General features: G+C 36.1%; 1 long non-coding RNA gene and 1 pseudogene across 3 annotated transcripts in view; both read right to left on the bottom strand.

Annotated features, from left to right (window-relative positions):
* Nucleotides 1-23,155: 23,155 nt before the first annotated feature.
* LOC309666294 lies at nt 23,156-40,492 on the bottom strand. Of its 2 annotated transcripts, XR_014267014.1 has the most exons (5): nt 35,187-40,492; nt 34,473-34,536; nt 31,857-31,932; nt 31,119-31,244; nt 23,156-30,446 (listed from the first exon to the last, which is right to left on the bottom strand). It is a non-coding gene; the product is annotated as an uncharacterized lncRNA (long non-coding RNA). The 2 variants fall into 2 exon arrangements; XR_014267013.1 differs by lacking the exon at nt 34,473-34,536.
* Nucleotides 40,493-65,810: 25,318 nt separating this feature from the next.
* LOC309665955 (ribulose-phosphate 3-epimerase pseudogene) overlaps nt 65,811-72,089 on the bottom strand; it is a 10,987-nt pseudogene continuing 4,708 nt past the window's right edge. The window contains exon 1 of the transcript in view: nt 65,811-72,089. This exon is cut by the window's right edge and continues 4,708 nt beyond it. The product of the transcript in view is annotated as a ribulose-phosphate 3-epimerase pseudogene (transcript).

Below are 72,089 nucleotides of genomic sequence, written 5' to 3' on the forward strand. Positions count from 1 at the left end.
TTCACCCAACAGGTCCTGTCCCTCAGTAGATCATAGGAAACTTCAGCTAGAACATTTAGACTCTGAGTATGGTTGGAAACTGAAAGCCATGTTGAGATGTGGGGAAAATATAATGGCCACAAATGAAGAAGCACTTCCAAGAGTCCTAGTAAAGGGGGAAGAAGATATTGAAATATTCATTAATTTGACATATTCCTTAATATTTGATTGCTTTTATTCCTTGACAGATTATCAGTACTTTGTTCAAATAGTCATTGTAGCAATTATAATGTATTATATATATATATGTTTACATATCTATTACTCTGATTAGACTATGCATATCTCAAAATAAGACTTCATTCTTACTCTTGTTTCTGTCTACAGTACTCAGTGCTATTGCTGTCTCTATAGATACTCAAAGAGTTTGAGAAATGAAGATGTATTATCAGATACGAAACTTTATAAGTGAACTTGAGGAAAGAAGAAAATCTTAGCCAGAATGATTAAGAAAAGATGATGCCAGTTTTGTTGGAACTTTGTATCAAACCAGTTTGGAGGACTGACCTAGAGAACCTCTTTGATCAAGGAAGATGACCAGGAGACCCAATTCTGTGATCCAAAGGGATATGATCAACATAGGTTTGATTTTGACTGGCTTCTATATTGAAGGTTGCCTCATTTGGTGGAGGCAAAACCAGCAGCTAAAAATCGTCAGGGAATCATATTACATTGGGTAGGGGGCAATGTTATTGATCAGGATATCAGTTCATTTTAAAATAGTATCCCAATCAGCAAATGAAAGCACAAAGAGAGTATAGGATTCATCCCTATGAGATATGAACTTAGTCTGATTTTCAATGAAGGTGTGAGCTCTGAGTAAGCTTTCAATCTAACAAGGAAATTGCAGTGCTAATGAGGAATTGGAATAAGCTTAGTTGGAGGGAATGACTAAGAGGATAAGAGAAAACTCTGGCCTAGTGGGTTTTCTAGTATCCAGAGTTCAGTCACAGAAACTTCTGTATATGAAAGTTTCAATATTAAGTAATAGTAAGCATTTTATAAAGCTAGCCTTGGCCAGGAGGCTTTGCTTTCAGGTTAAAAGCAGGTGTATATAAATTTGAAAGATACTTTAAAAGATGAGAGCTGAATACAACACTAAAAGCTTTAGAAGAGGAAACAACATCAATAACTTGCAGCAATGTAACATTTAGCTCCCTTAAGAAATGGCTATATAGAATTACGCTAGTTGTCCATTGTTTTATAAACCTATTGTTATATAACTGAATATAACAGAATTATGAGAATTATGTTTTTTCCACCATCTTAGTTTTCCTTTCAACAAGGCAGGATCCAAAATATTTGGTGGTGGTTTATTTCTGAACATATACCATTTGTGAACTCAATTTCTTGCATTCCTCTCAGTGCAGGGATTTAAGGAACTTTACTATATTTGACTATCCCTATCTTAGGGAAACTGTAAACGTAATGACATAGACGTTTTATTAGCAACTCCTGGGAATCTTCCTCACTTCACCTAGTGGGACACAGCCTGGTTACTCATATCTACTTCTCTTCCTAGGAATCCAGGAAGAAGACATTTCCAGGATCCCTTCAAATTAAGCTTGGACCATGTGACTGACTTCTCGTGCTTCGGATGTGGCCTCTTTTTGGCCTGTGTGTTCATTCTCACTCTGGTCTATTTCAGTAGGGATCTTGGAGGTCATATGATCAAGACAGCAGGGTCACAAGTTGAAAGAGCCTGGGCCCCTGAGTTACCACTTGCTCAACCTATTATCTTTTTTATTATATGAGCAAGAAATAAACCCTTATCATGTTAAGCCATTGAATTTGGGTGGTTATACGTTACAAACACATGCATTAGTTTATTTGACTAATACTTCTAGCCTGAGTTAAACATCTTCCATTTCACTATAGTAACACCATATTTACAGGTCTCATAACTTTTGCCTCAATAACTTTACTCTCTCCCTCTCTTTCCCTCTCTCTCTCTCTCTCTCTCGCTCTCTTTGTTGCTTGAGATATAAACACTAGCCAAACTAGCTAAAAGCATTAACAAGTAGTAACTATTACGTGTTTTTTTTTTTATCATAGCTGAACTATAAAGAAAAGGAAACTTGAAGCTTCCAGAAGGAAATTTGAAGCTTCATTTCATTCCAGTAATGAAGAGACAATGTAAAGGCAAATGGAAAATTCACTAGTTCAGGCTTCAAGAGGAGAAATTAGGCCCCGATACAGAATCTGCATCTAGAGAACTGTAGTTTTAATAACCAACAACAAGAGAAACCATGGTATTGAATCTGAATTTAGTGTAGAGTTGGAAATAAGACTTCTAAATACAGGTGGGACTCTCAAAGTTTGTCCACTCAAGACAAACAAAGAAGAGGGTCTAAAAATATAGTTCTCCTTGTCCCAGTGTAACAACAGGGAAATTTTGCCTTCATCAGGACTTTGGTGTTGAAAAACAGTCTCTCATAAGAAGTAAAAATTCCAAGCTTTACACAGCTCTGTGCATATGACCCCCTTTAGTGGAGGGTTGGTGTTGCGAAGGGGGAATCTCAGAAATAAAAATTAGAAAGCCACAGTTAGAAAATGTCTGCCATAAGGAAGAACCAGTAAATAAGGGGTCTGTCAAAATAGCTTGTTAAACCCTCAGACCAATCTGCCAAAGCAGACATGCCAGACAACAGTTACTCTGCCACAAGCATAAGAAAAAAGGCTTCTCCTCACTAGTATTGAGAGACATACATCTTTAAAAGCCTATATAATTATAGACTTTTTTTTTAGGATATTGTATTAGTTTCCTAAGGCTGCTGTAACAAATTACCACAAACTGGCTGGCTTAAAACAACAGAAATGGGCTTCCCTGGTGGCACACTGATTAAGAATCTGCCTGCCAATGCAGGAGACACGGGTTCGAGCCCTGGTCTGGGAAGATCCCACATGCCGTGGAGCAACTAAGCCCGTGAGCCACAACTACTGAGCCTAGAGCGTCTAGAGCCTGTGCACCGCAATGAGAGAAGCCACGACAATGAGAAGCCCGCGCACCGCGATGAAGAGTAGCCCCCGCTCGCCGCAACTAGAGAAAGCCTGTGCACAGAAACGAAGACCCAACACAGCCAAAAATAAATAAATAAATTTATTAAAAACAAAACAAAACAAATTTATTCTCTCACAGTTCTGGAGGCTTAGTTTAGAAGTCCAAAATCAAGTTGTTGGCAGGGCCATGCTCCCTTGAATGACTGTAGGGGAAAATCCATTCTTGCTTCTTTTAGTTTCTGGTGGCTCATAGCAATCCCTAGCCTTCCTTCATTTGTGGCAGCATAACTCCAATTTCTGCCTCTGTCTTCAGAGGGCCTTACTCCCTGTCTCCTCTGTATCTCTGTATATCTCCAAAGCTCCCTCTCCTTATTAAGACACCAGTCATTGGATTTAGGGCCCACCTTAATCCAGTATGAGCTCATCTTAAATTGATGATACCTGCAAAGCCTTACTTCCAAATAAGGTCATATTCACAGGTACCCGAGATTAAAGCTTCGACATGTCTTTTTGGGAGACACAATTCAACCCATGACAGATATATAAATGCTTGTGGTGATTCAAAGGAACAGACATTCTCATAATGTGCTGTCAAAGATTTGGCAACTTTTCTGGAGGAAATTTAACAATAAATATTGAGACGTGAAATGTTCATATTCTTTGGCACAATGATTTCACTTTGAGAAATGTATTCTCTAGAAATAGTTGGAAATATGTAAAAACTTAAGTACAAAGCTATAAAAGCTTCATTTATAATAAAAAAGTTTTAAATACATATTATTTACATAGTAATAAGGACTTTAAATTATATATTAAGTAATTTTTAATATTTAGTAAAATACTAATGAAATAATTTAAAGTAAAAAAAAAAAATTTTTGTACCACAGTTTTTTGAGGTATTCATTTGTCAAAAGATATTTTTCTAGGTGCCATAGTTTTTTATTTTCCTTTTTATATATTTATATTTTTTTTCAAATTTTCTCTAATGGTCATACACATATGTTACTTTTATAAATCAGGAAAAAAAATAGAACAATGTTATCTAAAAACCCACGTATTCTGTGGTCATTCCAGCTGTAGTGACCTCTCAGTCTCCAGTTATAATAGATTGTATCTGTTCATCCGCTTTTTTGTCTTTTGTTTTCCTGAATTGTAATCATGTCTTTCCTCAAGCTCTTTCGATCAACGCTGTTATTGTTTTTCATATCCTACTGAAATAATAATGTACTGTGTGTGATCACAGACCTGCTGAGGTAAATAGAAAATGATTTTGAAAAACAGCTACTTAAAAAAATAAGAATACTACAAAAATCTCTCAGCCACACATTTAGCAAGTTATACAACACTCTGAAAACATGCTGAGAAGTTATGCTATTTCACAGATGTGGCAGAGAACCATCAATAAAAGACAACCATAAAAAGAAAAGGATCAAGGAAAATCATAATAATCCACAAATTAGAAACTGAAGAACTGAGTGGCTAGGATACACCTGGAATGTTCAGATTATTTCAATATAACAGAGGATTTCCAAGCTTGTGTGTTATCCTTGTTTCAATAAAAGGTATATCCTACCAAGCAGACTCTAGAATTAATTAATTAATTAACTAATACTTTAATGCCCAACGTGTGTCGAGCTCTACGGAGACCTAATCAGTCCGTCCACTCTATTGGTCTGCGATGTAGGAATTGAAATCTCATCAGGAGCAACAGCCTGACATTTAGAACACTGTGGGAAAAATGTTAGGTTAACTTTGAAAATAAGTTATCAGAATATTAAAATAACACAAAGTGATAAATTGAAAAAGAGAAGTTAGACCTGAGAGCATAAATTTTAAACTGAAAATTGAGGTCAAGAAGGGCCCAAGAAAAACTCAGGAGGTGGGGAAAGCTTGAAGGGAAGAATAAGCTATGGCCCAACAATATCTCTGTTGTAAATATGTGGCTTGATGGCCTCCAAGGAGATGAGATTTGGTTGTGGATGAACTTGACATATTAGCAATAGTGGATTACTGAAACGTCTTGGATTCCATTTGACTTTCAGTCTTCCTATAAAATCCTAATGGATGACAAAAGTTCTCATATGTGTATCTGTAATATTTTAGTGAACTGAAGTTGTACGTGGATTTTGCGGAGACGTGATTGCACTGAGGTGCCACTACTTCTTAATCTGTTACGCACTTATTCTAACATTACATGTTTATAACCACAAGCAATTATCAATAAGAAAATTATTTAAAACAACATCATGCTATTTTCCTTATATCAGATTGTAGAACTTTAACAAAAATGACTGTGCTGAATGTTGGCCAGTATATGGAGAAATATGCATTCTCATGTGCTGTTATAAGGTATGTAAGTTGATATCCAATTTCTGGAGGGAAACTGCTATCTCTGTTGACCAGACCCACCTTGATTAAAGAATTTTGCTTCTGGGAATTCACCCCAAGGTGAATATATATGGATATAAGGATATCATATAGGAATATATGAATAAATATGTTCATTCATATTTTAAAAATTTCTAAATAAGGAAAAAAGCCCAATATCAAAAATAAGTGCTTATTACATGTAAAAAATTATATAAAATAATAAAAATTTAAAATGAAATATCTATAAGTAGAACTCTTTATAGGAATTAATAGAAAAATTATGTAGATACCGATTTATTGATATGGGAAAGTATCTCTGCTACATTATTTACCAAAGTGAAATTAAAAACTAGATTTTAATTGGTAAAGATTATCAAGAATTTGCATGGTATGGCCTTTTTTTCTTTAACATCTTTATTGGAGTATAATTGCTTTATACTGTTGTGTTAGTTTCTGCTGTATAACAAAGTGAATCAGCTATACGTATACATATATCCCCATATCACCTCCCTTTTGCATCTCCCTCCCACCCTCCCTAACCCACCCCTCTAGGTGGTCACAAAGCACCAAGCTGATCTCCCTGTGCTATGCGGCTGCTTCCCACTAGCTATCTATTTTACATTTGGTAGTGTATATATATATATGTCAATGTCACTCTCTCACTTTGTCCCAGCTTACCCTTCCCCCTCCCTGTATCTTCAAGTCCATTCTCTACATCTGCATCTTTATTCCTGTCCTACCCCTAGATTCTTTAGAACCTTTTTTTTTTTTCTTAGATTCCATATATATATATGTGTTACCATACAGTATTTGTTTTTCTCTTTCTGACTTACTTCACTCTGTATGACAGACTCTAGATCCATCCACCTCACTACAAATAACTTAGTTTCATTTCTTTTTATGGCTGGGTAATATTCCATTGTATATATGTGCCACATCTTCTTTATCCTTTCATCTGTCAGTGGACACTTAGGTTGCTTCCATGTTCTGGCTATTGTAAATAGTGCTGCAATGAACACTGTGGTACATGACTCTTTTTGAATTATGGTTTTCATTAGGGTATATGACCAGTAGTGAGAGTGCTAGGTCATACAATAGTTCTATTTTTAGTTTTTTTAGGAACCTCCATACTATTCTCCATAATGGCTTTATCAATTTACATTCCCACCAACAGTGCAAGAGGGTTCCCTTTTCTCCACACCCTCTCAAGCATTTACTGTTTGTAGATTTTTTGATGATGGCCATTGTGACCAGTGTGAGGTGATACCTCATGTAGTTTTGATTTGCATTTCTCTAATGATTAGTGATGTTGAGCATCCTTTCATGTGTTTGGTGGCAATCTGTATATCTTCTTTGGAGAAATGTCTATGTAGGTCTTCTGCCCATTTGTGGATTGGGTTGTTTGTTTTTTTGATATTGAGCTGCATGAGCTGCTTGTATATTTTGGAGATTAATCCTTTGTCAGTTGCTTCACGTGCAAATATTTTCTCCCATTCTGAGGGTTGTCTTTTCGTCTTGTTTATGGTTTCCTTTGGTATGCAAAAGCTTTTAAGTTTCATTAGGTCCCATTTGCTTATTTTTGTTTTTATTTCCATTTCTCTAGGAGGGGGGTCAAAAAGGATCTTGGTCTGGTATATGTCATAGAGTGTTCTGCCTCTGTTTTCCTCTAAGAGTTTTATAGTATCTGGCCTTACATTTAGGTCTTTAATCCATTTTGAATTTATTTTTGTGTATGGTGTTACGGAGTGTTCTAATTTCATTCTTTTACATGTAGCTGTCTGGTTTTCCCAGCACCACTTATTGAAGAGGCTGTCTTTTCTCCATTGTGTATTCTTGCCTCCTTTATCAAAGATAAGGTGGCCATATGTGCGTGGGTTTATCTCTGGGCTTTCTATGCTGTTCCATTGCTCTATATTTCTATTTTTGTGCCAGTTCCATACTGTCTTGATTACTGTAGCTTTGTAGTATAGTCTGAAGTCAGGGAGCGTGATTCCTCCAGCTCCGTTTTTCTTTCTCAAGATTGCTTTGGCTATTTGGGGTCTTTTGTGTTTCCATACAAATTGTGAAATTTTTTGTTCTAGTTCTGTGAAAAATGCCATTGGTAGTTTGATAGAGATTGCATTGAATCTATAGATTGCTTTGGGTAGTATAGTCATTTTCACAATGTTGATTCTTCCAATCCAAGAACATGGTATATCTCTCCATCTGTTGGTATCATCTTTAATTTCTTTCATCAGTGTCTTATAGTATTCTGCATACAGGTCTTTTGTCTCCTTACGTAGGTTTATTCCCACATATTTTATTCATTCTTTTTGCTGCAATAGTAAATGCGAGTGTTTCCTTAATTTCTCTTTCAGACTGTTCATCATTAGTGTATAGGAACGCAAGAGATTTCTGTGCATTAATTTTGTATCCTGCTACTTTACCAAATTCATTGATTAGCTCTAGTAGTTTTTGGGTAGCATCTTTAGGATTCTCTATGTATAGTATCATGTCATCTGCAAACAGTGACAGCTTTACTTCTTCTTTTCTGATTTGGATTCCTTTTATTTCTTTTTCTTCTCTGATTGCTGTGGCTAAAACTTCCAAAACTATGTTGATTAATAATGGTGAGAGTGGACAACCTAGTCTTGTTCCTGATCTTAGTGGAAATGGTTTCAGTTTTTCACAACTGAGAATGATATTGGCTGTGGGTTTGTCATATATGGCCTTTATTATGTTGAGGTAAGTTCCCTCTATGCCTACTTTCTAGAGAGTTTTTATCATAAATCGGTGTTGAATTTTGTCAAAAGTTTTTTCTGCATCTATTGAGATTATCACATGGTATTTATCCTTCAGTTTTTGAATATGGTGTATCACACTGATTGATTTGCGTATATTGAAGAATCATTGCATTCCTGGGATAAACCCCACTTGATCATGGGATATGATCCTTCTAATGTGCTGCTGGATTCTGTTTGCTAGCATTTTGTTGAGGATTTTTGCATCTATGTTCATCAGTGATATTGGCCTGTAGTTTTCTTTTTTTGTGACATCTTTGTCTGGTTTTGGTATCAGGGTGATGGTGGCCTCATAGAATGAGTTTGGGAGTGTTCCTCCCTCTGCTATATTTTGGAAGCGTTTGAGAAGGATAGATGTTAACTCTTCTCTAAATGTTTGATAGAATTCACCTGTGAAGCCATCTGGTCCTGGGCTATTGTTTGTTGGAAGATTTGTAATCGCAGTCTCAATTTCAGTGCTTGTGATTGGTCTGTTTATATTTTCTGTTTCTTCCTGGTTCAGTCTTGGAAGGTTGTGCTTTTCTAAGAATTTGTCCATTTCTTCCAGGTTGTCCATTGTATTGGCATATAGTTGCTTGTAGTAATCCCTCTTGATCCTTTGTATTTCTGCAGCATCAGTTGATCCTTCTCCTTTTTCATTTCTAATTCTGTTTATTTGAGTCTTCTCCCTTTTTTTCCTGATGAGTCTGGCTAATGGTTTATCAATTTGTTTATCTTCTCAAAGAACCAGCTTTTAGTTTTATTGATATTTGTTATCATTTCCTTCATTTCTTATTCATTTATTTCTGATTTGATGTTTATGATTTCTTTCCTTCTGCTAACTTTGGAGTTTTTTTGTTCTTCTTTCTCTAATTGCTTTAGGTGTAAGGTTAGGCTGTTTATTTGAGATTTTTCTTGTTTCTTGAGGTAAGATTGTATTGCTATAGACTTCCCTCTTAGAACTGCTTTGGCTGCATCCCATAGGTTTTGGGCCATCGAGTTTTTGTTGTCATTTGTTCCTAGGTATATTTTGATTTCCTCAGTGATCTCTTGGTTATTTAGTAGTGTATTGCTTAGCCTCCATGTGTTTGTATATTTTACAGTTTTTTTCCTGTAATTGATATGTAGTCTCATAGCATTGTGGTTGGAAAAGATTCTTGATATGATTTCAATTTTCTTAAATTTACCAAGGCTTGATTTGTGACCCAAGATATGAGCTATCTTGGAGAATGTTCCATGAGCACTTGAGAAGAAAGTGTATTCTGTTGTTTTTGGATGGAATGTCTTATAGATATCAATTAAGCCCCTCTTGTTTAATGTGTCATTTAAAGCTTGTGCTTCCTTATTTATTTTCAATTTGGATGATCTGTCCATTGGTGAAAGTGGGGTGTTAAAGTCCCCTACTACGATTGTGTTACTGTTGATTTCCCCTTTTATGGCTGTCAGCATTTGCCTTATGTATTGAGGTGCTCCTATGTTGGGTGCATAAATATTTACAATTGTTATATCTTCTTCTTGGATTGATCCCTTGATCATTATGTAGTGTCCTTCTTTGTCTCTTATAATAGTCTTTATTTTAAAGTCTATTTTGTCTGATATGAGAATTGCTACTCCAGCTTTCTTTTGATTTCCATTTGCATGGAATATCTTTTTCCATCCCCTCACTTTCAGTCTGTATGTGTCCCTAGGTCTGAAGTGGGTCTCTTGTAGACAGCGTATATACGGGTCTTGTTTTTGTATCCATTCAGCCAGTCTATGTCTTTTGGTTGGAGCATTTAATCCACTTACATTTAAGGTAATTATCAATATGTATGTTCCTATTACCATTTTCTTAATTGTTTTGGGTTTGTTATTGTAGGTCTTTTCCTTCTCTTGTGTTTCCTGCCTAGAGAAGTTCCTTTAACATTTGTTGTAAAGCTGGTTTGGTGGTGCTGAATTCTCTTAGCTTTTGCTTGTCTTAAAGATTTTAATTTCTCTGTCAATTCTTAATGAGACCTTGCTGGGTAGAGTAATCTTGGTTGTAAGTTTTTCCCTTTCATCACTTTAAATATGTCCTGCCACTCTCTTCTGGCTTGCAGAGTTTCTGCTGAAAGATCAGCTGTTAAGCTTATGGGGATGCCCTTAAATATTATTTGTTGCTTTTCCCTTGCTGCTTTCAATATTTTTTTCTTTGTATTTAATTGTCGATAGTTTGATTAACATGTATCTTGGTGTTTTGCTCCTTGGATTTGTCCTGTATAAGACTCTCTGCCCTTCCTGGACTTCATTGAGTATTTCCTTTCCCATATTAGGTAAGTTTTCAACTATAATCTCTTCAAATATTTTCTCAGACCCTTTCTTTTTCTCTTCTTTTTCTGGGACCCCTATAATTCTAATGTTGGTGTGTTTAATGTTGCCCCAGAGGTCTCTGAGACTGTCCTCAATTCTTTTTTTTTTTTTCCTACCAGAACATTACATAAGTTTATCTCAGATGTAACATCAATGTTAAAATCAACAAGTTTAAATCTTAACTGCACCAAGTAAACTCAGCTATTTAAGTATTTTTAAAGTTATTCTCTCCAAAAAACTGAGGGAGCTTTTCTTTTCCACCCCATATGTCATGGTTTCCCAAGAGTTGTATTTTTGGAGGACTTTCAATTTATGAGTAAACTGCTTTGGGGATATTTCAGAACTTCTTTCCCCAAATGAAAACTAATCTGGACATATTATATATTGCATAGATTTCTCTGTGTCCTCAATTCTTTTCATTCTTTTTTCTTTATTCTGCTCTGTGGTAGTTATTTCCACTATTTTATCTTCCAGGTCACTTATCCGTTCTTCTGCCTCAGTTATTCCACAACTGATTCCTTCTAGAGAATTTTTAATTTCATTTATTGTGTTGTTTATCATTGTTTGATTGCTCTTTAGTTCTTCTAGGTCTTGTTAAACATTTCTTGTATTCTCTCCATTCTATTTCCAAGCTTTTGGATCATCTTTACTGTCATTACTCTGAATTCTTTTTCAGGTAGACTGCCTATTTCCTCTTCATTTGTTTGGTCTGGTGGGTTTTTACCTTGCTCCTTCATCTGCTGCATATTTCTCTGTCTTCTCATTTTGCTTAACTTACTGTGTTTGGGGTCTCCTTTTTACAGGCTGCAGGTTCATACTTCCCGTTGTTTTTGGTGTCTGCCCCTAGCTTGTAAGGTTGGGTCACTGAGTTGTGTAAGCTTCCTGGTGGAGGGGACTGGTGCCTGTGTTCTGGTGGATGAGGCTGGATCTTGTCTTTATGGTAGGCAGGACCATGTCTGGTGTTGTGTTTTGGGGTGTCTGTGAACTTCTTATGATTTTAGGCAGCCTCTCTGCTAATGGGTGGGGTTTTGTTCCTGTCTTGCTAGTTGTTTGGCATGGGGTGTCCAGCACTGGAGCTTGCTGGCCGTTGAGTGGAGCTGGGTTTTAGCATTGAGACAGAGATCTCTGGGAGAGCTCTCCCCAGCTGATATTATGTAGGGCTGGGAGGTCTCTGCTGGTCCAGTGTCCTGAACTTGGCTCTCCCACCTCAGAGGCTCAGGTCTGACACCCGGCCCGAGAACCAAGACCCTGTCAGCTCAGAAGAAAAGGGAGGAAAAAAAGAAAGAAAAAAATAATAAAATAAAGTTATTAAAATAAAAAAAATTTTTTAATATTATTAAAATAAAAAAATTTTAAAAATAATTAAAAAAAAAGAACAATCAAACCAAAAAACAAATCCACCAATGATAACAAGTGCTAAAAAGTAAGTTAAGATAAACACATAAATCAGAAACTAGTCAGTTGCATAGAGCAAACCCCAAGTCTACAGTTGCTCCCAAAGTCCACTGCCTAAATTTTGGGATGATTCATTGTGTATTCAGGTATTCCACAGATGCAGAGTACATCAAGTTGATTGTGGAGATTTAATCCGCTGCTCCTGAGGCTGCTGGGAGAGATTTCCCTTTCTCTTCTTTGTTCTCACAGCTCCTGGGGTTCAGCTTTGGGTTTGACCCCACCTCTGCATGTAGGTTGCCCTCTGGCATCTGTTCTTCACCCAGACAGGAGGGGGTTAAAGGAGCGGCTAATTAGGGGGCTCTGGCTCACTCAGGCCGTGGGAAGGGAGGGATACAGAATGCAGGGTAAGCCTGTGGCAGCAGAGGCCGGCGTGACGTTGCAGCAGCCTGAGGCGCGCCATGTGTTCTCCCAGAGCAGCTGTCCCTGGATCACGGGAGCCTGGCCGTGGCGGGCTGCACAGGCTTCCGGGAGGGGCGGTGTGGATGGTGACCTGTGCTGGCACACAGGCCTCTTGGTGGCTGCAGCAGTAGCCTTAGCGTTTGATGCCCATCTCTGGTATCTGTGCTGATAGCTGCGGCTCGTGCCGGTCTCTGGAGCTCATTTAGGCGGTGCTCTGAATCCGCTCTCCTCACGCATCCCAAAACAATGGTCTGTTGCCTCTTAGGCAGGTCCAGACTTTTTCCCGGACTCCCTCCCGGCTAGCTGTGGCTCACTAGCCCCCTTCAGGCTGTGTTCACGCCGCCAACCCCAGTCCTCTCCCTGCGATCCGACGGAAGCCCCAAGCCTCAGCTCCCAGCCCCGCCCACCCCGGCGGGGGAGCAGACAAGCCTCTCGGGCTGCTGAGTGCTGGTCGGCACTGATCCTCTGTGTGGGAATCTCTCCGCTTTGCCCTCCGCACCCCTGTTGCTGCGCTCTCTTCTGTGGCTCCGAAGCTTCCCCCCTCCGCCACCCTCAGTGTCCACCCGCGAAGGGGCTTCCTAGTGTGTGGAGACCTTTCCTCCTTCACAGCTCCCTGCCAGAGGTGCAGGTGCCGTCCCTATTCTTTTGTCTCTGTTTATCCTTTTTTCTTTTGCCCTACCCAGGTACGTGGGGGTTTCTTGCCTTTTGGGAAGTCTGAGGTCTTCTGCCAGCATTCAGTAGGTGTTCTGTAGGAGATGTTCCACATGTAGATGTATTTCTGATGTATTTTTGGGGAGGAAGGCGATCTCCACGTCCTACTCCTCCGCCATCCTCCTATGGCCCTTTTTTATGTAGAGTGTGTGACACAATACACACCAACAAGTTGTGTAAACAATCAAATGTAAGGGTATTTTTTGCTTTTTGCTTCCTTACTGTGTCTAAGACTACACAATAGCCATGGGATGATGGATAATAGCAAAATAAAAGGGGGAAGCAGTATGTTCAATTCTTTACCATCTGACCTGCTAATTTAGGTTGTTCTGTATGGTCATCAGCTTTTTAAAAATCTTAAAGCACTAGCCTTTTAATAAGTCTTAAAACATCAGAGTCCAAAAAATGGACATATAATTGTTGTAAATTGTTTTAATATATTGTGAGAACATTTTTCATCTAATATTAGGTTGTAAAGTGGTCATTGTAATTACAGCAGAGTATATGTGCAGGGCCTTCCTTTAGCCCTTGGACAATTTTTGAGTGCTTAAACTTGAACAATTGAGGTTGTGCCTGAAATAGAGTTTCATTCAACAAATATTTATGGAATGCCTGTTATGTACCAAGCACTATTCTAGGCACTGGGAATAGAGTAAAACAGGGAAATTCCTACTTCATGAAGTTCTCAGTCTAATAGAAGAGACAGATAATAAGCAAAACAAGTGAGTAAACTATATACTTTATTAAAGATGATATGTGCTATGGAGAAAAATTAAGCAGGGAAGCCTACAGAGGCAATGCCAGGGGAGGGAGTGTTGCAGATTTTAATAGGGAGGTCAGAGGCCAGAGAGGGGTGCTAGTTATATCCCATTTTTCTTACTCAGATCTATTCTTCACAATTCACAGTACTTTCCTGTACTGTGCCCCAGGAAAATGATCTCTATGACTGCATCATCCGGGCTCTCTTGTCCTCTGGATTCTAGTTGAATTTGGGCAAAGGAGGTTACCAGTCAGTAAATTCTCATTTGAAGTGAGAGAAGTCTGATTATTTATTTCTCCCAACTACCCACTGTGGGACATGCCTTTGGTGCACTAGCCTAGCCACGGATACTGTTGGGAAACTTGTATACTATGGAAACAGCTCTCAAGTTTCTCTTAATTTCCTACCTTTGTCTGTCAATCCTAAGTGTTTTAAGGGTTTCTCATCAATGAATCTTTCTGGGTGCCATGCCATCCCCTATTGCTTCTCTTCACTCTGTTTACACCTACTTAAATTGTTCCTCCACTGAACTGTTGAAATACTGTTTTGAGTGTACTGTTTCCTGCCTGGCCAATTTCTGATACTTTAATTTTTAGCAAATTTCAGCACCCCAAAATAGACCTTCTACATTAGATTTAGAACTATTGCTCATGTATTTGAAAGAACGCAAACTAAGAAACCTTTTGTTGGAGTAAAATGGGACACAATTTGTGTCTTGCATTGGTATTAGGATTACTTATATTATCACTGGTGGTGGCATGGGAAGGAAAGCTGGTGGAGGATAAGGCATTTGCAAATCTTGCAGTAGAGAAGCCTTTAGTCACTATGGTGATGATGATGATGATTATAAAAACTGTGGGATGACCTAGTCGTTTCTCAATAACTTAAAAGCGTGAAAAAGAGAGATACACTGAAAGCCCTGAATTCAGAACTCAAATCATGGGTGGAAAATCAATTGGCTTTCCGGAAATATAAAAGAATTATCTTATTTAGTCACAGGAAAGACATGGCTAAGGATTCAGCCCAAGGCCCGATTGCTAGCATTATAAAATTTCAATTCCAATTAAATATGCAACACTTTCAGTCTCTCCTCCTGAGAGAAAGATATAGGCTTAGTAGGAATAGTCCCTGAGATATGGTATAGAGACATTTGGGCAGCTGCAGACAAGATAGAAAGCCTTGAACGTTCCAATTTTTCTCAACATTCCCTGGAAGAGAAAACTCATTCTTCCTCCACTCTATCCCCTGAGAAACAAGCTTCCCCTTCTATAAAAACCTTTCAATAACTTTACTAATTACAAAGCGTTACAGATTCTCTTTGTTGTCACTCACACCAGTTCCCCTCATTTCCAGGCCCATGGAAAGGAGATTTATATCTCAGCATAGGCAAGATATAAAAGTGAAAAATCTCCAAGGATGAGGCAGCTCAAACAAAGGATCTTACCTAGTTGCATAGTCAAGAGTTTAGGCAACATAAGTGGGAATTATTTACAAGAGTAGGAGAAAAAAGAGGATAAAATATAAGATTGATTTTAGCTGAACTTAGGGAAGCTGGGATGAATTTAGCATGTTAGCTCAAGCACTTGGGAGCAGAGTTCACAGTGGCTTGGTTCATGAACCAAGTGAAAACTGAACTCAGTGGTGAAATACTATCAATGAGGTTGAAATGACAATACTTTCTGGCATGCCAAAGGAAGGAGTGTGAAGGCCTGAGGAATGTCAGAGTGGATCCACTTGTGCAAATTGCTCAGCTACATCCTATCTTCCCAGAAGGGCCAGAAGATATGCTCTTTTCCAAAGCTTTAGTGAAAGCTCTGGGATGACGATCTTCTATAGATAATGATGGGAGACGATAGATTGGAACTGAGATCTTTGAGTTTAATTTTAATAAGAAACTCCTGGTCAAACGTGCCAGAAGCAGGCCTAAACCATTAAAGACGACTCACCGTAAGTATTCGAAAAAGGCCGCTGCAATGTGGCCACAAGTTATATCATGAATCTTTCTCTCAGTCTTCTCCAAATGGAGGGAGAAGGTGGTAGAACTCTATACCAGAGATGAAAATACACAGACTTTTCAGAAGGTTATTAGACCTACCCAGAGGCTCTTCACTGAGGCTAATCCCTAGAAATCCAAAATGCCACTGATATCCACAGCTTAGAGTGGAGGTTAATCGAAGTACAATGATAGAAGGAGTCTTGGTCTGAATCTGTCTCACAGTGAGACCAGTGAGCCATCCTGTGGTTATTTACCCAGTCCGAGCATGCTCAGTAAGAATGGATATACTGCTTAGCAACTGGCCAAACTCCCCACATTAATTACCTGACCATGGAGTAAGTGTTATTATGATAGAAAAATTCTAGTGGAAACCTCTATAAATGTTGCTCTCCACCCAAAATAGTACATTCAAGGCAACATTGCATCTATAGGAGAATTACAGAGATTAACACTATCATTAAGGTCTTGAAAAACGCAGGGTTTGTAATTCCTCTCACAACCCTGTTTAACTTGTCTCTTTAGCCATTGGGAAACCAAATGTGTCTTGAATAATGACTGGATTTTCTTAAGGATGATAATCCCAGCTGCTCTTCTTGATATGATCGTGGCAAATCAGTTCTTGATACCTGATATACAGCCATTGATAAGACATGACTTTCTTTTCAATTCCCATCAACAAAGAGAAGTAGAAGCAGTTGACCTGCACCTGGAAAGGTGGAAGAGTTTTGTTTGCTGGATGTGACGTACAGAATGAGCAAGCACATTAGATACACTGTAATAGCCTGGTATGATGTCCTTGTAATGGATCAGCAAGATGATTGTGGTTCCTCTGGACTATAATACAACAGAGAGAAGAGATGACATAGACCTGAGGTATGGCAGTGAGCACAGATGGCTGATTTTTCCAGGTGCAAGCCCTTTACTTCTACTTATCTTTGTTGATGGGAATTGACCTTTAAAATGTCAGTTTTGTGGCATGTAAAACATTATGTCTGTACCGCTATTATTTTTTTTCTTAAGTGGATTCTGGGAGTGGGGAAGGATGAACACCTGTGATTATTTGCCATTTTACCCACGAGATCTATTCTCTGACTTTCTTTACCCCCACTCTGTGCTCTCAGAGGCTTTCCTCTACAGTGTATATATCCCAGACTTCCTCACTCTTTGGCCTTTATTCAAACACAGCAAATGTAAGGTCCCACCAGTTAATCATAGGATGAAAAGAGAGAGAAGGATCAGGGTATTAATTCCCTTGATGAAGTACAGTTTGTTAGCACCCTTGTTCCACTATTTACAGCTACAAACTTCTGTCAGGTAACTTTCCTCAATATTACAGCTCTTTCTACTTTCAGGTAAGAGTTTCTCTCCCTGGTGCTTTCACGCTAGGGATGGTAATGGCTTCCAGCTGTTGCTAATTTTTGGAAGCTTCACCATCCTTTTGTAGTTTCCATGAGACTTCACAGCCTTTGCAAATAATCCCTAATGATCTCTTGAAATTGAGGCACCACCTCATTTCTGCCAGGACGCCGGCCAACATGGAAGGTCTGACAGAGCTGTGAGAAGGTAAGGTTTACAAAAATATTTTAAGAGGCAGCAAGCAATATGAATATGTTGGGAAAGAGTGCTCTGTACTGAGGTAAGAGAAACACCAAGGCCTTGAGGCAAGAGTGTGACCATCTTCCTTGCTTGAGGAGTAGCAAAGAGGCAAATTTTGCTAAAGTGGAATATGCAAGGGGAAGAGCTGTAGGAAATGAAGTGGAAAAGAGAACAGGTTGGTTGAACTTAAAGTTTGTTGTAGGGACTTTGGGTTTTACTCTGTAAAATGGGACGCTATTAGAGGTTCAAATGCAAAAGATAAATTATGTAACAGGATCACTCTGCTGTGCTGTGAACAGACTGTAGGGGCAGGTGTGGTAGAGATAGTTGCAATAATCATGAAGTAATTTAGGCTAGAGATGATGGTGGCTTGGATCAAAGTGATAGCTGTGGAGGTAATGAGAGGTAGTCAAAGTCTCAATATATTTTGAAAGTAAAACCAGCAGTATCTACTTATGGATTGGATAAAGAATGTGGAGAAATAAGAGAGTCAGCAGTGTCTACAGCTGTTTTGTCTGACCAATGGGAAGATCAGACTCACCATGAATTGAGATGATCTTTGAATTGTTTCAAAGGAAAACAGAATACTCATTTTTATAATCAATTCACGCATTAATCCTTCTGAAGAAACTCAGTATTTTGTCTATCTGCTTTATCCTACAAGATATAAAAATATGTTACATATTGTTTTTCTTATTGAATGACAGATTCTTTAAATTCTATAGTGCTTAACAATTTGCAAAAGTTTCACACAAATGATTTCATATAACCCCATAATAACCCTTTTCTTTCCTTACCCCTCTATTGCCCCTCCCCCACTTCCCTCTCTCCACTGGTAACCACTAGTTTGTTTTCTATATCTGTGAGTCTATTTCTTTTTTGTTTTATTCACTAGTTTGTTGCATTTTTTATTTTTCACATATAATTGATATCATATACTATTTGTCTTTCTCTGTCTAACTTATTTCACTTAGCATAATGCCCTCCAGGTCCATCCATATTGCTGCAAATAGCAAAATTTCATTTTTTTTTTTAATGGCTGTGTAGCATTTCGTTGTGTGTGTGTGTGTGTGTGTGTGTGTGTGTGTATATCACATATTCTTTATTCATTCATATGTTGATGGGCATTTAGGTTGCTTCCATGTCTTGGCTATTGTAAATAATGCTGCTATGAACATGGGGGTGCATGTATCTTTTCAAATTAGTGGGTTTTGTTTTTTTGGATATATTACATATTGTTTTATTGTAACATTGTTGTGTGATGATTCTCTAAATAGCAAACCAGTTGAAATTTTCACAACTTAATGTATTCATTTTAAAAGTACACAGGGTTTTCATGCTTTAGTTTTATAACACAGTGTAATAGGCTGTATAAACCAAAAAGAATTGTTTGATAATGGCTACTCACTTAATAATCATTCATCTTTTTTCCTTGTGAATAACACACTTGTAGTATTTAAAAAATGATAGAACTGTTTCCTGGGAATGGCTAGGACTTTGAAGATCATAAAACCTACCGTCAGGGTGCTTTATTGTTTTTTTAATTCAAGAAAAAATAGTGCATGTGGTTAGGTCACTGACGTCAAAGCGATGATGTGTCTCACAAGAACAGATGTAGGGGTTTTTTTTAATTTCATAAATTAAACACATTGTTTTCTTAGATGTGTTTCAGTTTACAGTAATTAGAATCTGATGTTTATCTAAAAGAATCTGGAATTATTGCTGTAACTGGTCCTACAGTTTGCATAAGATAAAAATGAACAATATCAATGAATTGTTAAGATATTCTGGGCTCTATATTTTCTTAAAAAAGGTTTATTGAAACTTACAAAGAGAAGTTTATTAAATTTTTATGCGGAGATAATTTAAGTAAGTTAAACACCATTAAACAAATACTCATTATTCCAAACATGGGTTTATCAAGGAAAAGTCATGAAGTAAGAGAATGTTGCCTTTGATTCCTTTCAGTGCAAGATTTGATGGATCTATTTTCCTCGGGATATTATTTCTTTAGAGAACTATTTAATGATAGGCAACTGAAAGACTAAATTTTCTTACTCTTTCAAATTTCAAATGTAAGCCTGACAAGGGCAAAGGACAGAAAAAAAAAGTCATATCTGAATGTCTGAAATAACAATAATAAGAGTGAAAATCACCATTCCAATGTTTACAACAGTGTAGTATTTTATTAGGCCTTTAGAATTTCAATCCTTTAATAATTGAAATTATATTAATTCATGTAATTCTTATCATGACCCCATGGGGGCCAATCTAACTAATTTGTACGTATGGTACACCATGACTTAGATTATGAAAATTCATCTATTTAAAAAAATCAGTCTTTAATACTATACGTTCATATCTCTCTAGATATAAAGTCAATAGGCCAGTTTTGAATAGGTCCGCTAAACAATGCTAACTCACATAAGAACTGAATATCTAGTGGTAATTTCTTGTTGCTCATTAATCAATACCTATTTAAGAATAACCTGCTAAATCTACCCAATTTGCAGTCACCAATACCCCTTATCTAGATAATAGTATCTGCACATGTACTTTCATGAATGATAATATAATGAAACATACAGTGAGGCCTTACTAACCCAGAAAAATATACAAGGCAGATGTAAATGTATAAACAATTTAAATTACCATTTCAGTGTAATTGTGTTAATCCCAATAAGCATATAAAAGCTACATTAATGGGTTCTTTCATTAGGTTTATTATTAAAGTATATACCTATAACAGTTTTTTGCATGTAAGTAGCACTTCTTTTTAAAATTTCTCTGCCCCATTTTGTTGGCATGATTAATTTGCATTGAGAAATATTTTTAAAAACCTATCAAAAGTCAATTTAAGTCTGGCTCCTGATGAAATTTTCAGAGTCTAAATTGGTAGAACCTAAATTAATGCCAGAAACTGAGTGTTGTCCTCAGTTCCTCTTGACTCTACCCCTAACCATTCAGTTCCATTCAATAATGGCTTTTAAATATCTCTTCAGTGTGTATATTACTACTGAGCCTATATCTAACCTTTGCGTGGGCTCTTTACACCCAATCTTGAATTGCTCTGAGTGATTCTCAATACTGCAGTGATAAAGATAGCAAAAATGTCTCTGAAATACGAATATGATCCATCTATTTGTTTAAAGCCCCTCAGGGCTTTCCATTGCTCCACAGATGATATCCAAAATCATTAGTAAGACTACAAGGTACTTTTCTTTAAAATAAAAACATTTATTCAATAATTATAAAATAAGTGTAAAAAATGATGAGCCACACTACAGTTCGTCCAAAATGCTTCTTTATAAATTAAATAATGCTACCTGTTTGTTTAATGAATACAATATAACTTTAAGCCTTCACTTGTGTTAACTTCAGCTGTGAATCTGTTCTTGGAAAGTTCATATGATTTTGGATGTCATTGATTTGCCCCATGATTTCTCTTATGTGTTCACCCTCCTCCTTCAGGATGGACTGAACATACTTCACTGGTAGGCACGGAGAGTGATGGTGGGTTTTTGAGGACTCAGTATCTTTTTCATCTTACTCTGTTCAGTCATTTTTCATAGTAACCTGCCTGATGGCATTGCCCGAATGTTGAACAGGTATCAGTAATTCTTTCTTCATGTCTCTCTCACTGACCTATGCTTATCTTTGCTCCTTATCTTCCCCAACCTCCCTAACTCTACCTCTAGACTCCAAATCCCAATGAGCAAACACACAAACCAAAACGTCTCTGCCCTTTGTCTCAGCCATGCTGACTTCCTTTCCTGAATTTAAGACACTCCCCCTACAACTTTGCCTCCAGTCTTTGTACATGTTTTTCTCTCCACCAATTTTTAACTTAAAAGTTATCTTTCAATAAGCCTTGTCAGACCCTCCCACTTTTTTAAGGCCTGGTTTAGGGGGTCCTTCTGTCATACCATAGCGTCCCAATCTATTAATCATTTTGTTTATTTGCCAGTCTTCCCTATCTAACTGGAAGTTGCTTAAGTGTGTTCTGTACTTTTATTCCCAATGCTTAGTGGTTCCCCCAACTAAATCATAGAATTAGTTTGATGCAATGAAGTTTAAATTTCTTGCAGAGAATTTATTTTATTTGAAGTCACCGAATAAAAGTTGCTAGCAAAATAGAGGCTAGGCAAAAATTAATACATTAATAATAATTGTTGGAGTCCCTCCACTTCACTCTGCAGACCCGCTCTCCTAACAAAATAGTCTCAACACGATAGATAGCTAACAGTCATAGAGATGATTTAAAACAAAAATCAGATTGTTTTACTTCCTACATAGTCTATAAAGCCTTACATGATCCAACCCCATCTCCTACCACTCTCAGGCCTCCTCAATCCTCAATAGATATCTTGCAGTTTTCTGAGCACTGGATCCTTTCCTTAGGGTCCTTATACACGTAATCTCTCTGCCCTGAGTTACTTGCATGTCTCCCTCCCTCAGTTAGGTCTTGCTCAAACAGCACTCAAAGAGAACTAGCTGACCTGGGCACCACACCTAAGATATCAGCTCCTTGTACGCCATTACTCTCTTGCTTTATTCTAGTATCTGTACTTTCTTAATAACTCTTTTCAATATCTGATATTGATTTGCATATTTCTGTATTTATTGACTCCTCTAATTATAATATAAGCTCAAGGATAACAAGGATTTGTCTTATAAACAGCTCTATTTCTAGCACCTGGATCAGGGCCTCACACTTAGTATATGTTCAGTGAGTGTTTCTGGAAGGAAGGATAGATTAAAGATTTTAAACTGTTAATTTTCAAGAAAAAGAGTTTATTCAGTGCTTTAAAGCAGTTGAGGAGCTGACTTGTCATACACTCAATAAACTGGGCATGCAGTCATCTGCCTTTTAATTAATCTTAAATAACAAACAACAGGTTGATTAAATGGTGGATTTGATGATTATGTAGAAATAATCTCATCAGAATTACATTTTAATATTTTGTGACTGCAGAGAACACATACATCATGTTGTAACATTACAGTAATAATTGCAGATAACAGACACAGGATGTTTTTTAAGTACTTGGGCTTTTTTTCAATGTTCCTATTTTAATAAAGTTGTCTTTGGGATATTAATTCCATAAATACTTGTTGAGAATTGTCCATTGCAAGGCATTGGAGACAGAGCCAAGACCTGAGCTGGGTCAAAAATGATATTTTATTCCCCCAGCCATAGTAGTTCATGTTGGCAAGTGCCCCAAATTGGCCCTTTTTTGAAAGGCAGAATCTTTTGAAAGGATTTTTTTTTTTTCAATAAGAGTAGTGTTTTTTTAGAAATGGCTTTTTTTTTTTTTTGGCTGTGTTGGGTCTTCGTTTCTGTGCTAGGGGCTTTCTCTAGTTGCAGCAAGCAGGGCCCACTCTTTCTCTAGTTGCGGCAAGCGGGGCCCACTCTTCATCGTGGTGCGCGGGCCTCTCACTGTCGCGGCCTCTCTTGCTGCGGAGCACAAGCTCCAGACGCGCAGGCTCAGTAATTGTGGCTCACGGGCCCAGTTGCTCCGCGGCATGTGGGATCTTCCCAGACCAGGGCTCGAACCCGTGTCCCCTGCATTGGCAGGCAGAGTCTCAACCACTGCGCCATCAGGGAAGCCCTGAAAGGATTTTTTTAAACAGCAGAGGTAGTCCCCTTTCCCTAGCTTCAGAGGTGAGAGTGTTTGAGGACAGAGATGCAGATGGCTGTTTCCACCCCCATCTCGTGGAGAAGTCCATCTATGGTTAAGATAATGAAGATGACTCACGGGAAGAAATAGAAACCAGGGATAGACAAAATCTTACAGGCATTTGTTGCCTGGTTTGAACTGGTCTGACTTTGGAGCGGTCTAGTCTGAGGTTTGGTGGTTTAGTTTTTCTTTCAGTTCCCTGTGCTACCACAATATATGTCCAATACGTTACTTATTATTGATTAAGTTGTTACAAATTGATTTCTGTCTTTTGTAACTAAGAGTTCTGACCAACATCATTATTCATAACAGAAGACTTATTTTTTGAAAATTCGTTTGTTTGAACCCTTTGAAATTTTATGATGCTGTTAAAGAAAATGGAGATAAATTAGTAATTGGAATTTGCCTCAGAGCATTATATGAACAAATTTAAAAATAGCATATATCACAAGATACCATTTGGGCTGGGGGCTGAGAGTATTGGGAGGGAGGGGAACTTTATAATTACATATTGAATTTTTTGTTCATTTACAATAAATATTCATTATGCTTATACTTTTTAATACAATAAGAAATGTAGAATTATTTAAAAAGTAAAAAATAAAAGCAAGAAGAACCCGTTTACCAATTTAAGGCAATTCAGCCTAGACTGAGAATACTATGGCTGTGTCTATACTACTAAGCCATGTTATGTATATTTTTTTAGGCTAAATTTTTGTCTTTAAACTGGGAGTATAATGGCAACCTGATTTTGACAATTTTTTGATTGCTACAAGCCACCAGCCATGATAAGGCAACTCCGTAGACATAAATCATGTTTCTAAGATCATGTCACAAACTTTATTCAAGTTGTTTTATGTATTACTATACTGTAAGCATTTAACAAATAAAAGATATATAGCCAAAAGAAAAAAATCTTTCTATAAATAGTTGAGAGAGGAAACACAGAACTAGGGTTACACATAGATTATTTTGTGTGGAGACAAATTTTGGACCAATATTCTTTAACTGTATTATAATTGGCAAAGAGTGACGCTGTTAGCCCTGTGGCTCACGTGCTCTGTGGTTTCATAACAACTGACACAGGTGCAAGAATTCCTCGGCACTCTGGGTCTAGAGTCTCACAGAAATATGATGTGACTTTCCAGCTGTTGCAATGCATTAACTTCACATAGAAAATACATGATACTTCTCCTCACATCAAGCACTGATGTCACATGTGTGTTACTTAAACTAAGTTCTGATTCAACATTGCCAGGATCCTTTTCATCAAGTAAAGATAATGTATCATAGTGGAAAAGAGCAGGACTTTTGAGTCGTTCAAATTTGGGTTTGAAATCCTGATTCTATTACTTATAAGCCTTTGGATTTAGGCACATTAATTAATTTTTTTAGCATGTTTTCCTAATATGAGAAATAGGTTGCTAATGTCAAACATACAGAGTTTTTGTTAATTTTAATTGTGAAGGGTTTGACACATAGCAGTACCTCAGTTACTTATAGGCATTGTTACCATTACTCTATTCAACATCCAGCTCAGTCACACCAAAAAAACATTGTTGACTAAAAGGCTCATAATGAGTAGAGACAGAATTGAGGCAAAGTCTCTTGTAATATTTTTCTATGAGCAATTAATTTAACCTTCAACCAATAGAATTACTATTATTATTATTTTTGTTATTTTAAGAATACAGTTTGCTCAGACTATTAACGTGCCCTGTGTCAGTTCTAGTAGCAATATGACAGATTCATTATGACTATAATAAAAATCAGCATAAATCCTAAGCTCTCAGAGATGATGTCTATGGTGAAATTATCTGGAACTGCACACACAAAAATATTCATCCTTTCTGGAATTGATCTAAAATGAACTGACCAAATTTTGCCTATGAGATTTTATTGAAATTTATTCCAATGCATAATTTCCCCTACAGCTATAGTTAACCACTGAGAATTTACTGGGTTTAAGTATTTTGAGAATATAGTTTTTAAGAAAAAGATGACTTGAAAACAGCAAGACAACAAAAGAAATTGATTTTTGGAGAATCAGGAAATTGTAACCCAGGTCTCTCTTGTGTGTTTGCTACAATGTCATCCTAATTACATGGGTTATATGATTTTTCAACAACTTCTGCATTTGCACAGACAACAAAGCCACCAAGTATGATTTCCTTAAAGGTCCAGATAAGGGTGTAGTGTCAGTTTTCTGAGTGACGGTTGATACTAGATGACAGAACAGATAACAGGCCAATAATGGGAAAATAAAAAGTGGCAAAGACTGGTTCTGTGCCTCCATGGGATCAGGACCAACTTCTGATTAGTTCAGTTGTATCAACTTCTGATCCTTTAAATGCAAATATTTCAGTAAATGTCCTCTATTTTTTATGTCGTAATGAGAAAATTAATGGCGATCCACAAACCATCTTGGGAGAGCTTTTGATTCATAGGTTTTACATAGCATTCAGTTCAACAACTATTTATTTACAAACTTCAACAAATATTTGTTCATTCTGCACTAGGCCTCTGCATCCCTGAACAGATCTTCCAGAAATGAACTTGCCCTTTTGCTTCCTCTAATAAACTGAGAGAACTATTTCCACAAGAGTTTTCTGGATAATGGATATCAGCAAAAATATACATAGAGTATTCAGAATCCCAGTATTTTCTGGCTATGATACATTAGTATCTTACCTAAAAAGCATATTTTAAAAATGAATCGTACCATGTGATAACTTAGGAAAATACAAGGTTAATAGTCTCATCTTCTATAAAAATAATAACAACAGCAGCAAAATCTAGGCTTGTTCAGGATTTAGGTATAAATTATGAAAACAAGCTAGAAGGAAATAGAATTAAATCAAATCTGCATTCTAGCAGTTGACCACACAAAAACTGAATGTATCAAAAGCCTTAGAAATGATCATCATTTAGTACCCTGCAATTCTGCTTCAAGGAATTTATTCTAAGTGAGTTATCAACGATAAGTGTATATAAAATTTTATATAGAGATGTTTTTATTTTTAGCTAATATAAATCTGCTTGCAATAACAAAACCTAGAACTCTAGGTCTAATAATAGAATGACTAAATTTCATTTGTTATAGACAAAAGTGGATAATACATTTTCAAAGAACTTTTAGGAGATGAGATAATGCTAATGGTATAATGTTAAATGAAAATTTGACACACTGTGCAGTCCATTGATGAAAAGCAACAAAAGAAAATAAAATATTAATAATTACTTTGGAGTGGTGGATTTAGGATTATTGTTCTCTTCCCTTTTTATAATTTTAATTTTTAAAAGTCATATAGTAATTTCAGATTTAAATAAAAATAATCATCATAAAACTGAATAATATAAACATATGCCATATATAATATAGGAATATGACTGTATGTCTAGCTTCCTTCCACGTATGGGAGGGAGATGCTCTACATTTCTGTCTTTTTCGCCCAGTTCATATTAGCGTTTTTAATCTAATCCATCCAAAAAGAGTTTATTCATAGTAAAACAAATCCAAACAAAAACAACTAAGATAACTTCCTATAAGTGCCCATTAAATGAATAATGAGATTAATGAGGTTTGCACATGACAGCTTTCACTGAGGAAACTGAAACATACAGCACATATTTTTCTTTCGATTCTCATATATGATTATTTTCTGAAAATAAAGAGTTTGACAATGGTAGTGTTTAAGGGATAGTTTTTGAATATTAAAAAAAGAAGAAGAACCTTAGGCAGGACAATATTCCCTTTAATGGAAATAACACAGGATTTTGCATGCTGGCTTCCTCATAAACATCCACTTGCTTTCCTGGGTCAAATAATGTTTGGTCCTCCAGTTTGAAGCAAGCTATCTTGTTGACAATACAAAACTATGGGACTATAGTATAAAATCTAAACCTTTTCTAAATTTTTATTTTATATTGGAATATAGTTGATTTACAATGTTGTGTTAGTTTCAGGTGTACAACAAAGTGATTCAGTTATACATATACATGTAATCTATTCTTTTAAAAATTCTTTTCCCACTTAGGTTATTACAGAATATTTAGCAGAGTTCCCTATGCTATACAGTAGGTCCTTGTTGGTTATCTATTTAAAATATAGTAGTGTATATATGTCAATCCCAAACTCCCAGTTGATCCCTCCCCCCACCCTTTCCCCTTTGGTAACTGTAAGTTGGTTTTCTAAGTCTGTGAGTCTGTTTCTGTTTTTTAGATAAGTTCATTTGTATCATTTTTTTTTTTTAGATTCTGCATATAAGCAATATCATAGTCTTTCTCTGTCTGAATGACTTAGTATGATAAGTAAGGTAACATAAGATAGGTCCATCCATGCTGCTGCAAATGGCATAATTTCATTCTTTTTAATGGTTGAGTAATATTCCCTTGTGTATATGTACCACATCTTCTTTATCCATTCCTCTGTCAATGGACATTTTGGTTGCTTCCTTGTTTTGGCTATTGTAACCAGTGCTGCAATGAACATTGTGGTGCATGTATAATTTCGAAGTATGGTTTTCTCCAGATATTGGCCCAGGAGTGGGATTGCTGGATCATATGGTAGCTCTAATTTTTAGTTTTTTAAGGAACCTTCATCCTGTTCTCCATAGTGGCTGTACCAATTTACATTCCCACCAACAGTGTACGAGGGTTTCCTTTTAACCACATCCTCTCCAGCATTTATTGTTTGTAGACATTTTGATGATGGCCGTTCTGACCAGTGTGAGGTGACATCTCATTGTTAGTTTGATTCGCATTTCTCTAATAATTAGCAATGTTGAGCATCTTTCCATATGATTTTGGAACATCTGTATGTCCTCTTTGGAGAAATGTGTATTTAGGTCTTCTGCCTATATTTTGATTGGGTTGGGGTTTTTTTTTTTGATATTGATATGTTTTGGAGATTAATCCCTTATCATTGGCATCGTTTGAAAATATTTTCTCCCATTTTGTGGGCTGTCTTTTCATTTTGTAAACCCATGCACCTATGGTCAATTAATCTATGACAAAGGAGGCAAGACTCTACAATGAAGAAAAGCTGTCTCTTCAATAAGTGGTGCTAGGAAAACTGGACAGCTACATGTATAGCAATGAAATTAGAACATTCTTTAACACCATACACAAAAATAAACTCAAAATGGATTAAAGAACTAAATGTAAGACCTGATTCTATAAAACTCTTAGAGGAAAACATAGGAAGAACACTCTTTGACATAAATTGAAGCAGTATCTTTTTCTGTCAGTCTCCTAGAGTAATGGAAGTAAAAACAAACAAATGGGACCTAATTAAACTCAAAAGCGTTTGCACAGTAAAATTTAAGTCTTTTCTGTTTAAAATATCTTCCCTTACCCTGAGAGTCTATTCTGTCCAGTTGTTTACACACTAACCAGATCTTCATTCACCATATAATGACCGATTTATATTTATTCATTTACAAACACATTGTACTGACAGCATATTTAAACCTTATTTATTTTTTTAATTGAGGTAAACTTGGTATATGACATTATGTAAGTTTCCAGTGCTGACGTCATGATTCGACATCTGTGTTCATTACAAAGTGATCATCACCAAAAGTCTACTTACCATACATCACCATACACTCAACCCCCCTAAATCATTTTTAAAGGGAACTTCAAGACTAATGCCATCTTTTGATAGTTTAATATATGCCATAATATATGATACAACATAAGTGATAGATATTATAGAAGTTTTACCAGTTAATGGCCTACGTTAAAAATAAGACAATAAGGTATTACCACGTGTGTGTGTGTGTGTGTGTGTGTGTTTCCTACTCTCATAATAAACATGAGTTTCTGCCATTAGTATCTAATTTCCTTTAATCTGCCATGAGGTAATAAAGACAATAACACCTATTAATGTAGCTTTTATTATGAAAATAAGTAGTGGATTATTTGGGGGGGACTGCAATAATATAGAAAAGTGGGAAAATAAGAATCGGGGATGGGAAAAAAATGAAAGGTAAAAATGAGTCATCCATCAAGAGACTATTAAGATAATATGACTGGCTTTCAGAAATTCAAACATAGCATAGTAGAAAAAAGAGCACAGGCTTGATTCCAGTTCACACTCTATCCCTTCCTAACAGTTTGGATGTGGGAAAAATAATAGCTACCCTTCAGTGAGGAGTTACCCTCTCAGGTGCCATAAATTTATTTTTCCTAATCATCAAAAATAGTTGAAAGAAATTATCAGTGCCTGGCATAGAGTAGGTACTTAATAAATATTTAAAACTAATAATAATAAATACTTATGTAGGTTAGAATAGAAAGTCTCATGTGACACAAAAATATCAATTTCACCTGCCAAGTCAAACATGAACAAATGTGTTTTATACAAGTGTGTTTAAAATAGTCAGTAACATTTTAAATGTTCTCTTCAGCTCTAAAAATTGTCTTGTCTTTCTTGTGGAATTTTTTGGACTTGAGCAGTTCTAGTAAAATTATTATGGCCTGTCTGCATTTCACTTTCTCCCCAGGTTAAGAGGATATGATTACACATCTCTCTCAACCATAGATTTCCTTTGCACTTGGTCATTTTATAAATTCTTCATCTTCACAACTCTCACAACAACTACTTTTTACAATCTAGTTCTTATACCACAGCTTAGAAACAGGAAAACAGGATCAAGTATAAGCTGACCACTGAAACAATTTTCATTATTAAAAACCCAACATTTATTGGAAATTATCTGTGTTACCAAAGATAGCCACAAAGATGATACTCATACTACCCACAGCATGTTGAAAGACTTTTCTTTAGTGTTGCACATTTTCTCATATGCATGGTCCACAGAAGCAGATAAGTCCATATTTTATCTATAAACCTGTAGGTAAGATATGTACTTTCAAATTTTATCTATAGCTTTAAAGGGAGAGAAGTTTCTATTTTGATGCCGCCATTTTGTTTCACATTATCAAAACTGTTGACAGGACAGCTCCCACTGTCACGCTTGTTATCCTGGTCCTGGCTCACCTACAGTCTTCCAACTTTTCTCACTCAGTGACGCCAATTTGCTGTTCTTATGGAAGTGTTGTTTTTCCAGCACAAAATACAGCCACCCTCTGATAGGCTTGATATGGCCATTATTTCTCCAACCTGCTCTTGGGGGAAGCTCCACAGAGGTGGCTTTTATATAGCTCTTCAGATTTCTTATAAGCAGTATTTACATTCATATATAGTGATATTCCTCCTGTTTTCCTTCCATGTGACTTTTGCTCAGTGCTCTTCATTTTCTTGGTGTATTTGGTCATACCAAATTTTTCACAGCTTCCCTCAAGTGTCTTTTTCACTATCATAGTCATGGGCTACCAAATCCAGCCTGGAGAAGAGGTCAGCCAATATGAAACAAAGGATCATTGATTCTGAAACGTAAATCTAGGACTGTAGAGAAAGCTCTGGTTATATCAATAAATCTCTTCCCAATAAATAATTTATTCCTACTCGATTGATGAGCAAATTGACGTGCAGAAATGTTAAGAAATGAGTCTACACTTACTCGAAAAGCAGAAGCAGCACCATGACCCATTGCCTGACCTTAACTGATTTTAAAGGCTCTGCTGTTGGTAATCAGCAACTACCATCATCAACCACATGACATTCTTGCTTTCTTATACCTGATCCTGAGTCTGGGGCAGATGCTAATGGATCACAGCACCTTTTCCAGCTGAATCTGAACTTAACCTCTTAATCTTTCCCAAAAGAACTTGGCACACAGACACTAGCAGTTGGCTTTAGTTAGCACTCAAACACAAAGCTATTTTCTGTTACAAAGTTAGAATACATTTAGGTCTTTGTTTACTTATCTGCAGAATGCGAACTTTGGACTAGAAAATCTCTGAAGGTTTTGCCACACTGAAATTTATATGAAGATCACCAATCTATATATTCCCAGAAAATACAAAACTTAGGAATTCCTGGGTATTTTCCATTGAAAATATATTTGAAATTCAGTATGTTTACAGTAGAAAAGTAGTGTTACTCATGAACTTACATTCATTTTGCAACCTTCAAATATTTTTCCTCAGGGTGGAAATTTCTCATGCTTGATCACAGCTCAAAGATAATTTAGTCCTGGAAAATACACACACCATATCTTTATTCATCTAGAAGTCCTATCCTGTATGTGAAGAAAAAGAAAAAAAAATGAAGAGCCCCACACAGTTGAAATATTCCATGTGTCTGGTCTTTACTGAGGCATATTCTCCTGAGAATAACCATTTGAAATATGTTTTACAAATTGAAATTTTAATGGACTATATGTAGTATGAGGTCAGGAGAAATTCTTTGGTTATTTCTTTGAAGTTTAATGTTTTAAAAATAATGCCAATACAGATTTAGGAATCTTTCAAAATTACATAACTGTGGTTTAGTCTTGCTTTTTAACCTAGAGGTATAATCTTTTTTCCCTCTTGAAAGACACCAGCAAAGCACTGCCGTGAGAAATCTCTCCCTTTCCCACCCCCTTGCCTTTTGGCCAAAATTATGTTCACATCTGTCCAGAGTGGAGGAAGTCCCAGCCACCACGTGCCAGTCTTTGTGCTTTCAGCCTGCAGCCCAGGAAATTACTACCTGTGTGGGCAGATCCTCAGTCCTTAAATGTGAGGTCCCACTAAACTGAGGACTCAGCAAGAATAAAGAGGGGGGAGCAGAGGATGGGCGCAAGGTAGAGGGGGGAGAGAGAGAGAGAGAAGAGGAAAGAAGGAAATCTCTGCCTCTTCCACCGAAATACCGTCATTTAGGGTTTCATAGCCAGAGTTACACACAGAGTAGAGAGCCAGAAATATATGTTCCCTTATAAGTGGAAACTAAACAAAACACATAGAACACCCTTAATGACGTTTAAGAATATTTTTATAATAATAAAAATAACAATACATTCACCAAGTGAAAACTCTGTGCCAGAGTTTACTCATTTACTCATCACCTCAACTCTGTTTACTACAGATTATTATCTCTGTTTTATAGATGAAGAAATTGAGGCACAGAGAAGCTGAATAAATTGTTCAGAGGTCCGGGACTGAAGTAGTGGTGCTGGGATTTGACTCATGAGTCTCCGACTCCCACAAACTAGAACACTGACCTGTGCTGTCCCATCACTAGATTTATGCATAAGACCTATGCATCTTTCTTAGAGCCTTCATAGCACCCCAGATAATATAGTGTTGTAATTACTTTTTTAGTTCTTAATAAGAAGAGAATATGGAGTGGGGGGGGGGAATCTGCTCATTTGGGGGACCATCATTTCCACACAGTCTTCAACCCGTAGCAAATGCTATTTTAGAAATTCCCTATGTCATTCTCTCCTCTGTGACACCCCAAGACTACCCCCTCTATAACCCAATGGGGTGCCACAAAACTCAGTCAGCCTCTTTCATTCTGTCACTCTTTTACACACCTAATCAGATGATTTACTATAGTACGTGGCAGGGCAGTGATACAGAATCTGGAAATTCTCTTCCTTAAGGGCCCTGCAATGCCCAACAGCCCATAGTGTATTGATGGCTGTGTTCCATGGGAATGAGAGCTAAAGATATACAGATAACACTTAATCACTGCATGTCATTGTTAGTGTTATGCCTAGAAAACATCCCTTCCAATTTAGTGTTCCGTTAGACATAACAAAATTCTTTGAGGAATGTAAAAGCAATATTGTGTGGTAATCCAAGTTGGCATTAATATATTTAATATATGCTCAACTTAAAGAGGCAGGATGTATAAATAAGATGTTTTCTCATTTTGCATATGCAGCACTTAATGTTTTAACTCTAGTTTAAATATCTGAACAGTCAGCAATAAACAATAGCCTCAGAGGTGTCTAAAAGAGTGAATTTGTCTATCTCAATCATCTTTGAGTTTCTCCTCCTCCCTTCCCTACACTGGAAGTGTTCAAGCAGAGGATGGTGGCCTATCTTCCAGGGCAAGAGTAGAGAAAATACCTATATTAACAGAGTTTGAGTGAGATAGTTCAAGAGCCCATCCTGTTATTATCATTTATGATTCTGGGATATTGTACTGTATCGCTATATTAGGAATAAAAAAAAGCATATAAATCTTTATGAGTTCCAAATTATTTAGAATATAATTTAAACCTAAACCAATTTCTATATGAGTGGTGATAAATTGAATTACGTTTTAAAAAAAATACTCTGGCTAGATTCCCTGCAGCTAATCTATATGGTTATGCCATGTGGTTGGGAACAGGAAACACCTGTCTCTCTGCTTGCTAGCACTCACTTAACATTATCCCTGGCAAAACAGTTTTTTCAGCCCCAGTCCAATTCACCAGAGGTCATTTCAATATGGACTATTTCAACTTGTATTACAAACCATCAGTGTTTAACAATTTTCGAGCACTTTCTGGATATGAATCATTATATAGTCACCAGAGGTTTTAAACTATTGTCCTGAGGTCCTCTGAAAGAGATCATTTGCAAATTTCAAATTCATTGGGATTTCAATACATAAAATACCTTATTTTTACATTTTTATTGTCATAGAGAGACTATATCTCACCTTGCAAAATGAAATGTGTATTTCTAGTTCTCTGTTTTTAAAAAGCATAATAAATAAAATCTATTGTAAGAGTTTCAAATGTCAGTGCAATATATTAGCGTTAGGGCATTTAGTTTCTTTTTTACTTTTTACAGTGCTTGAGAACAGAATCCTCATATTTAATATCCCACTCAAGTTCTGGCTTTGAATTTTGCAATGCAAAGTTTGACAGTTACCACCAATACAGATGCTTCAGATATGCTAACAATTTCAGCTCTGGGAATGAATATCTAGACTTTTTTTTTTTTAAACATTTCCATGGTTTCATAATTGGCAGTCTGCCTAGGTTGACCAAGAAAACAATGAGTTTGGGCAATTGCTTTACCATTCCCTCTGGCTGTGAGTATACTCATTTCCAAAAGAAGGGGATTAGAATAAATAGACTAGACTTGTTTTTTCTCCATCTTGGAAGGGTTAAGAGGCAAATACTGACCGACAGATAGCAAATTGCAGAATATATGTTATAAAAAACGATCCACAATTATTGTGCTATTTAGTCAATCATCCTGTAGAACTATTGGTTGCTTAGCAGAGCTGTTTTCCCTGATGTAACTGCTCTCTTCTCCTGTGCACCTGACAAAACTATCTGATAACCCAAGTAAATACTATGTAGGTCTGGCTCTGAGTTATTATGACACTATGTTCCTTACCCCTTAAATTATAAACTGCCCTGTATCATGTTTTACAACCTGTTTGGTTAAAAAGTCAGTATGACAAACAGCAACATAACAGCATGCGTCTTCAGTGAAAACAAAAATAAATTTTACACATAGATTAAAATTTGGCAGCCTACCTGTGAATGGTTTATGGTCCATCAACTTGCCTTTGTATACAGGTGAAGCACTAACTGATTAAACCTGGAGCAAGTAGTCAGGCAATAAGGCAAAAACCAAGACCAATGGTTGATGAGGTAGGTAGAATTAGAAAAGGTGGCAGATTGCCACCACTTTGTAAAACCACCTAGCCCCATGCCATCCCCACCCTCCAGAACCGAGAGAATTTTTTGAGCAGTCAACTGTTCCAATAATGAGGCTAGTCCATGGAAAAAGGGGAGTTGGAGGGTACCAGCCACAATGTGTCAAAAACAGTTGCCAGTCATGAGTTCTCTGGGCAAAAGTCATGCCTATACATGTAGAAATAGGGAGCCATATGTCAACTTTTTTTCAGGAATCTGTCTCTCTCAATGGAGGTGTCTCTCCAGACCCAGGGAATTCTCTGCCAGCTCTAAATTTATTGCATAGTTTTAAGAAATATATTACACTTTGGGAGTCATATCATTACCAAGGGAACTGTAATTCTGACCAAAGATAGCTCAGGAGAACAAGAGCAAGACTTTTTCCTTATGTCAAGTATTTACCGATTCCTACATGGAAATATCTCAAGATTGAAACAAATTTTTAAACTACCCCATGCTTTATTATTCCAATCTAGAAATAAAAAAGGAAGCTGTAGGACAATAATATAATCCCTTATTATATAAAAATCAAAATAGAGGCCAAGGACCTACCTTTTCCTCCAAGCCAATGACCCACACAGATCTTAGCAAAACTCATAAAAGTCCATTTCCTGAAATACTCACTTAAGCTGTAAATGAAGTTTCCTTGTCAGGATGACACAGCACATTGTAGCCAATCAGCAATGACCTAAGTAAACTGCTTGTCCAAACCAATGAGAATTAAGCTCTATGAACTTCCTCTTTTATGCTCCATAAGCCTTACTGTAACCCTGAAACAAACTTCTTACCACTTTTGGTTTTGAAGCCTCCTTGTTCAAGAACAATTTGTTTCTCACCCAGTAAAATATCCGTATCAAGTAAAACCCTGAATTTTCTTTTGACACCATTTATACATAAAAATCTTAATTTGAGGAAAAGAAGGGGGAAAAGTGAGAAAGAGCGAGGAAGGCAACACATTTTATAGGGCAATTTGGATGAGATAAAAATAAAATTTTGACTCTGATTTGTCTCCAGTCAGCCTGAACAACTTAAGCCATCTCCCTGAGCAGAGATTTAGTGAGATTCTCCTGCTGTTTAACATTCTCCAACCACAGGATAATTATGAAGACACAGAAATAGTTAGCTTATAATTGTTATCCCTCCCAAAAGATTTTAGGAAGGTATTTTTTAGGAGCATAGTGGTCCTAAGTAAAAAAATTTCAAAAGAAGATTTGATGACAGATTCAACTAAAATTTCACTCCCCTACCACCCAAATCCTAAGCTCTTCTCTCGGCTTCTACCACCTCTTACTCTGAGTTCACCGAAAATGGAACCTCCTGTGAGTAAATCTCCATATTGATTTTTAGTTGACTAAATGAATGTTCCTAAGTTTTAGAAATCAATTTAAAGTAATCTGATTTCTCTTGTGAGAAAAAATAAAGGAGAACATTTTCTCAGTGGTGATTTTTTCTCTAAGCAAGTGTGGCAAGTTAAAATCCTTGTTATATGTTATTGAAACAACTGGGGGAAATGCTTCATGTTGTAATTTGAAATCCAGAACAAAGTCTACCATGGCAGGAGGTTTGGGGGCCTTTGTTTAAAACAGTGGAATCTTTTAATCTATTTCTTGTGACCTTTAGTAAGTTCTTAAGAAAGAAGAGACATCAAAGAGGCATAAAGGGAATTTTGTTTTTTAAAAAAAATCCTTCTCATGGACAAGTTTGTAAAATGACTAACTCCAAAAAGAGTCCTACAGAACTCTAACAGGTTAATTCTCTGCCACATGCTTAAGTTCACATGGGCAAAGGCACAAAATTGAAGATAAAATTGGGTTGTGATGGGTAGAGATGGGAAACCTTTAGACACCTCTGTATTAACTCTGCTGTGTACTGTTTGCCCGGAATAGTAACATTTTCACCTCCCTTCCCTGCAACATAAAATGGGATTTCATGAATGCATCATGGAGCAGTGGGCATATTAGATCTGTCTCACATTTGTGTAGGGGAGGTAAAAGCTGAGACTGTAGCTTTAGTTTGGGAGCAAGGTATTTTATCAGAGAAGTTACCACTAATGCTTGCTAAATAACTGAGTGTGAGTATTGCCAGAAAACATCAAGACTGGTAAACATAGGTACATGATTCCTTATAGAATATCCTAGAAGCAGTAAGACTCAGAATCCGTGGTTCTTTTAATTTTCTATCTATTCTATAATCTATCCCAATATACATCCCAGAAAAACGGGGTGGTGCTTTTTCCCCCCATTAAATTACTTGAGGTCAGTTTCTTTTCCCATTAAGAACTTTTACTTCTCACAAAATTCAAAGGAAATTCCATTTTCTGAACTGATATACATCAGAGTTCACTTAACACAGCTTTTTTGGTGGATATTTTTGCCTTGGTCTTATAGGCAATATTATGGTCTCTCCTGAAATATTTAGTCTATTTATATAAGTTGCTACCCTAGAGGAGGAGATGGGAGATCAATAGCCTGTGAACTTTCCACGGCTGGAACTATTTCTGCAGAACGAAGTCAAGAGTCTATATATCAGCTTCACTAACAGCAAGAATCTAAAGACACCTGGGAACCCTGCACCCTTCTTTTGAAGATAATAACTTCTGCTCAGACAACCTTAGAATTGAAATGTGGATTTCTTATTCATTTCTTGCCTGACAAAGACAACATCAGTAAGGTATACCTTGCCAAAGATTATGTCAGCCTTGAAGATGAAAGAAAAGATTTGACATGATTTCAAAGAAATGTCAGAGAATTCTGGGTTTCCTTAACATAAGCTACCCTTACCTGGAGAAGTGGCTATGAGAATACACTCTGTTTCTGTTCGCTAACACATACTTTTATGAGTATGGATTTTCTGCAGCCTGCTGTTAAATAGAAAATGGTCAAAATTAATTGCTTGTCAACAATAGCATGTGCATTACCATGTGAAAGACCACTCACCAATTCAAATTATTATTCATACCCACAACATCAGTCCTCATACTGAAAGTTACTTGGAGCAGAATTAAACTGATTTGCAAAAGTTGAACTTAGTTCCATTTTTAGAGGAAATGGTCATAGGATTTGTAGCAAAATTAGTAATGAAAGACAATTTTTGAAACATAATTTAAAAAATTATTTTTTCTTATTAGTCATCCATTTTATACACATCAGTGTATACATGTCAATCCCAATCTCCCAATTCATCCCACCACCACCCCCCCCCCACTGCTTTCCCCCCTTGGTGTCCATATGTTTTTCCTCTACTTCTGTGTCTCAATTTCTGCTCTGCAAACCAGTTCATCTGTGTTTGTGGAACCATTTTCTAGGTTCCACATATATGCGTTAATATACGATATTTATTTTTCTCTTTCTGACTTACTTCACTCTGTATGACAGTCTCTAGATCTATCCACGTCTCTACACATGACCCAATTTCGTTCCTGTTTTAGGGCTGAGTAATAGTCCATTGTATGTATGTACCACATCTTCTTTATCCATTTGTCTGTCTATGGGCATTTAGGTTGCTTCCATGACCTGGCTATTGTAAATAGTGCTGCAATGAACATTGGGGTGCATGTGTCTTTTTGAATTATGGTTTTCTCTGGGTATATGCCCAGTAGTGGGATTGCAGGGTCATATGGTGATTGTATTTTTAGTTTTTAAAGGAACCTCCATACTGTTCTCCATAGTGGCTGTATCAATTTACATTCCCACCAACAGTGCAAGAGGGTCCCCTCTTCTCCACACCCTCTCCAGCATTTGTTGTTTGTAGATTTTCTGATGATGCCCACTCTAACTGGTGTGAGGTGATACCTCATTGTAGTTTTGACTTGCATCTCTCTATTAATCAGTGATGCTGAGCAGCTTTTCATGTGCTTCTTGGCCATCTGTATGTCTTCTTTGGAGAAATGTCTATTTAGGTCATCTGCCCAATTTTGGATTGGGTTGTTTGTTTCTTTAATATTGAGCTGCATGAGCTGTTTATATATTTTGGAGATTAATCCTTTGTCCGATGATTCATTTGCAAATATTTTCTCCCATTCTGAGGATTGTCTTTTCGTCTTGTTTATGCTTTCCTTTGCTGTGCAAAAACTTTTACGTTTCATTAGGTCCCATTTGTTTATATTTCCCTTTCTCTAAGCGGTGGGTCAAAAAGGATATTGCTGTGATTTATGTCAAAGAGTGTTCTTCCTATGTTTCCTCTAAGAGTTTTATAGTTCCCAGTCTTACATTTAGGTCTCTAATCCATTTTGAGTTTATTTTTGTGTATGGTGTTAAGGAGTGTTCTAATTTCATTCTTTTACATGTAGCTGTCCAGTTTTCCCAGCACCAATTATTGAAGAGACTTCCTTTTCTCCATTGTATATCCTTGCATCTTTTGTCATAGATTAGTTGACCATAGGTGCATGGGTTTATCTCTGGGCTTTCTATCCTGTTCCATTGATCTATATTTCTGTTTTTGTGCCAGTACCATATTATCTTGATTACTGTAGCTTTGTGGTATAGTCTGAAGTCAGGGAGTCTGATTCCTCCAACTCCTTTTCTTCCCCTCAAGACTTCTTTACCTCTTCGGGGTCTTTTGTGTTTCCATACAAATTTTAAGATTTTTTGTTCTAGTTCTGTAAAAAAAAAATGCCACTGGTAATTTGATAGGGATTGCATTGAATCTGTAGATTGCTTTGGGTAGTATAGTCATTTTCACAATATTGATTCTTCCAATCCAAGAACATGGTATATCTCTCCATCTGTTGGTATCATCTTTAATTTCTTTCATCAGTGTCTTATACTTTTCTGCATGCAGGTCTTTTGTCTCCCTAGGTAGGTTTATTCCTAGGTATTTTATTCTTCTTGTTGCAATGGTAAATGGGAGTGTTTCCTTAATTTCTCTTTCAGATTGTTCATCATTAGTATATAGGAATGCAAGAGATTTCTGTGCATTAATTTTGTATCCTGCAACTTTACCAAATTTATTGATTAGCTCTAGTAGTTTTCTGGTGGCATCTTTAGGATTCTCTATGTATAGTATCATGTCATCTGCAAACAGTGACAGTTTAACTTCTTTTCCAATTTGTATTCTTTTATTTCTTTTTCTTCTCTGATTGCCGTGGCTAGGACTTCCAAAACTATGTTGAATAATAGTGGTGAGAGTGGACATCCTTGTCTTGTTCCTGATTTTAGAGGAAATGCTTTCAGTTTTTCACCATTGAGAATGATGTTTGCTGTGGGTTTGTCGTATATGGCCTTTATTATGTTGAGGTAGGTTCCTTCTATGCCCACTTTCTGGAGAGTTTTTTATCATAAATGGGTGTTGAATTCTGTCAAAAGCTTTTTCTGTGTCTATTGAGATGATCATATGGTTTTTATTCTTCAATTTGTTAATATGGTGTATCACATGGATTGATTTGTGTATATTGAAGAATCCTTGCATCTCTGAGATAAATCCCACTTGATCATGGTGTATGATCCTTTTAATGTGTTGTTGGATTGTGTTTGCTAGTATTTTGTTGAGGATTTTTGCATCTATATTCATCAGTGATATTGGTCTGTAATTTTCTTTTTTTGTAGTATCTTTGTCTGGTTTTGGTATCAGGGTGATGGTGGCCTCATAGAACGAGTTTGAGAGTTTTCCTTCCTCTGCAACTTTTTGGAAGAGTCTGAGAAGGGTGGGTGTTAGCTCTTCTCTAAATGTTTGATAGAATTCACCTGTGAAGCCATCTGGTCCTGGACTTTTGATTGTTGGAAGATTTTTAAGCACAGTTTCAATTTTATTACTTGTGATTTGTCTGTTCATATTTTCTGTTTCTTCCTGGTTCAGTCTTGGAAGTTTATACCTTTCTAAGAATTTGTCCATTTCTTCCAGGTTGTGCATTTTATTGGCATACAGTTGCTTGTAGTAGTCTCTTAGGATGCTTTGTATTTCTGTGATGGCTGTGGTAACTTCTCCTTTTCATTTCTAATTTTACTGATTTGAGTCCTCTCCCTCTTGATGAGTCTGGCTAATGGTTTATCAATTTTGTTTATCCTCTCAAAGAACCAGCTTTTAGTTTTATTGATCTTTGCTATTGTTTCTATTTCATTTATTTCTGCTCTGATCTTTATGATTTCTTTCCTTCTGCTAACTTTGGGTTTTGCTTGTTCTTCTTTCTCTAGTTCCTTTAGGTGTAACATTAGATTGTTTGAGATTTTTCTTGTTTCTTGAGTTAGGCTTGTATAGCTATAAACTTCCCTCTTAGAACTGCTTTTGCTGCATCCCTTAGGGTTTGGATCATCGTGTTTTCATTGTCATTTGTCTCTAGGTATTTTTTGATTTCCTCTTTGATATCTTCAGTGATCTCTTGGTTATTTAGTAACGTATTGTTTAGCCTCCATGTGTTGGTGTTTTTTACGTTTTTTCCCCAGTATTTGATTTCTAATCTCATAGCATTGTGGTCAGAAAAGATGCTTGATATGATTCCAATTTTCTTAATTTTACTGAGGCTTGATTTGTGACCCAAAACCTGATCTATCCTGGAGAATGTTCCGTGTGCACTTGAGAAGAAAGTGTAATCTGCTGTTTTTAGATGGAATGTCCTATAAATATCAATTAAATCTATCTGGTTAATTAGTTCATTTAAAGCTTTGGTTTCCTTATTTATTTTCATTTTGGATGATCTGTCCATTGGTGTAAGTGAGGTGTTCAAGTCCCCCACTATTATTGTTGTACTGTTGATTTCCTCTTTTATACCTGTTAACAGTTACCTTACGTATTGAGGTGCTCCTATGTTGGGTGCATATATATTTATAATTGTCATATCTTCTTCTTGGATTGATCCCTTGATCATTACATAATGTCCTTCCTTGTCTCTTGTAACATTCTTTATTTTAACGTCTATTTTGTCTGATATGAGAATTGCTACCCCAGCTTTCTTTTGATTTCCATTTGCATGGAATATCTTTTTCCATCCCCTCACTTTCAGTCTGTATGTGTCCCTACTTCTGAAGTGGGTCTCTTGTAGACAGCATATATATGGATCTTGTTTTTGTATACATTCAGCGAGCCTGTGTCTTTTGGTTGGAGCATGTAATCCATTAACGTTTAAGGTAATTATCGATATGTATGTTCCTATGACCATTTTCTTAATTGTTTTGGGTTTGTTTTTGTAGATCCTTTTCTTCTCTTGTGTTTCCCACTTATAGAAGTTCCTTTAGCGTTTGTTGTAGAGCTGGTTTGGTGGTGCTGCATTCTCTTAGCCTTTGCTTGTCTGTAAAGCTTTTGATTTCTCCATCGAATCTGAATGAAATCCTTGCCGAGTAGAGTAATCTTGGTTGTAGGTTCTTCCCTTTCATCACTTTAAGTATATCATGCCACTCCCTTCTTGCTTGTAGAGTTTCTGCTGAGAAATCAGCTGTTAACCTTATGAGAGTTCCCTTGTATGTTATTTGTCGTTTTTCCCTTGCTGCTTTCAATACATTTTCTTTGTCTTTAATTTTTGCCCATTTGTTTACTCTGTGTCTCAGCATGTTTCTCCTTGGATTTATCTTGTATGGGACTCTCTGCACTTCCTGGACTTGGGTGGCTATTTCCTTTCCCATGTTAGGGAAGTTTTCAACTATAATCTCTTCAAATATTTTCTCTGGTCCTTTCTCTCTCTCTTCTCCTTTTGGAAGCCCTATAGTGCGAATGATGGTGCATTTAATGTTGTCCCAGAGGTCTCTTAGGCTGTCTTCATTTCTTTTCATTCTTTTTTCTTTATTCAGTTCCACTGCAGTGAATTCCACCATTCTGTCTTCCAGGTCACTTATCCGTTCTTCTTTCTCAGTTATTCTGCTATTGATTCCTTCTAGTGTAGTTTTCATTTCAGTTATTGTATTGTTCATCTCTCTTTGTTCTTTAATTCTTCTAGGTCTTCGTTAAACATTTCTTGCATCTTCTCAATCTTTGCCTCCCTTCTTTTTCCGAGGCCCTGGATCATCTTCACTATCATTATTGAGTTCTTTTTCTGGAAGATTGCCTATCTTCATTTCATTTAGTTGTTTTTCTGAGGTTTTATCTTGTTCTTTCATCTGGTACGTAGCCCCCTGACTTTTCATCTTGTCTGTCTATCTGTGAATGTGGTTTTTGTCCCACAGGCTGCAGGATTGTAGTTCTTCTTGCTTCTGCTGTCTGCCCTCTGGTGCATGAGGCTGTCTAAGAGGCTTGTGGAACTTTCCTGATGGGAGAGACTGGTAGTGGGTAGAGCTGGCTGTTGCTCTGGTGGACAGAGCTCTGTAAAACTTTAATCCGCTTGTCCGCTGATGGGTGGGGCTGGGTTCCCTCCCTGTTGGTTGTTTGGCCTAAGGTGACCCAACACTGGAGCCTACCCGGGCTCTTTGGTGGGGCTAATGGCAGACTCTGGGAGGTCTCATGCCAAGGAGTACTTCCCAGAATTTCTGCTGCCAGTGTCTTTGTCCCTTGGTGAGCCACAGCTGCCCCCTGCCTCTGCAAGAGACCCTCCAACACTAGCAGGTAGGTCTGGTTAAGTCTCCTATGGGGTCACTGCTCCTTCCCCTAGGTCCTGATGTGCACACTACTTTGTGTGTGCCCTCCAAGAGTGGAGTCTCTGTTTCCCCCAGTCCTGCAGAAGTCCTGCAGTTAAATCCCACTAGCCTTCATAGTCTGATTGTTTAGGAATTCCTCCTCCCATTGCCAGACCCCCAGGTTTGGAAGCCTGACGTGGGGCTCAGAACCTTCCCTCCAGTGGGTGGACTTCTGTGGTATAAGTGTTCTCCAGTTTGTGAGTCACCGACCCAGCAGTTATGGGATTTGATTTTATTGTGATAGCGCCCCTCCTACCATCTCATTGTGGCTTCTCCTTTGTCTTTGCATGTGGAGTATCTTTTTTGGTGAGTTCCAGTGTCTTCCTGTCTATGATTGTTCAGCAGTTAGTTGTGATTCTGGTGTTCTTGAAAGAGGGGGTGAGAGAATGTCCTTCTACTCCACCATCTTCAACGAATCCTCGAAACATAATTTTTTGAATTTTAATTGTGAAAAGGAAATTAATTTCTAATGCAATGCAATGAATTTTAAGTAAACTTTTGACACCAAGTGTTGATACATATTGGAGTAAGCAGGGGAGGAAGAGTTTTATACATTTCTTCAGTCTTAAAAAGGTACTTGGCTCTAAAAGATTGAGTCACTTTTATATGGTTTACTTCCTTTGTTGTTATATTTTTAAATAATTGGCAATCTATATATTCTACCTGCATGTATTTTAAATTTTCTGTTTAGTTTTTTTGTTGAGCAGTGACAAGTCTTTAGACTTCCATATTATGTAGAAGAAAGAGTTTAACATTATTTTATAAACACTTAAGATTGGAGCCCAATAGATTTCTCCGCTATTGAATGTATTTTTCACTTTCAGATCCTGTTTATTAAGTACTATATTTTTTAATAGCCATATGAACTTTGAAGGAGTAATTTTTTAGTTAGCCCCCCACTTTGCCATCATATTTACTAAAATTATTCAGAACACTATGTGTTTAAATGCTTCAATATCTTACTGCTAGTTCTTTTTATTTTCCTGTTTTTAAATATTTATTTTTATATATTGAGAATGTGTATTAAATATGTTTGAGCCATTTTCATATCTGAGAGAAACTTACTATAGTTTCAAACATAAAAAAATTCCAACTGCAGATGAAATTCTTATTTTATAACATTTCACTTTAAAACTAGTGATTATATGATTTCATGTTCTAGATCATCACCTTTATTTCCGGTCTGATTTTTGTTCAGTGTTAAACAATTTTCACCCTCCTCTAAAATTTACATTGTAGAACAGCATCAAAAAATTTTTATTATATTGCTTTAGTTTAAAATGTATTTGCTAAGTTTTCACTAATTTTTCATGACATAAGGAAAGCCCGTTAGTTTTCTGCATAGCTGGATATCTTTTGTTTTAAGTCTGGAGTTTTATTATGTGTTTGGTTAATGCATTCTTTATGTCATATGTATTATTTTGATACTTTGTCAAAAGTTTTCACACATTGATTCCTTTTGTCTCTGTTCTCAATGTGTATATTTTATTTTTATAACCTACTTGTCCATTTACACTTCATTAGAACACTACACTGAAATAATTTCTTAGGTTTGGTCTCCACTTAATTGATTTCTACGCTGTCTATTCTATTTACTGCCTAAAATATAAAATCTTGCTCTGCTACCAATATTTTAGTTTTGTTAAAATTATTTTTTAAATCTCACCAATGAATAATAAAAGTTTTACATATCCCTTTACAATATGAATACCTTTTATTACCCTGCATTGCTTTACTGCACTGGCTAGAAACTGCAGCACAATGTTGAGTTAAAGTGCTGAGAGGGGACATCCTTGTGTTGTTACTTATCTTAGAGGAAAAGTACTTAGAATTTCACTGATAATGTATGATATTTGCTTTAGGTTTTTCAGAGATGCCTCTTATTATATTGTGCAAATTTCCTTCTATTGCTAGTATTCTGAGCATTGCTGTGTGTGTGTGTGTGTGTGTGTGTGTGTGTGTATCACATTTTCTTTATCTATGATGGACACTTGGCTTGTTTCCATGTCTTGGCTATTGTAAATAATGCTGCAGTGAACATGCAGGTGCATTTATCTTTTTGAGAGAGTGATTTTCAGTTCTTCAGATAAATACCCAGAAGTGGAATTGATGAATAATATGATAGTTTTTTTAATTTTTTGAGGATCCTCCAGACTCTTTTCCACAGTCACTATACTAATTTACATTCCCACCAGCAGTTTACAAGAGTTCCCTTTTCTCCACATTCTCAACAACAGTTGATATTTCTTGTCTTTTTGATAATCGCAATTCAAACAGGTATGAGGTGATATCTCATTGTGGTTTTGCTTTGTGTTTCCCTGATGAGTAGTGATCTTGAGCACCTTTCATTTACCGGTTAGCCATTTGGGTGTCTTCTCTGGAAAAATGCCTCTTCAGTTCCTCTGCCCATTTTTTATTCAGATTGTTTGGTTTTTTGCTATAAAATTGTATGAGTTCTTTATATAAGTTGGATATTAACCCTTTATCTATTGTATGATTTGAAAATATTTTCTCACATTCCATAGAATAACTTCATTTTGTTAATGGTTTCTTTTGCTGCTCAAGCTTTTTAGTTTGATGTAGTCCCAGTTGTTAGTTTTTGCCAGCTTGCTTTGCTTTTGGTGTCAAGTCCAAAAAATCAATGCCTAGACCAACGTCAAGGAGATTACCTCCTATGTTTTCATCTAGGAGTTTTATGGTTTCAGGTCTTACATTCAAGTTTTTAATCTTTTTTGAGTTGATTTTTGTGTATGGTGTAATATAATCGTCCAGTTTCATTCTTTTTCATATGGCTGTCCATTTTTTCCAACACCATTTACTGAAGAGACTGTCCTTTCCCCATTGTATTTTCTTGCCTCCTTTCTTATAAATTAACTGACCATACATGTCTGGGTTTATTTCTGTGTTCTCTGTTCTGTTCCATTGATCTGTGTGTCTGTTTTTATGCCAATATTATACTGTTTTGATTGCTATAGCTTTATAATATAGTTTGAAATCAGGAAGTGTGGTGCATCTAGTTTTATTCTTCCTTCTCAAAATTGCTTTGGCTATTCTAGTCTCTTGTGTTTCAAAACAAATTATAGGATTTTATTTCTATTTCTGTGAAAAATGCCATTGGAATTTTGTTAGGGATTACATTGAATCTTTAGATTGCTTTGGATAGTATGGACATTTTAATATTAATTCTTCCAATCTATGACCATTGATTATCGTTATTGTGTCTTTGATTTCTTTCATTAGTTACTCATACTTTTCAGTCTACAAGTTTGTTACCTCCTTGGTTACATTTATCCCTAAGTTATTTTATTCTTTTTTAAAAAATTTTATTTTATTGAAGTATAGTTGATTTACAATGTGTCAACCTCTACAGCAAAGTGATTCAGTAATACATATATATACATTCTTTTTCATATTCTTTTCCATTATAATTTATCACAGGATACTGAATATAGTTCCCTGTGCTATACAGTAAGACCTTGTTGTTTACCCAGTCTATATATAATAGTTTGCATCTGATAATCCCAAACTCCCAATCCATCCGTCCCTCACCTTCTTTCCCCCTTGGCAACCACAAGTCTGTTCTCTATGTCTCTTGAGTCTTTCTGTCTCATAAGTTCATTTGTGTCATATTTTAGATTCCACATATAAGTGGTATCATATGGTATTCGCCTTTCTCTTTATTACTTACTTTACTTAGTATGATCATCTCTAAGTCCATTCATGTTGCTGCAAATGGCATTATTTCATTCTTCTTTATAGCTGAGTAATAGTCCATTGTATATTTGTACCACATTTTCTTTATCCATTCATCTGTTGATGAACATTTAGGTTGTTTCCATGTCTTGGCTATTGTAAACAGTGCTGCAGTGAGCATTGGGGTGCATGTATCTTTTTGAATTAAAGTTTTCTCCAGATATATGCCTAGAAGTAGGAGTGTAGGATCATACAGCAACTCTATTTTTAGTTTTTTGAGGAACCTCCATACTGTTCTCCATAGTGACTGTACCAATTTACATCCCCACCAACAGTGTAGGAGGGTTCCCTTTTCTCCATACCCTCTCCAGCATTTGTTATTTGTAGACTTTTTAATAACAGCCATTCTGATCAGTGTGAGGTGGTACCTCATTGTAGTTTTGATTTGCCTTTCTCTAATAACTAGCAGTGTTGAGCATCTTTTCATGTGCCTGTTGGCCATCTGTATGTCTTCTTTGGAGAAATGTCTTCTGCCCCTTTTTCAATTGGTTTGTTTGGGTTTTTTTCTTACTGAACTGTAGGAGCTGTTTGTGTATTTTGGAAATTAAGTCTTTGTCAGTCGTGTCATTTACAAATAGCTTCTCCCAGTTCATAGGTTGGCTTTTCGTTTTGTTTATGGTTTCCTTTGCTGTACAAAAGTTTGTAAGTTTGATTAGGTCCCATTTGTTTATTTTTGCTTTTATTTCTATTGCCTTGGGAGACTGACTTAAGAAAATATTGGTATGATTTATGTCAGACAGTGTTTTGCCTATATTCTCTTCTAAGAGTTCTGTGGTGTCATGTCTTATATTTAAGTCTTTAAGCCATTTTGAGTTTATTTTTGTGTATGGTGTGAGGGTGTCATTGATTTACATGTAGCTGTCCAAGTTTCCCAGTACCACTTATTGAAGAGACTGTCTTTTCTCCATTGTATATTCTTGACACCTTTGTCAAAGATTAATTGACCATAGGTGTGTGGGTTTATTTCTGGGCTCTCTATTCTGTTCCATTAATCCATATGTCTATTTTTGTGCCAATATCACACTGTTCGATTACTGTAGCTTTGTAGTGTCATCTGAAGTCTGGGAAGGTTTTGCCCCCTGCTTGGTTATTTTTTCCCAGTTTTGCTTTGGCAATGCTAGGTCTTTTATGGTTCCATATAAATTTTAGAATTATTTGTTCTAGTTCTGTGAAAAATGTTATCGGTAATTTGATAGGGATCACATTAAATCTGTAGATTGCTTTGGGTAGTATGGCCATTTGAATAATATTAATTCTTCCAATCTAAGAGCATGGGATATTTTCCATTTCTTTGAATCATTTTCAATTTCCTTTATTAATGTTTTATAATTCACAGCATAAAAGTCTTTCACCTCCTTGGTCAGGTTTATTCCTAAGTATTTTTTAACGTGATTTTAAAAGAGATTTTTTAAAGTATTCCCTTTCTGATATTTCATTGTTAGTGTAAAGAAATGCACCCTATTTCTGTATGTTAATTTTGTATCCTGCTACCTTGCTGAATTCGTTTATCAGTTCTAGTAGTTTTTGTGTGGAGTCTTCAGGGTTTTCTATATATGACAGTGTCATGTCATCTGCATATAATGACCATTTTACCTCTTGCCTTGCAATTTGGATACGTTTTATTTTTTTCCTTATCTGATTGCTGTGTCTAGGACTTGCAATACCATGTTGAAGAGAAGTGGTGAGAGTGGGCATCCTTGTCTTCTTCCAGATTTTAGCGGGAAGGCTTTCAGCTTTTCACCATTGAGTATTAGATTGGTTGTTGGTTTGTCATAAATAGTTTTTACTATTTTGAGATATGTTCCCTCTATATGCACTTTCATAAGGGTTTTTGTCATGAATGGATGTTGAATTTTATCAAATGCTTTTTCTTCATCTCTTGAAATGATCATGTGGTTTTTGTCCTTTCTTTTGTTGATGTTGTGTATCACATTGACTGATTTGCCTATGTTGAACCACCCTTGTGACCCTGGGATGAATCCAACTTGGTCGTGGTGTATGACATTTTTTAATGTGTTGTCAGATTCTGTTTGCTAATATTTTGTTGAAGAAATTTGCGTCTATATTCATAAAAGATATTGATCTATAATTTTCTTTTTTGGTAATGTCTTTTTCTGGTTTTGGTATCAGGGTGATGGTAGCTTCATAGAATGTCTTTGGGAGTGATTTTTTCTCTTCAGTCCTTTGGAAGAGTTTGAGAAGGATCAGTACAAGTTCTTCTTTGTATGTTTTTTAGAATTCACCTGTGAAGCCATCTGGTCCTGGACTTTTGTTTTTTGGGAGTTTTTTAAAATTACAGATTCTGTCTCACTTCTAGTGATCAGTCTGTTCAAATTATCTATTTCTTCTTGAATCAGTTTTGGTGGGCAGTATGTTTCTAGAAATTTGCCCATTTCTTCTAGGTTGTCAAATTTGTTGGCATATAATTGTTCAAAGTACTCTCTCATGGTTTTTAGTATTTCTGCAGTATCAGTTATTATTTCTCCTTTTTCATTTCTTATTTTGTTTATTTGGGTCCTCTCTCTTTTCTTCTTGGTGAGCCTGGCCAGAGGTTTGTCAATTTTGTTTACCCTTTCAAAGAACCAGATCTTGGTTTTATTGATTTTTTTCCATTGTTTTTTGAATGTCTACTTATTTCCTCTCTGATTTTTATTATTTCCTTCCTTCTGCTGACCTTAGGTTTTGTTTGTTCTTCTTTTTCTGATTCTTTTAGTTTGTAGCTTAGATTGTTTATTTGAGATTTTTCTTGTTTGCTGAGGAAGGCCTGTATCACTATGAACTTCACTCTTATGACTGCTTTTGCTGTATCCCATAGATTTTGTATGGTTGTGTTTTTCTTCTTTTTGTTATAATTATAAATGGGATTATTTTCTTAATTTCTCTTACTAATAGTTCATTATTAGTGTATAAAAATGCAACTGATTTTTGTGTATTCATTTTGTATCTCCTGCAACTTTACTGAATTTATTAGTTCTAACAGTTTTTTGGTAGAGTCCTCAGGGTTTTCAATATGTAATATCATGTCATCTGCAAAAAGTGACAGTTTTACTTCTTCTATTATCATTTGAAAGTATTTTATTTCTTTTTCTTGCCTAATTGCTCTGGCTAGGAATTGAAGCGCTATCTTCAATAAAAGTGGCAAGAGTGGGGATACCTGTCTTGTTCCTGATCTTAGAGGAAAAGCTTTCAATTTTTCACCATTGAATATGATGTTATCTACAGGCTTGTCATATATGTTCTCTATTATGTTGAGGTATGTTCCCTGTATACTCATTTTTTTTTAAATTTATTTATTTATTTAGTTTGGCTGTGTTGGGTCTTTGTTTCTGTGTGAGGGCTTTCTAGTTGCAGCGAGCGGGGGCCACTTTTCATCGCGGTGCGCAGGCCTCTCACTATCGCGGCCTCTCTTGTTGCGGAGCACAGGCTCCAGACGCGCAGGCTCAGTAGTTGTGGCTCACGGGCCTAGTTGCTCTGTAGCATGTGGGATCTTCCCAGACCAGGGCTCTAACCCATGTCCCCTGCATTGGCAGGCAGATTCACAACCACTGTGCCACCAGGGAAGCCCTGTATACTCATTTTATTATGAGTTTTTTAAATCATAAATGGATGCTGAATTTAGTCAAATGGTTTGTCTGCATATATTGAGATGATTATATTATTTTTAGGCTTCAAATCGTTAATCTTGTATATCATGTCAATTGATTGTGGAAAATAAACCATACTTGCATTCCTGGAATATATTCCTCTTAATCATGGTATATGATCCTTTTAAAGTATTATTAAATTTGGTTTACTAATATTTTGTTGAGGATATTTACATCTATGATTATTGAGGATGTTGGCCTGTAATTTGATGTTTTTAAATTTAATTTTTATTTTATATTAGAGTATAGTTGATTTACAAGTTGTGTTAGTTTCAGGTGTACAGCAAAGTGATTGTTATACATATGCATATATCCATTCTTTTTCAGATTCTTTTCCCATACAAGTTATTACAGAATATTGAGTAGAGTTCTCTGTGCTATACAGTAGGTCTTTGTTGATTATCTATTTTGTATATAGTAATGTGTATAAGTTAATCTTAAACTCCTAATTTATCCCTCCCCCCACATTTCCCCTTTGGTAACCATAAGTTTGTTTTCAATATTTGTGAGTCTGTTTCTGTTTTGTAAATAAGTTCAATTGTATCATTTTTTTAGATTCAACATATAAGTGATATCGTATGATATTTGTATCTCTCTCTGACTTACTTCACTTAGTATGATAATCTGTAGGTCCATCCATGTTGTTGCAAAAGGCATTATTTCATTCTTCTTTATAGCTGAGTAATAGTCATTGTGTGTGTGTGTATGTATGTATATATATATATATATATATACACATATACATACATATATATATATATATATATATATATATATATCTCACAACTTCTTTATCCATTCCTCTGTTGATAGACATTTAGGTCACTTCCAGGTCTTGGCTATTGTAAATAGTGCTGCAATGAATATTGGGGTATGTGTATCATTTCAAATCATGGTTTTCACTGGATATATGCCCAGGAGAGTGATGGCTGGATCATATGATAGTTCTATTTTTAGTTTTTTAAGGAACCTTCATCCTGTTCTCCATAGTGGCTGTACCAATTTACATTCCCACCAACAGTGCAAGAGGGTTCGTTTTTCTCCACACCCTCTCCAGCATTTATTGTTTGTAGACTTTTTGATGATGGCCATTCTGACCAGTGTTCAGTGATACCTCATTGTAGTTTTGACTTGCATTTCTCTAATAATTAGCGATGTTGAGCATCTTTTCATGCACCACTTGGCCATCTTTATGTCTTCTTTGGAGAAGTGTCTATTTAAATCTTCCACCCATTTTTGATTTTTTTTCTGTTTTTTTGTTACAGAGCTGCATGATCTGTTTGTAAATTTTGGAGACTAATCCCTTGTTGGTTGCATCATTTGCAAATATTTTCTCCCATTCTGTGGATTGTCTTTTTGTTTTGTTTATGGTTTCCTTTACTGTGCAAAAGCTTTTAAGTTTAATTAGGTCCCATTTGTTTACTTTTGTTTTTATTTTCATTACTCTAGGAGGTGTATTCAAAAAGATCTTGCTGTGACTTATGTCAAAGAGTTTAATTAGGTCCCATTTGTTTACTTTTGGTTTTATTTTCATTACTCTAGGAGGTGTATTCAAGAAGATCTTGTTGTGACTTATGTCAAAGAGTTTAATTAGGTCCCATTTGTTTATTATTGTTTTTATTTTCATTACTCTAGGAGGTATATTCAAAAAGATCTTGCTGCAACTTATGTCAAAGAGTTTAACTAGGTCCCATTTGTTTATTTTTGTTTTTCTTTTCATTACTCTAGGAGGTGTATTCAAAAAGATCTTGCTGTGACTTATGTCAAAGAGTGTTCTACCTATGTTTTCCTCTAAGAGTTTTATAGTGTCCCATCTTACATTTAGGTCTTTAATCCATTTTGAGTTTATTTTTGTGTATGGTGTTAGGTAGTGTTCTAATTTCATTCTTTTACATGTAACTGTCCAGTTTTCACAGCAGCACTTATTGAAGAGGCTGTCTTTCCTCCATTGTCTAGTCTTGCCTCCTTTATCATAGATTAGGTGACCATAGGTGCACAGGTTTATCTCTGCACTTTCTATCCTGTTCCATTGATCTATATTTCTGTTTTTGTGCCAGTAACATATTATATTGATTACTGTAGCTTTGTAGTACAGTCTGAATCAGGAGAGTCTGATTCCTCTAGCTCCATTTCTCTTTTTCAAGATTGCTTTGGCTGTTCAGGGTCTTTTGTGTTTCCATGCACATTGTAAAAATTTTGTTCTAATTCTGTGAAAAATGCTATTGGTAATTTAATAGGGATTGCACTGAATCTGTAGATTGCTTTGGACAGTATATTCATTTTGACAATATTCATTCTTCCATTCCAAGAACATGGTATATCTCTCCATCTGTTTGTGTCATCTTTGATTTCTTTCATCAGTATCTTCTTGTTTTCTGAGTATAGGTCTTTTGCTTCCTTATGTTGGTTTATTCCTAGGTATTTTATTCCTTTGATGCAACGGTAAATGGGATTGTTTTCTTAATTTCTCTTTCTGATCTTTCATCGTTAATGTATAGGAATGCAAGAGATTTCTGTGTATGAATTTTGTATCCTGCAACTTTACCAAATTAATTGATGAGCTCTAGTAGTTTTCTGGTGGCATCTTTAGGATTCTCTATGTATAGTATCATGTCATTTGCAAACAGTGACACTTTTACTTCTTCTTTTCCAATTTGTATTCCTTTTATTTCCTTTTCTTCTCTGATTGCCATGTCTAGGACTTGCAAAACTATGTTGAATGAAAGTGGCAAGAGTGAACATCTTTGTCTTCTTCCTGATCTTAGAGGAAATGCTTTCAGTTTTTCACCATTGATAATGATTTTTGCTGTGGGTTTGTCATACATGGCCTTTATTATGTTGAAGTATGTTCCCTCTATGCCCACTATCTGGAAAGTTTTTATCATAAATGGGTGTTGAATTTTGTTGAAAGCTCTTTCTGCATCCACTGAGATGATCATATAGTTTTTATTCTTCAGTTTGTAAATATGGTGTATCACATTGATTTATGTATGTTGAAGAATCCTTGGATCCCTGGTATAAATCCCACTTGATCATGGTTTGTGATCCTTTTAATGTGTTGATGGATTTGGTTTGCTAGTATTTTGTTGAGGATTTTTGTGTCTATGTTCATCAGTGATATTGGTCTGTACTTTTGTTTTTGTGTGTGATATTTTTGTCTGATTTTGGTATCAGGGTGATGGTGGCCTTATAGAATGGGCTTGGGAGTGTTCCTTCCTCTGCAATTTTTTTGGAATAGTTTGAGAAGGATGGGTGTTAATTCTTTTCTAAATATTCGATAGAATTTGCCTGTGAAACCATCTGATCCTGTATTTTTGTATGCTGGAAGTGTTTTAATCAGAGTTTCAATTTCATTACTTGTGATTGCTCTGTTTGTATTTTCTATTTCTTCCTGATTCAGTCTTGGAAGGTTGTACCTTTCTAAGAATTTGTCTACTTCTTCTGTGTTGTCCATTGTATTGGCATATTGTTGTTTGTAGTAGTCTCATAATCCTTTGTAGTTCTGCGGTGTCAGTTGTAATTTCTCGTTTTTCGTTTCTAATTTTATGGATTTGCGTCCTCTCCCTTTTTTTCTTGATGAGTCTGGCTAAAGGTTTATCAATTTTGCTTATCTTCTCAAAGAACCAGCTTTTAGTTTCATTGATCTTTGTTATTATTTTCTTCATCTTCATTTCATTTATTTCTGCTCTGATCTTTATAATTTCATTCCTTCTACTAACTTTAGGTTTTGTTTGTTCTTCTTTCTCTAGTTGCTTTATGTGTAAGGTTAGGTTGTTTATTTGAGGTTTTTCTTGTTTCCTGAGGTAAGATTGTATTGCTATAAACTTCCCTCTTAGAACTGCTTTTGCTGTGTCCCATAGGTTTTGGATTATTGTGTTTTCATTTTTATTTGTCTCTAGATATTATTTTATTTCCTCTTTGATTTCTTCAGTGATCTATTGGTTGTTTAGTAACACATTGTTTAGCCTCTATGTATTTTTGTTTTTTACCTTTTTTTTTTCCTGTAATTGATTTCTTTTTTTTTTTTTTAAGTATTTGTTTTTATTTATTTATTTATTTATGGCTGTGTTGGGTCTTCATTTCTGTGCGAGGGCTTTCTCTAGTTGTGGCAAGCGGGGGCCACTCTTCATCGCGGTGCGCGGGCCTCTCACTATTGTGGCCTCTCTTGTTGAGGAGCACAGGCTCCAGGCGCGCAGGCTCAGTAATTGTGGCTCACGGGCCCAGCCGCTCTGCAGCACGTGGGATCCTCCCAGACCAGGGCTCAAACCTGTATCCCCTGCATTGGCAGGCAGACTCTCAACCACTGCGCCACCAGGGAAGCCCTGATTTCTAATCTCATAGTGTTGTGGTTGAAAAAGATGCTTGATATTATTTCAGTTTTCTTAAATTTACCAAGGCTTGATCTGTGACCCAAGATGTGATCTTTCCTGGAGAGTGTTCTATGTGCACTTGAGAAGAAAGTGCATTTTGTTGCTTTTGGATGGGTTGTCCTGTAGATATCAATTAAGTCTATCTGGTCTATTGTGTCACTTAAAGCTTGTGTTTCTGTCTGGATGATCTGTCCATTGGTGTAAGTTGGGTGTTATAGTTCCCCACTATTATTGTGTTACTCTCATTTTCCCCTTTTATGGCTATAGCATTTGTCTTATATCTTGAGGTGCTCTTATGTTGGGTGTGTGTATATTTACAATTGTTATATATTCTTCTTGGATTGATCTCTTGATCATTATGTAATGTCCTTCTGTCTCTTGTAACAGTCGTTATTTTAAAGTCTATTTTGTCTGATATGAGTATTGCTACTCCAGCTTTCTTTTGATTTCCATTTGCATGGAATATCTTTTTCCATTCCTTCACTTTCAGTCTATATGTGTCTCTAGGTCTGAAGTGGATCTCTTGTAGACAGCATTTATACAGGTCTTGTTTTTGTATCCCTTCAGCCAATCTTTGTCTTTTGGTTGGAGCATTTAATCCATTTACCTTTAAGGTAATTATCTATATGTATATTCCTATTGGCATTTTCGTAATTGCTTTGGGTTTGTTTCTGTAGGTCTTTTTTGTTCCGTTCCTCTTTTGTTCTCTTCCCTTGTGGTTTGATGACCATCTTTAGTGTTGTGTATGGGTTGCTTTTTCTTGTGTGTGTGTGTATCTATTGTAGTTTTGGGGTTTGCTGTTCCCATGAGGTTTTGATGTAGTAGTCTATATATGTACAAGATTGTTTTACATTGCTGGTTTCTTTCCCACCTAGAGAAGTTTCTTTAGCGTTTGTTGTAAAACTGGTTGGTGGTGCTGAATTCTCTTAGCTTTTGCTTTCTGTAAGGCTTTTGATTTCTCCCTCGAGTCTGAACAAGAGCCTTGCTGGGTAGAGTATTCTTGGTTGTAGGTTTTTCCCTTTCATCAGTTTAAATATGTCCTGCCACACCCTTCTGGCTTGCAGAGTTTCTGATGAAAAATCAGCTGATAACCTTATGTGGATTCCCTTTATGTTATCTGTTGCTTTTCCCTTGTTGCTTTTAATATTTTTTCTTTGTCTATATTTTTTGTCAGTTTGATTAATATGTGTCTCAGTGTGTTGCTCCTTGGGTTTATCCTATATGGGATCTCTGTGCTTCCTTGACTTTAGTGAGTCTTTCCTTTTCCATGTTAGGGAAATTTTTGGCTATTATCTCTTCAAATATTTTCTCAGGCCCTTTCTCTCTCTTCTCCTTCTGGGACCCCCATAATGTGAATATTGGTGCATTTAATGTTGTCCCAGAGGTCTCTTAGGCTGTCCACATTTCTTTTCATTCCTTTTTCTATATTCTGTTCCACAACAGTGATTTCCACCACTGTCTTCCAGCTCACTTATCTGTTTTTCGGCCTCATTTATTCTGCTGTTGATTCCTTCTAGTGTATTTTTCATTTCAGTTATTGTATTGTTCATCTCTGTTCTTTAAAACTTGTAGCTCTTTATTAAACATTTCTTGTATCCTCTTGTTCTGTGCCTCCATTCTTTTCCTGAGATATTTTATTCTCTTTACTATCATTACTCTGAATTCTTTTTCAGGTAACATGCCTATCTCCACTTCACTTAGTTGTTCTTCTGTGTTTTTATCTTGGTCCTTCATCTGGAACATATTTCTCTGCAGTCTCATTTTGTTTAAATTTCTGTGTTTGTGGTCTGCGTTTCTCAGGCTGCAGGATTGTATTTCTTGGTTCTGGTGTCTGCCCCTGGTGAGTGAAGTTGGTCCAGGGGCTTATGCAGGCTTCCTGGTGGGAGGGACTTATGTCTTCCCACTGGTGCGTAGAGCTGGATTTTGTCCCTCTGGTGGGTAGGGCCATGTCAAAGAGTGTGCTTATAGGCAGCTGTGGGGTCAGCTTGACTTTAGGCAACCTGTCTGCTGATGGGTGGGTCTGTATCCCACCCTGTTGGTTCCTTGATCTGAGGCATCTGAACACTGGAGCCTGGAGGCTGTTGGGTGGGGCTAGGTCTTGGTGCCAAAATCATGACCTCTGGGAGAGCTCACGCCAATGAGTATTTCCTGGAGCATCTGCTACCAGTGTCGTTGTCCCCACAGTGAGCCACAGCTGACCCCCATCTCCCCAGGATACACTCCAAGGCCTGCAGTCATGTCCAGCCCAGGCTTTTGTGGAGTCAGTGCTTTGCCCTGGGTCCCATTGCATGTGAAACCTTGTGTGTGGCCTTAGTGAGTGGAGTCTCTTCCCCCAGTCCTGTGGAGCTCCTGCACTCAAGCCCCACTGGCCTTCAAAGCCAAATGCTCTGGGGGCTCCTCCTCCTGATACCAGACCTCCAAACTGGGGAGCCTGACATGGGGCTTAGAACCCTCACTCCTGTGGGGAACCTCTGGGATATAATTATTTTCAAGTTTGTGGGTCACCCACCCAGTGGGTATGGGGTTTGATTATATCGTGAAAGTGCCCCTCCTACCATCTCGTTGTGGCTTCTTCTTTGTTTTGGGGTGTAGAATATCTTTTTTGGTAGATTCGAGTCTTTTTTGTCAATGGTCGTTCAACAGTTAGTCGTGATTTTGTTGTTTTTGTGAGAGAAGATTATCTCATGTCCTTCTACTCTGTAATTTTTTTTCCAGGCTGGCTTGTAATTTTCTTTTTTGTAGTGTCCATGTCTGGTTTTGGTATCAAGGCAATGCTGTCCTTGTAAAGTAGTGTTTGGAAGTGTTCCCTAGTCCTTTCTTTTTTGGAAGAGTTTGAGAACGATTGGTATTAATTCTTCTATAAATGTTCAGTAGAATTCACCAGTGAATACATGTGGTCCTGGGCTTTTGTTTGTTTGGAGTTCTTTGATTACTGATTCAGTGTCTTTACTATTAATTGGTCTGTTCAAATTTTCTGTTTCTTCATTATTCAGTCTTGGTAGGTTGTATATTTCTAGGAATTTATTCATTTCTTCTAGGTTGTTCAATGTGTTGTTGTATAATTTTTCATAGTAGTCTCTTAAGATTACTTATAATCATGTATCAGTTGTAACATATTGTCTTCCATTTCTGCTTTTGAGTCCTCTCTCTTTTCTTCATGAGTTTCCCTAAAGTTTTGTCCATTTTCTTTTTATCTTAAAAAAAACCAGCTCTTAGCTTTGTTGATTTTTTTCTATTATCTTTTTAGACTCTATTTCAATTATTTCTGCTCTGATCTTTGTTTCCTTTCTTCTACCAATTTTGAGCTTAGTATTTTCTTTCACTAGTCCTTAAGACGTAAAGTTAGTTGTTTAAGATCTTTCTTGTTTCTTAATGTAGACAATTATTGCTATGAACTTCCCTCTTAAAAATACTTTTGCTGCATCCCATAAATTTTGGTATGTTGCGTTTCCATTTTCATTTGTCCCAAGATAGTTTTTTTAATTCTCTTTTGATATCTTCTTTGAGCCATTTGTTGTCCAGGTGAATGTTGTTTAATCTCCACATATTTGTGAATTTTCCAGTTTTCTATGTGTAATTGATTTCTAGTTTCATACAATTTTGGTTGGAGAAGATGCTTGATATGATTACAATCTTTTTAAATGTATTATTTATTTCATGTGCACTTGAGAAGAATGTGTATTCTGCTGCTTTTGGATAGAATGCTCTGTAGACATTTTTTAAGTCCATGTGGTCTAACATGTCATTTAACTCCAGTGTTTCCATATTGATTTTCTGTTTGGATGATCTATCCCTTGATGAATGTGGAGTATTAAAGTCCCACACTATGTTGTATTGCTGTCTATTTTTCACTTTACGTCTGCTGATATTTGCTTCATATATTCAGATGCTCGTATGTTGGGTGTATAAATATTTACAAATGTTAAACCCTTTATTGGATTAATCCCTTTATCATTATATTTATTTCTGTCTTTTATCATAGTCTTTGTATTAAAATCTTTTATCTGACGTAAGAATAGCTACCCGAATGTTTTTGTTTTTTATTTTCTTGAAATGTCATTTTCCATCCCTTCACTTTTGATCTTGTGTGTTTTTAAAGCTGAAGTAAGTCTCTTACAGGCAGCATATTGTTGGGTCTTTATCCATTCAGCCACTGTATGTCTTTTGATTGAAGAATTTAGTCCATTTACTTTTAAAGTAATTATTGATAGGTGTGGACTTACAGCTATTTTGTTAATTTTTAATGGCTTTTTGTAATTCCTTTGTTCTTCTATTGCTCTCTTCCTTTGTGATTTGATGTGCTTCTATAGTGGTATGTTAGATTCCATTCTCTTTATCTTTTATAGGTTTTTGCTTTGTGGTTACCATGAGACTTACATAAAACATCTTAAACTCATTCTAAAGCTCTACAGTTTTACTCTAACTGCCATGTTTTATGTTTATGATGCCACAATTTACATTGTTGTATCTTATGTATCCAATAACAAATTACTGTAGTTAGTTTTTGACTGCTTTTGTCCTTTAACCTTCATACTAGATTTCTAAGGATAACCCACCACCACTTCCTTATATTACATTATATTTACATTACATTTCCCAGTGAGAATTACACATTCATATGTTTTTCTGTTACTAATTAGCACCCTATTGTTTCATCTTTAAAAAATTCTCTAACATTTCTTGTAAGGTTTAGCTAGTCATGCTGAACTCCTTCTGCTTTTGCTTGTCTGGGAAACTTTATTTCTTCTTCAATTCTGAAGGACAAATTTGTCAGGTAGAGTATTCTTGGTTAGCAGTTTTTTTGTTTTTTGTTTTTCTTTTAGCACTTTGAATGAATCTTACTACTCCCTTCTGTGTTGCAATGTTTCTGCTGAAAAATCTGCTGACTGTCTTATAGGGTTTCATTGTATATAACAAATTGTTTTTCTCTTGCTGGTTTTAAGATTCTCTCCTTGTCTTTATCTTTTGACAATGTAACTGTAATGTGTCTTGGGGTGGGTCTCTTTAGATTCCTCCTGTTTGGAACTTTCTCAGCTTTCTGGATCTAGATATCTGTTTCCTTCCCCAGTTAGAGAAGTTTTCAGCCACTATTTCCTCAAATAAACTCTGCTTCTTTCCATCTCTTTTCTCCTTCTGGGACCCCTATAATGTGAATATTCGTCTGTTTTATATTGTCTCATAAGTCCCTTAAACTATCTTTATTCTTTTTCATTCCATTCCTCCTCTCTGATTGGAAGAATCCTACTTGCCTTCATCACGTTTGTTGATCATTTCTTCTGCTTCATCTAGTTTGCAATTGAACCCCTCTTGAATTTTTCAGTGCAGTTAATGTAGTCTTCAACTCTGTGATTTCTGTTTGGTACTTTCTTATATTTTCTTTCTCTTTGTTGAAATTCTCACTTCATTCATGTATTGTTCTCCTGACCTGAGGAGGCATCTCTGGCCATTATATTGAGTTCTTTATCAGTGAATTTCTCTTCTCTATTTTATTAAGGTACTTTCCAGGGGTTTTATCTTGTTTTTTCATTTGGAACATATTCCTCTGTTTTTTCATTTTCTTGACTCTATCTTGGGTTTTTGTGCATTTATAAAACAGCCACCACTCCCAGTTATGAAAGAGCAGTCTTGTTTGGAGTGATGAACCTTACTGTTCAATCCTGAACTAGCTCTTAGTTGCTTCTCAAACTTTGTGATTGTCCAAGCAGCCACCTTTATTCTTAGTGGTGCCCTGTAGGTGAGAGGATCTTAGTCAGCACCTAGACGCAGGCTGATTGGAACCTGGACACTTGGTAGAAGATTTAAAGTATACAAATATGCTTCTTTCAGAGGAAGTCTGGGAGATGGGCATTTCTGTCTGCTCCTTTTTGCACTGAGACCTGGGGGGAATAGCCAATAAAAAACTGTTTATTTTTTTGCTACCACCCCAATGAATTTGTGAGCACAAGACCCACTGGTCACCAGAGCCAGGCTATCAAAGGATGTATCTTCTAAGTGACAGCCACGGTAGCTGGGGTGCCAAACATTTGAAGAAATTCCTTTCATGGAGACACTCATCTCCTGGGTCGAGGTAGAGGGAGAGTATAAAAATGGTATCTACTGGCCTCACCAGTCTCTGGAGAGGACTGCAGTCAGACCCTGTATGTGTGTTAAATTAGAAGCCTGACCTTCAGGCTGCTGTTTTTAGGATCTTCAAATAGAAAGACAGGACATTTCTGTCTGTTGCCTCTACACTGTGCCCTGGTGAGTCCCCATGAACCTGTTAAGAACTGTTTCTTAGTTCTCTGCATTCTTGTGCGTCTCATGGATACAAGCCCTGTTGGCTTTCTGAGCTACATGATTTGGGGACCTGTGTCTGGGTAAGAGTCTTAAAAGTTGGGGCACCACATATGAGTCCAAACCCTTCATTCCTCATTGAGAATCTGGGAGTTGTTAGTTCCCTCCTAATTGTGTGTCACTGTGCCTGGGATGGGGTTTATGGCGAGAATGGATCTCAGCCTGTTCTATACATTTCAATGTGGGTTTTTTCTCATTCACCCAGTGTGTAGCAGTTGTTAAGCTACTTTCTAGATCTCTTTCAGAGGGAATTTTTGTGTATGTAGTTGTATATTTGGTGTGTCTGTGGGAGGAGGTCAGTTCAGGAGCCTCGTATGTCATACTCTTGAACCAGAACTCCCTTTTGCGTTTTTAAAAATTATGTAGTATTTGCTATTGAGTTGAATGAATTTCTTGTGTATTTTTATATTAATTCATTTTTAGATATATAGTTTGCAAATATTTTTACCCATTCTGTAGGTTGTCTTTTTGCTGATAGTTTCAGCTTTTTAGATGGATATAATACCATTTGTCTATTTTGATTTTGTTGTCTGTACTTCTGGTGTCATATCTGTGAAATAATTGCCTAGACCAATGTCAAGCAGGTTTTTCTCTAGGTTTTGTCTATATTTTTATGGTTTTTGTCTTATATTTAAGTCTTTAATCCATTTTGAGTTTATTTTTGTATATGGTTTGAGATAAGACTCCAGTATCATACTTCTGTGTGTGGATATCTGATTTTCCCAACACAATTTATTGAAGAGAATATCCCTTCCCCATTCTCTGTTCTTGGCACCCTATTCATAGATCTGTTGACCGTAGATGTGTGGATTTATGTCTGAACTCTCTATTCTTTTCCACTGGTCTGTATGGTTTTCTACAAGACCATGCTGTTTTGACAACTGTAGCTTTGTAAATATATTTTGAAATCAGGAAGCGTGATACCTCCAGCTTTGTTCTTCTTTGACAAGATTGCTTTGACTACTTGAAATCTTTCATTATTCTATATGAATTTTAGGTTTTTTCCTATTTCTGTAAAAAAATGTAACTGGGATTTTGATAGTAGATCACTTTGGGTGGTATAACCATTTTAACAATATTGATTGTTCCAGTCCATGAATATGAGGTGTTTTTCCATTTATTTGTGTTTTCCTTGATTTCCTCATCAGTGTTTTATAATTTTAAGTGTGCAAGTCTTTCACTTTTTTAATTTCATTTTTTCTTAAGTATTTTATTCTTTTTTGTTACAACTGTGAATGGGATTGTTTACTTAATTTCCTTATAGGATGGTTGGTTGTTTTTGTATATAAACATGATTGATTTGTGTATTCTGATTTTGTATCCTGCAACTTTACTGAATTTATTAGTTCTAACCTACTTTTTATTGTTGTTGAGTGTTTTCTATGTATATGATCATGTCACCTGCAAGCAGAAATAATTTTGTTTTCCTTTCTGAGTGGGCTGTCTTTTATTTCTTATCTAATTACACTGGATAGGATTTCCAGTACTTTATTGAATATCAGTGGCAAGAATGTCTATCCTTGCCTTGTACCGGATCTTAGAAGGGAAGATTTCCATTCCCCTCTCCCCACGTTGAGTCTAATATTAGCTAGGGCTTTTCACTATGGCCTTTATTATGTTGAAATAAGGTCATTATCTTGCTATTTTGTTGAGAGTTTTTATCAAGAATGGATGATAAACTTTGTCAAATGATTTTTCTGCATCTATTCAGAATATCAGGTGTTTTTATTTATTTTATTTTGTTATTTATTATGTTGTATCAATTAACTGCTTTTCATATGTTGAACCATCCCTACATCAGTGGGATAAATCCCACTTGATCATGGTGTATAATCCTTTTAATGTGCTGTTGAATTTGGTTTGTTAGTATTTTATTAAGGATGTTTGCATCTATGTTCATCATGGATATTTGCATATAGTTTTCCTATAGTGTCTACTTGGTTTTGATATCAGGGTGATGACACTGTCCTCATAAAATAAGTTTTGAAGTGTTTCCTCTTCTTTTATTTTTTTTTTAAGTTCAAGAAGGATTGGTATTAATTCTTCTTTGAATGTTTGGTAGAATTTACACATGAAGCCATCAGATCCTGTGTTTGAGTCTGGGAGATTTTTGATTACTTATTTAATTTCCTTTTTTTTTTTTTTTTTTTCTGGTCTCCTCAGGCTTTATATTTCTTCTTGATTCAATTTGTGTAGGTTGTATGCTTCTAGGAATTTATTCATTTATTCTAGATTATCCAAAATTAGTTGGCATATAATTGTCCATAACAGTTTATGTACTTTTTTATTTTTATGGAATCCATTGTAATGTCTCTTCTTTCATTTCTGATTTTATTTATTGAGTCTTCTCTCCTTCTTCTTACTTAATATAGCTAAGAGGCTGTCAACTTATATTTTAAAAAATCAACCTAATTTTATTGATATTTTCCCTTGTATTGTTATTATTCTTTATTTGATTTGTTTCTGCTGAGATCCTTATTTTCTTCCTTCTCCTAAGTTTGGACTTAGTTTGTCCTTCTTATTCTAGTTTTTTGAGATATAAGATTCAATTGCTTATTAGAGATCTTTTTTATCAATATAGGCATGTATCACTATAAAATTTCCTCTTATTTTTGCTTTTGCTTTATCCCATAGGTTTTAGGATGTTTTTATTTTTATTTTATGTTTTTATTTTTGTTTGTCTTGAGATATTTTTTAATTTCCGTTTTATTTCCTCTTAAACTAATGGCTGTTCAAGTATATGTTGTTTAGTTTCCTTGTGTCTATGAATTTTCTGGTTTTTTGCTGTTGTTTATTTCTGGGTTTATTCTATTTTGGTTGAAGAAGATACTTAAAATTATTTTGATTTTCTTAAATTTCTTAAGACTTGTGTTGTGACCTAACCAGTGATCTCTCCTGGTGAATATTCGATATGCATTTGAGAAAATTGTGAACACTCTCTTTGTTGGGTGAAAAATTCTATTAGATCAGTTACATCAGTTAGACTTTTTTGGTCTATAGTGTTGTTCAATCAGTCGTTTTTTAATTTATCTTTTTGTCAGGATGTTCTATCAATTATTGTTAGTACAGTATTGAAGTCCCCTACTATTGTATTGCTGTCAATTTATGCCTTCAGATCTGTCAATATTTGCTGTATATATATACGTGCTCTGATGTTGGTGGCATGTATATTTATAATTGCTATATCTTCTTCCTGTTGAATTGACCCTATAATTAGCATTATATAATGACCTTCTTTGTAACTAGAAACAGTTTTAGATTTAAAGTCTACTTTGTCTAAGTATAGCCACTTCTGCTTTTGGGGGGTTACCATTTGCATGAAATATCTTTTTCCATCACTTTACCTTCAGCCTGTGTGTGTGTATCTTTAATTCTAAAGTGAGTCTCTTGTAGACAGCATATCGCCGGATATTTTTTTTTCTTTTAATCCATTGAGCCACTGTATGTCAGTTAATTGGTGACTTTAATCCATTTACATTTAAGGTAACTATTGATAAATGAGGAGTCAGTAGTACCATTTTGTTCATTGTTTTCTGTTTGTCTTGTTTTGTCCCACTCATTCTCTGTTGCTCTCTTCCTTTGTTATTTGATGAATTTTTGGTAATAATTTGCTTTGTGTTTTTTCTTTATTTTTTGTGTATCTTTTATGTTTTCTCTTTATGGTTGGCTTGAGGCCTAAATAAACAATCTTGTAGTTATAACCTATTTTAAGTTGATAACTACCTAACTTCAATCACATTCACTTTACTCAACCCCATTTACACTTCATGTTCTTGTAGTCAGTTTGCTTCTTTTCATGTTGTGTGTCTATTAACAAATTTTTACTTATTAACTTTTATATTAGGGCTATGTTAGTATTAAAATACTTTACAGTATTTTCATTTATATATGTCTATACATTTACCTATATGTATGAGATTTATGCTGTCATATGTTTTCACATTATTGCTTAATACCTTTTCATTGCAATTTGAAGAACTCCCTGAAGAATTTCTTTCAAGTCAGGTCTAGTGGTGACGAATTTCCTCAGTTTTTGTTTGTCTAGGAAAGACTTTTTCTCTTTCATTTTTAGAGGATGATTTTGCTGTGTATAGTGTTCTTGGCTGGCAGGGTTTTTTTTCTTTCAGTACTTTGAATATAACAACCCACCCTTTTCTGGTTTGTAAGGTTTCTACTGAGAAATTTGCGTATAGTCTTATGGAGTTCCCTTATATATGATGAGTTGTTTTTCTCTGGATGCTTTAAAAATTCTCTTTTTGCCCTTGACTTTGACAATTTGATTATAATGTGTCTTGGCCTAGACTTATTTGGGTAGTTCTTATTTGAGAACCTTTACGCTTCATGAATCTGAATGTCCATTTCCCTCTCAGGATAGGGAATTTTTTTGGCAATATTTATTTAAATAAGCTTTCTGTCCTTTTCTCTCTCTTTATTCTCCTTCTGGGACTCCAATAATGTACATAACAATTCCGTTGTTGTTGGTATTCTATAAATTCTGTAGATTTCTTCACTCTTTTTCATTCCTTTTTTCTTTTTTGAAACTTTTTTTTTTTTGCCTTGAGGAGTATCTTTATTTTTTTAACATCTTTTTTTTTTAAAACATCTTTATTGGAGTATAATTGCTTTACAATGGTGTGTAAGTTTCTGCTGTATAACAAAGTGAATCAGCTATACATATACATATATCCCCATATCTCCTCCCTCTTGCATCTCCCTCCCACCCTCGCTCTCCCACCCTCCCTCTGCCACCCCTCTAGGTGGTCACAAAGCACTGAGCTGATCTCCCTGTGCTATGCAGCTGCTTCCACTAGCTATCTATTTTACATTTGGTAGTATATATAAGTCCATGCCACTCTGTCACTTCGTCCCAGCTTACCCTTGCCCCTCCCGATGTCCTCAAGTCCATTCTCTACGTCTGCATCTTTATTCCCGTCCTGCCCCTAGGTTCTTCAGAACCATTTTATTTATTTATTTAGATTCCATATATATGTGTTAGCATATGGTATTTATTTTTCTCTTTCTGACTTACTTCACTCTGTATGACAGTCTCTAGGTCCATCCACCTCACTGCAAATAACTCAATTTCATTTCTTTTTATGGCTGAGTAATATTCCATTGTATATATGTGCAACATCTTTATCCATTCATCTGTTGATGGACACTTAGGTTGCTTCCATGTCCTGGCTATTATAAATAGAGCTGCAATGAACATTGTGGTACATGACTCTTTTTGAATTAAGCTTTTCTCAGAGTATATGCCCAGTGGTGGGATCACTGGGTCATATGGTAGTTCTATTTTTAGGTTTTGTAGGAACCTCCATACTGTTCTCCATAGTGGCTGTGTCAACTTACATTCCCACCAACAGTGCAAGAGGGCTCCCTTTTCTCCACACCCTCTCCAGCATTTATTGTTTGTAGATTTTTTGATGATGGCCATTCTGACCAGTGTGAGGTGATACCTCATTGTAGTTTTGATTTGCATTTCTCTAATGATTAGTGATGTTGAGCATCCTTTCATGTGTTTGTTGGCAATCTGTATATCTTCTTTGGAGAAATGTCTATGTAGGTCTTCTGCCCATTTTTGGATTGAATTGTTTGTTTTTTTGATGTTGAGCTGCATGAGCTGCTTGTAAATTTTGGAGATGAATCCTTTGTCAGTTGCTTCATTTGCAAATCTTTTCTCCCATTCTGAGGGTTGTCTTTTGGTCTTGTTTATGGTTTCCTTTGCTGTGCAAAAGCTTTTAAGTTGCATTAGGTCCTATTTGTTTATTTTTGTTTTTACTTCCATTTCTGTAGGTGGGTCAAAAAGGATCTTGCTGTGATTTATGTCATAGAGTGTTCTGCCTATGTAAAATAATGTAATTAGAACACTCTCTAACACCATACACAAAAATAAACTCCAAATGGATGAAAGACCTAAGTGCAAGGCCAGACGCTATAAAACTCTTAGAGGAAGACATCAGCAGAACACTCCATGTCATTCCTTTTTTCTTTTTTTTTTCTCTGACTGGATAATTTCAAGTGACCTGTCTTTCAGTTTATATATTCTTTCTCCCATGGAGAACAGTCACACCAAGAGGATTCCTCTTGGCACTTAGCTGTGCCAGACTGGAGAATGGGGTGATGCAAGCAAAATGCTTCCTATGTTTTCTGTGTAGGCATCCTCAGTGTCTGTGCTCCAAGTGTTTCTGCACCTCCTTTACTATACTTCAGAGGTCTCCCAGAGCTATTTTCATTGCTGTGTAGATGTTATTTATTATGTTTGTTGTTGTTGTTGTTTTGGGGGGAAGCACTGGGATCTCATAGTCTGCTATCTTGCTTACTTCACCTATTAGCCTTTCCTTCTTTATCATCTCTGCTTTCCCTCTCTGACACTGAGAAACCTGGCTCCCACAATCCACCATTCATTATATTTGTTTATTTATAAGTTCCTTTTTGTCTTTAGACCAATAGTTCCGGTCAAACATCATTTTCCAAGATTAATTAAGGCAGTTTCTCCCTCACTTCCCCTTCAGTGTGGTTATCATCTCACAGGTTGGTAATAGAGTTACCTTTATTTGTTACAGTCAGCATTCCATCATGGCATCCCCCAGCATCCTGGATGATGGTCCTTTTTCTAATATTATAGACTTATATATCTATAGTTCCCTTGTGTGTCCTCTCTGTAGTTAACCTCCCACCCCTCTTGAACAACAACTAGCAACTACTGATCTGTTTTCCATCTTGATTGTGTTGCTTTTTCCAGAAGGCCATATAAATGGAGTCATTTAATAGGTAGCCTTTTCTGACTGGCTTTTTCCACTTAGCAAAATGCATTTAAGATTTATTCATGTAGCATGAAACTATAGCTCATTTCTTTTTATTTCTGAATAGTATTACATTATTTATTTCTCCATTCCCCTTTTGGGGAACAACTTGGTTGCTTCTAGTTTTAGTTATATGAAGAAAACAGCTATAAAAGTGTTTTATGTGTGAACATAAGTTTTCAGATAACCTGGGTGAATACCTAGAAGTGAAATTTCTGGATTCTATGGTAAATCTATATTTAACTTTATAAAAAACTGCCAAAATGTCTTCCAAAGTGCCTGAACAATTTTTAACTCCCTAAACAATAAATGTTCCACATTCTTGCCCACATTTGGTACTGTCATTTGGGGGGATTTTAGTTACTTAATAGGTGTGTAGTGACATCTCATTGTTTTAATTTGCATTTCTCTAATTATAAAGGATATTGACCATCACTTGATATATTTATTTTTTTAATCTGTTTATCTTTGGTGAAGTTCTGTTAAGATCTTTTAACCATATTTTATTGGGTTGTTTTCTTATGGTTGAATTTTGAGAGTTTTCAATATGTTCTCCTTGAAGCCATTTATCAGAGATGTGATTTTCAAATACTTTCTCACAGTCTGTGGTTTGTCTTTTCTTTCTCTTAACAGTGTCTTTTGCAGAGAAATTGCTAACATTTTGATAATGTCCAATTTATTGATAGTTTCTTTCATGGGTTTTGCTGTTGGTGCCATCTCTAAAAAATTGAAGACGAATTTTACACTTTAATGTCTTACATTTTGACCTATGATCACATTTTTGTATAAGGTGTGATTTGTGTGCTGGGGCTTATTTTTATTACTTTTTTATTTTTTATTTTTGCATATCAATGTCCAGTTTTTCCAACTTCGCTTGTTGAAGAGACTGTCCTTTATTAATTTACCATTGATCCTTTGTCAAAAGCTGTTGGTTATATTCGTGTGGATCTATTCCTTTTTATTTGATTTCCTCATCTATGTGTCTGTCCTTTTTCCAGTACTACACTTTGTTTTTCATAGTAGCTAATATGCCTTCCTTAGGCATTAAGACACATTTCTGTTCATAATCTTAATACAGCAATATTTTTATTCCTTATAAAAATCGTCCCCCAGTAAAAATGGTATTTTACCACACTAATCTTTAAATTCCATCCTAAAAATGTAGTTATACACACAAATTTCTAACCTCTTGGAACATTCGGCATAATGGATTTAGTCACTGGAATAAATAATTGCTCAGAAAAGTAACACTGCCTCAATTGTGGTATGCCTTGGTAGTCAATATTCTTGTTTTCCAGTATAAAGGAGATCTCATAAGCAGAAACACTGGACTCCTTGTGGTTTCATCGATCTAGAGAACGTTTCTGAGCAGCTTCTGAGCAAACATTTCTTAACAGGTTGATCACAGATCTGGGATCTTCACTCCTCAAAATGGCACTGCCAGACACAACCATGTTAGCTCCTGCCTCTGCACATTTATGGATGGTGTCAGGATCTACTCCACCATCAATCTCTATGTCCAAAGATGAGAACTGGGTCCTCAACCAGTGAACTTTTGGCATCATATCTTCCATGTATTTCTGCCCTCCAAACCCAGGTTCCACTGCCATAACCAAGGACATATCTATCTGATTAGCCCATGGTGCCACATATTCAACTGTAGTCCCTCGTTTGATAGCAAAGCAAACCTTCATTCCATTCTCCCAAATGTCTTTGATCAAAGCCCCTGGGTTCTCGGTAGCCTCAAGATGAAAGGTAGATTGATTGGCTCCTGCTACAGCCATTGGATTTACCCACTCTTCTGGCCCAGACACCATCATATACATGTCAAAGAAAGAGTCCTGGCCTAGCTGCTTTCAGAGGCTTTCTACCACAGGGTGACCAAAGGTGATGTTGGGAACAAAATGCCCGTCCATTACATCCAGGTGCAGATAATTGGCCCAAGAGTCCAGCATCTGGAGGCCCTCGGCCCCTAAACTGGCCAGGTCTCTGTTGAGGATGGATGGGCCAATCTTGTAGCCAGAAGCCATGGTGCTAGTTCTCTAGAGATACACTGTCTTGATTATTGAAACAACAGAGTAAATCTTGAAATTGGAATATGTGAGTTCTTCAACTTTGTTCTTCCTTTACAGATTGTTTTGCTAATCTAGTTCCTTTGATTTGAATGTAAATTTTAGAATCAGCTAGTCATTATCTAATAAATTCTTAATGGATTCTTGATTGAGATTGTATTAAATCTATTGATCCACTTGGAAAGAATTAACATTTTAACAATATTGAGGTTTCCAATCCATGGATATGACATCTCTCTCAACTTATTTAGATTTCTTTGATTTCTCTCATTGGCGATTTATAGTTTTCCACATACATAACCTGAATGAATTTGTTAGATTTGTAACTTCATTTAGGCTATATTTTACATGGTATATATTTTTTACCTTCATTTTAGGCTATTATTTTACATGGTATTTTTTTTTACCTTCAATTCCAATTATTAATTCCCAGTATATCAGAATACAATTGATTTTTGTAAATTGACCTTGTACCTACAAATTTGCTTAAACTCATTTAATATTTCTGGAAAAAAATTTTATAGATTCATTGGGATTTGTTGCATAGGAAATCATGTCATCTGAATAAAGACAGTTTTATTTCTTTCCAGTTTGATTGCTTTTATTTATCTTTCTTGCTGTATTGCACTAGTTAGGACTTTCAGTGTGATATTGAAGAGGAGTGGTGAGAGGGGACATTTGTGCCTTGTTCAAGATATTAGAGGGAAATCATTCAGTTTCTCAACTTTAGCTATAATATTAGCTAAGGACTTTTTATAGATACTCTGCATTAGGTTAAACATTTTACCTTCTATCACAGTTTGCTGAGAGTTTTCATCATGAATGGATCTTGCATTTTGTCAAATGCTTTTTTTACATCTACTGATATGGTTTCTCTTCTTTAACCTCTTAATATGATCAGATTCATTGGTTGTTTTCCAATATTGAAACAGCCTTGCATTCTGTGGATAAATTTCACTTGGTCATGATGTGTTGTCTTTTTTATACATTCCTGGATTAGATTTGCTAATACTTTGTTAGGGATTTTCTGTCCATATTCATGAGAGATTGATCTGTACTTATAATGTCTTTGTCTGGTTTTGATAATATGCTGAAGTCATAATAACATTGGAAGATTGTTTCCACTGATTCTATTTTTGGGAAATGATTTTGTAGTTCTACCAGTACATATATTATGTAGTTCCATCATTATAAATAACTGACATTATTTATTTTTAAATGTTTGGTAGATTCACTTTTGAAATCATTTGGACCTTCAGTGAGTTAAAACCTATAATTGTATTTTATTTATTTTATTGAGGTATAGTTGGTTTACAATATTAGTTTCAGGTGTAAAACATAGTGATTCATGTTTTTTATAGATTATACTCCATTTAAATTTATTTAAAATATTGGCTATATTTCCTGTGCTGTACAATGTTTGTAGCTTATTATTTTATACATATTAATTTCTACCTCTTAATCCTCTACCCTATTTTGCCCTCTCCTCATTCCCACTCTCCACGTGTAACCACTAGTTTGTTCTCTATATCTGTAAGTCTGTTTCTGTTTTCTTATATTCATTCATTTTTTTAGGTTCCACATAGAAGTGATCATATAAACATTTTCTTTCACTCTGATTTATTTCATTAAACATAATACCCTCCAGGTCCACCATTTTTTTGCAAATGGCAAAACTTGTTCTTTTTTATGGCTGAGTAATATTGCATTGTATATATGTACCACATCTTCTTTATCCATCCCTCTGTCGATGGACATTTAGGTTGCTTCCATGCCTTGGCTACTGTAAACAGCACTGCAGTGAACACTAGGGTACATGTATCCTTTGGAACCATGGTTTTCTCTGGGTATGTGCCCAGGAGTGGGATTGCTGGATCATATAATAGCTCTATTTTTAGTTTCTTAGGGAACCTCCATACTGTTCTCCATAATGGCTATACCAA

The sequence above is a fragment of the Balaenoptera physalus genome (assembly GCF_965194825.1).
Source record: "Balaenoptera physalus genome assembly, chromosome: 8".
In the NCBI taxonomy this organism is placed as follows: Eukaryota; Metazoa; Chordata; class Mammalia; order Artiodactyla; family Balaenopteridae; genus Balaenoptera; species Balaenoptera physalus.